This window comes from Suncus etruscus, chromosome 2, assembly GCF_024139225.1.
Source record: "Suncus etruscus isolate mSunEtr1 chromosome 2, mSunEtr1.pri.cur, whole genome shotgun sequence".
Classification (NCBI taxonomy): Eukaryota; Metazoa; Chordata; class Mammalia; order Eulipotyphla; family Soricidae; genus Suncus; species Suncus etruscus.
Window position 1 is genome coordinate 161,968,520 of NC_064849.1, and position 72,089 is coordinate 162,040,608.

Below are 72,089 nucleotides of genomic sequence, written 5' to 3' on the forward strand. Positions count from 1 at the left end.
GACTTTTCCTTCCAGTGCTTTGCCTTTTATTTCTTTGTTGGTTTCTTGGTCATTTTTTGTTTGCAGTTTTCCTTCGAGTTCTTCGATGTGTTTCTCCAACTCTGTGTTTCTGCTAGTAAGGCTTGTTACTTTGTCTGTTAATTCCTTCACTTCTTTTTGAATGAACTCTCTCATACTCTTTAACATTTCTTCTTTAATTTGGGTGATTCGTTCCTCCATAGATATCTTATACTCGGTAGCTAAAGTTTCTCTCATTTCTTTTATTAGTTCTTGTGTTTCCTTCCTCATTGCTGCTTTTAGGTCACTTTCCCACAAATCTGTGCGTTTTGGCAGACTTGGAAATTTGTTAGGGTTTGTCTCCGTATCTTCAGATCTTAGGGTTCTCTTTGATTAACCCTATTTCCTTGTGTTTATTGGTGTGCTTTGGAGTGCTGTTTCTTCCAATTTCAGTCTGTTTTGATCCCCTGTGGTGTGGGAATGGGTCCCCTCCCTGAGGGTGGATCTAGTGGTACTGTTGGGTGGGCTTGCCCCGGTTTGGCTCCTCTTGTGCTCTTTTTGTGGCCTGATTCGTTGCTTTGCCCTATTGTTGTCAGCTATTTCTGGGAGGCAGGAGATACCCGACGGGGGGCGGGCACGTTCACGCTGTCTGCGTGGGTGAGCGGAACTTCCCTACCTTCCTGTGGGCAAAGGACCCCCAGCAGGAGGAAGGCAGCCGGTTGTTGCACGGTCGGGGCGGGCGGGAGGGACTTCCTTACCTTCCCGGGGGCAAGGGAGCCCCAGCAGGAGGGAGGCAGCCGGTCGCACGGTCGGGGCGGGCAGGAGGGACTTTCTTACCTTCCCGGGGGCAAGGGAACCCCAGCCGGAGGGAGGCCGGCGTTCGTGCGGTCGGGGCGGGCGGGACGTCATTAAAATGTTTTAACAAAAGTAACAATTAAGTTCAAGAGAAAGAAGAAAGCAATATGCCCTAGTATGGCATCTCTAATATATTTTATATTGATAATATAAAATTGAATTGTTAAAGCATCAATAAATAATAACTATACATTATTTTTCAGATATTTAAGAGCTTTATCTAGTTAAATATCATTTTGCATTTAGTGGCAGTAACAATCAGAGTCAAATTGTGCAGTCCACATGAACCAATGAAAAAAATCATCCAACCAAGTTATTAAAATGAGCATTTTTATACAAAGCATATTTTGAAATTACAGCAGTAGAGTAAGTTTTCTGTAAATTTATAAGAATAAAATTGGTGAGCAACATCACTTGTTTCCTTTTTTAATAATTCCTCAGTATATATATTTAAATATGTTGTACAGATATTTTAGAAGATATATAACTAAATGAATTTTATCATATAATAGTTTAACTAATACAATTTTATAATATAATTTCATAATGAATTCTAAAATCAATTTAATAAAATCAATTATATAACAATAAAATAGTAACTTCAATTTGAACTATTTAATTTTAGATTAAATGAGTGATTTGCTTCTTCAAACACTGCAGTCATATTAAACTTACTGTGGAATATATAGAAACGTCTTATTTTAATTATTTAAAATCTTATTAGGCAGTGTAGTCATTTTCCTTATCTTATTGTAACAAAGGGGGTAGTAGGTGGTTCAAAGTTTTTTGTTTTGTCTTGGGGATTTTTGAATGTTTTCAATTCTTATCAAATTAACTTTTAGTATATTCAGGACTTGCAAGATCAAGTATTAAATGAAAACTACACCAAAGTCTTTATGTAGTACTAAAAAACTGTACCTTGTTATATAATGAGCAATGTGTAAAGAGACAGTTGTAGCTGTCCAGAATATTGGCAGCTTGCACTTCCTCTGGAGACCTCACTGAGAGAGGTCCAAGTTGATGACTTCACTGATACCAGTGGTTGCCCACAGCCAGCCTGTATGGCTTATCCTGCCTTAAAAGGACAGGGATACCAGAATCTATTGCTAGAAGTCAGTAGATATTTACTTTGCTTGTTTATTTACCTTCCTCTGTTGTTTCTAAACTGACCTCATAGTTCTATGACAAATAAAATTGTTGTGCAGTTTATTGCATTTCAAGGGCTTGAATATAAATTTGAAATTAACCGCAATATTTCTATAAAAGTATGTGCCCAATCTAGCTTTGATCCACAAAATTCATATATATGGTCCTCAAGCCCGCCAGGAGAGATTCCTGAAGGCAGAACTAGGGATAAGCGCTAGGTGTCGACCTCTCACATTCCTCAAACAAACAAAACAAAAATATAAAAGTAGTTGCAAAAATTAAATTTTGTAAGATGAAAAGAATATAAATTTATAATTACTTTTCTATCCAACTACTTAGAAAGAATTCAAAAGAATCAAAAAAATTAAATATAACTATCCAATTGTGATAATAAATTATTATTTAGTTCACTTATAGAAACAAAATAATCAATGTTAATTGATTTATAAATGTTGATGTATGGAGTGATTAGATGTCAAAGTAAAATTCCTCTGCTTATTTTTTTTAATCTTTTATTTTGATCAAAGTGAGTTACAAATCTTCCACAGTAATATTTAAGATACATAATGACAATTAATTAGAGCCATTCTTACCACCAGTATATCCTCCCTCCACCCTGTTCTCAGCATGCATTTCATATCTTCCCACTTTGCCCCCTGGACTACTTAGTATAACAGATCTCCTTTGTGTCCTCTGCTTATTTCTATAATGTATTTTAATAAATTCAAGTCATTTTAGTAACTCATAAGACTTAACTATGTATATTCCTTTGTATTGTTAGGATCATATAATTCATGTTTCCTTAGGATGAATAAAATATAAAATATAATTTTTTATTCTTTGTCCATGTTATTTTTACTTTTATTAATATCAAGATTTTTTTTTGTTTTTGGGCCACAGCCGTTTGAAGCTCAGGGGTTACTCCTGACTATGTGCTCAGAAATCGCTCCTGGCTTGGGGGGACCATATGGGATGCTGGGGGATCAAACTGCAGTCTGTCCTACACTAGCGCTTGCAAGGCAGACAGACACCTTACCTCTAGCGCCACCTCTCCGGCCCCTAATATCAAAATCTTAATGATCTGATAAATCCATAGACTAAAAATATAATGTACTAACTAACATCATATATATTTTTTAATATTTTGGGACACATCAGGGGGTTCTCAGGGTTTACTTCTGGTTCTACACTTAGGAATCATTTAGGCAGAGGTTGGCATATCATATTGGGTTCCAGGGATGAATTCTTGCTGCCTGTAGCTAAAGAAAGTGCCTTACACACTATATTATCATTCTAGCATCTGATACATGTCCTGTAATTTCCAAGAGTAAAAAGAAATGAAAATTTCTTGAGAATCAGTATGCAGGTAATCCTATAAACTGTGTATTACATGAAATACCATGTAGTCTTCCTTTCATTATGTTTTTATTAATTTAATAAATAATCTGTGCCATTTTTAAAAATAAATAATTAGATTGATATATGTGAATACTACAAAATATATTTACAAGCTTACATAGAATTTGATAACTATATCTAACAATAAAACTTCACCTATGCCTACTATGTAGATATAATCTCAAGCAATTTTCTAATTTATTAAAACAGAAAATCCTTGTGCAAATTACTTTATTAACCAAGTTGTGATATTGCATGCTGTTTATACAATATGAAACATATAATACATAATATTTATATCACAATGAAATGATTATAAGATGTGAATCGCACACATAGTTACCTTGAATTTAGAAATATATTTTACTTAATAAATGAAAATAAGACCTAAAATTATAAGATTTCACTTGCCATTAAATTATAGAGCTGTTTTATGTATTTGTAGATGTATATTCTATGTATTTTAGTATGAATATTTGGAGTATTTGAAAAAACAGAACAGTATGAAATGTGAAACGCTAGAATTTAACATTATAATTTTGGCTCACTTTTATGAACCATCCTTGGGATTCAATTTATGTATCATATTGTACCAGTCTTATAGCCCACATTTTTCTAAAAGGAGTAGAATAATTATGCAGTTATAATTTTGACAGTAGAGAAATATTTTTTCTAAATAATTAATGACACTCTTCCCCCCCTTTCTTATATGAGATTTTTCAAGTCATCTTCCCTGAAGGTTTTACTGTCCCACGGAGACAGAGTTGACAGGTGATGGCTAGATATTTTTAATTAGGAGAAACCCCAAAGTAAAGAGCTTTCCAGAAGGAGTAGCAGTTAGCCCCAGTAAACAATATTTGACACCTGCTTTGTTAAATTACAATGAACACCTGCCATTTGCTAGTTAGACAGCTTACAGCTCACTAATTTTAAAAAAAAAAGTTAAAAAGACTTTAGAATTGCTAAATATTTAAAAATTCACATACAATCTTCACTTTTAATTGTCTTAGCTACAGTTCATATGCTACAGAAGGAACATATGAAACTAACTTGCCAAAGAATGAAATTCTTCCAATTGGATTAAGATTCCATTTGACTACAAAGCTTAATCCCAAAGCCAAGATGCCAAAAAGTCATTATTTGGTTAAAATCATATTTTTAGTAGTAAGAAGTCACGATTCTTTTACTCTTATTCACCCTAATGTATTTTTTAGAACATTTATTTTCTCAATGTTATTTGGGGACAGAAATCAATAAATATTAAATATATAATGATTATAAAGTGATAATCCACAAACTATTGAGGAAAATAATTGAGCTTTCATGCCTAAGAAAGATCACACTCAAAATAGGTCAATAAGTACTTTAATGAAAATATTTTCTCTGGATAAATAATGTATTAGAATAGAATGTCTGCCCTGTATATTTGGAAGAATGTACCAGATTAAACAGGATTAAAAAGAGATCATGCAATGGTTGATATGGTAGCAAGTTCAAGGAAATGCAAGAAATGTAAACATAAAAGCCAAAGAATGAAGTAATAGTAAATGAATAGGTTGGCTCTACTACAAAATTTATGCTACTCAGTACAAAATTATGTAAATTTGTTTAAAAAACAAACAGAAAAAATATTAAATACTGTGATTATTCAATTTCTACTTTCAGGACCACTATTCTAATTTCCTATATTCTTTCCTCTTTACTCTTAATATTGTCCTAAGCAAAAAAAAATGAAATTTCTAAATGACAATTATTACTTTTAATATTAATTTGTACTGTCTAAAATCAGCATTTTATTCAAAATTGAAAGCATTTAATTACTTGTATAATTGAAATTATACAATATGTCTTTAGTATTTTATGGATAATATATTCTGTGATTCTCAAACTGTTAAAAAGAGTAGTAAGCAAACTCCACTGTTTATTACTTCCCTATGTATGCATGATCTCTAAATTTTCTTTTCTTTAAACCTTGATCATATTGATGAATAAAGATAAATAGAAAAAAATTTTGCTACTTTAATTTTTCCATACATTCAGTCTTATTTTTTTAAGAAATTGGTTGACAGTCAAGTCTTTGTGTTGCCCTCTTCCACTTGATTTGAACACTGCTCCTCGTTATATGCTCATACCTATGGTGTTACCTTTTTATTCTTTTTCTTTTCTTTTTTGTCTTGTTTGTCCTGTCTTCTTCCAACAGAACCATATACCTTGAATCATCTTGTTCAGTCTCATGAATTGAGGGGAAAAATAAAAAATGAATGATACCAGGACCAAACAGTCATATACACATTGAGTAGAAATAAAAAATGATCAGACTTAAACACCAAACCAAAAGTTAACAACAACAGAATTGATACCCTATCTACAACAAGCTATACACAGAGGGAAACAGTTACACTAGCACTCTGGTGGCAAAGTAGGGAGATATGGGACACATGCTGGACAAAGGGGTGGAGGGAGGACAACCTTGGTGGTGGTGGAAATGGTCCTGAATGTACTATGTACCTTAAATATTACTGTGAAAGATTTGTTATTCACTTTGGTCACAATAAAAATCATTTTAAAAAAAAAGGAAATTGGCTGATATAAGAATGACGCATTTACTAATTAACATGAGGGAGAAAGGATTTGTTAGGATTTCTGCTACTTCTAACACCAATGCTGCATTCTTTTTCTTTCAGAGTAAATCTAGGTTTGTGAGCACAATGCTTCTTACTAAGTTATCAACATGATATGTTTAGTTTTTGTTGCTTTGACTCTTGCCAATGATCATTGTGTTATGACACCAATGAAATTTTGTGATCATGAATCATGGCACGTGGATAGATGGGATTATAGATGGGAACACAAGGAATATCAACCTGCTCAATTATTCACTGAACTTCACTATATTTTACACTTTGAGCATTTCCTATAGCAGTTTAATATAATATTTCTGAGTCAAAAAATTTATGAATCAATGGTAATATTCAAGCATATACATTATTTGTCTTATATTATGCAATATGTCTTTATAATATATAATTTGGGGAGATATTGTTTTTGTTTTATTTGATAATGTTCTTTGTGCTATAATTATTATTTTGTGTAGAAACAGATACTAAAGAAGCAATGTGTTTATATTATCTTCACATGTTGTAATGCATTGATTTTGTGATATAATATGTAGTAATACAATATCAATTTAGCAACAAAACTGAATACATTTGCATAATAGTATTATAGACAGATCTTTTAAAATAAATATGTATGAATAATGTTATATATGTTATAGAATGTAATTGCACAAAGTTCTCTATAAATAAGAAAACATACTTGTCCCTGCTATTAAAAAATGTGATCTAAGAATTATTTCAGCTTGTAATGAATGAGAATTTGAAATGGAAATTTCCTTATAATTATTATACATTAGCAATCAACATACTTTTTCAAACTTGTATATATTTTTATGCTTTATAAACCATCTCTAATGAGTGTCTTGTTTGTTTGGAGAAAATACTAAATTCATTATGTGATCTCTGATTTGGCAGCAGCTATCTCAAAGTAACTAGCTAACACTATCTGGGAAAACTTGAGTAGTTTTCTGGTGCCAGTCCCAGGATCTTTCAAAGTAATTCACCATCCACAAAAATAAATTATACAAATTTCTAGGGAAATAATTCATTTCCCCTTTATTCTGAAGAAAGTAACACTCATGCTGGGTGGCTGACAGCAGGTGTTAATTCTGCATGTTCTAATTTAACATAGCAGGTGTCAAATACACTGAGTATTAACTGCATGGCTGCTACAAAGTGATGACAATCACTAAATGAGCTTCAATCAGGTGGCGACTAGCACTCACAGACCTTCTGCTCAGTTTCCTTACTCTTCTGATCTTCATCCTTTGGAACAGGATCCCATGGATGCCTGTCATTAAGGAATTTCTAGAGCAATGAGCAGCTACTCCAGGGATCTCAAGTTTTTCTCCATTTCCATCATTGTTTTGTGTTTCGTGTCGTGTGATATGATATATCATGGTAAATATAATCATTTTGATTTTTAAAAGAGATAAATAATTCTATATGAAAAACAAGCAGCAGCTGATTCAAAATGCACTCCTTTTCCAAAATAGTGCTAACCACCGGCTTCTTCTACCTAGCCTATTTCACTCTGCAGTACTTACAAGTAATCTGAAAAGGAATATACATATATCAGACATTTAAAATTGATTAAAAATGTAAATTCACTGTGAAGAGATTTGTGTGCCTTTTCCATTTAGTATATGTTTTATGTGTGGGTAAGTACTATTTTTCTTACTGGGTTATAATATAAAACTTCTACATGTTTTAAAAGTTTATGACATTTTTTCTTTTTTTGGTTTTTGGGAAAAGGGCCCTGACTGCTGTGCAGCTCCGAAAACAAATTAAAAGAAAGTTGCAAAAACTGAAGTAATAATTAATATTGTAAATAAAAATATTACCTATATTTTGGAAATGGTTTATCTCCATGATTGAAACTTACTTAAAATATTTTATTTTGTTATTTTCTTTGAAGGAAGAAAATAGCCACACTACTTTTTTATTTTCAAAATTACCCTAAGATATTAAGTTGTTGTTAATTATAGCTGGAATTTATTAAAATATTAATGAATTCTAGGGTTTAGATAATAAATGACTGAAATAGAACATTTTCAAGACAATATTTGTAATATATCATACATAAGACAAAATCTTTCCAATCTTTATTATGCTGCATCTTAAAGAACTTACAATTAATAAGTCATTTTTTGCTCAAACCATCAGTTTCAAAATATTTAAAATTATCTACTCACATGTAAAATCTATGCTAAACTTTTCAGCTAACAGCTCTTTACTCTTGTAAAGGTGGCTAAAAACTGCTTTTATAGATCAAGTGAAAGTTGAATTTGTTAGGCTTTTAAGAAACAATGCTCAGATCCACATGCCTTATTATCAGAATAAAAGCATATACTGGGATGTTTTAACATTTTGATATAAAAGAAATTAGATGGGGTGCTGAGAGAGGGCCACAGAGGGGTAAGGATAAGAGTTAGCAGTAAGAACATCAATGTTTTAGGGAGTGAATATCAATGTTTCCTTTTATTTTTTTTTCTAATCAACCAACAGGCAGTTCGTGACCCTGTATGTGACAGCCCATTTGTGATGTACTTTAGAAAGGTCTCAATTCATGAGTGAGAAGTAGGCCTGACGTCTTTGAAATAAAGATCTGAAAGTGTAATGAGGGTGTATTTCATGTAAGATTCTCTTTCATCATGAAAAGCTCATTGTGTGGACAAAAAGACCACTAAGATCTATTTTAAAGGATTTCTAAACATAACCATCCAACCCCCCCCCCCCCGCCTAAAACTAAATGAAACAAATTAGTTAAGGCTCTGTTAGCACCAGTTATTACATTTATGGAATGATGATATTCTAGCTATCTTTTTATATCACAAAAGGATTCAAAGCCTAGATCAAATTTTGGCAAATGGAAAATATGATCCAAGAAAAGTCTCTAGATACACTGACCAACTTGAAATAGCTACTCTGCTTCCTTTCTTCCCTATATGCATCTAATAATGAAAACAGTTTCATTTCATTATGAAAATAAAAAAAGAAAAAGTTTATCTAGAAATGCACATTGTGCCATATGCTTAAGGTCATTTATGACAAGTAATTATGTTTTTAGCAACATCTATCTCTGACCTTGACAGAAAATGAAAGTTCCTCCATAATGATTTTATGCAAATAGTATAGAGCTCAGGAAACTGTACTTTCTGAAATTATATTGAAATTAAATGACATATTGACTGAACAATTATCTTTAAAAATATGGGGCTGGAGAGATAAAGCCACAGATAGGGCATTTGTCTTGTATGTGGCAAACAGGGTTTTGATCCAAAGCATTCTTAGCACTGCCAGGAGTAAATCCTTGCAGAGCAAGGACTAACCCCTCAGCACTATAAGGTTGGGCCCAGAAATAAACAAAGTAAAAATGTAAAAAGTACTATAGAAGTAGTATATGGAGCAGTAAAACAATGAGTAAGATGTTTGCCTAGCACATGGCAAACATCAGACTTAGAGAAGTGACTCCTGAATGCAGAGGTAGGAGAAAAAACAAAACAGAGCTAGTTGTGGTAGAAAAATAACAGTAGTAGTCATAGCCAAAGGACAGTAGTAGTAGTAGTAGTAGTAGTAGTAGTAGTAGTAACAGTAGCAGTAGTAGCAGCAGAAGCAGCAGCTATACTAGCAACAGCAGTAGCAGCAGCAGCAGCAGTAGTAACAGCAGCAGCAGTAGTAGTAGTAGCAGTAATAGCAGCAGCAGCACCAGAAGTAGTAGTAGTAATTGTAATTGTAGTAATAGTAGTAGTAGGATATTTCTTAACAATACATTAAATGTCTTCTGAGGAATGAGCTTTTGGTAATTTTATCACTGAGTTATATTAACCTGCATCAACCTAGATGATATGCAGTGTTGTGCCTTGTAAGTATCACCAATGTATATGCAGTCAGTTTTGACCAAAATGTTTTCATGCAGAATATGACTCTATTTTATCTGAATGTATATTTTAAAAATCCATAAATCTTGAATGGAGAAAACACCACAACCTCATCTTATGGAAGATCTAAACAAAGCCCTCCTAAAGAGCAACATGATTTCTTCATCCTTCTCTAAAATATTCTGTTATGATTAGGTAAGAGTAGGTAATCTCATGAGATCGCTTCCATTATGTTTATTGTGTGTGTGGTTTTGCTTATTTCACATCAGCAAATGAAATAACACATAGGTGCTAATCAATTTACAGGTAATATTTCATTTCTAGTCAAGGCAAGTATAACTCTTCTTCAGACTTAAAGTGAGATCTCAGAACCACACACAAAAAACAAACACAAAACACTGAGACACACCATCCCTACACATTATCTTGTCAAGATGCCTAAAGATTTAGAAGTTAGTAGTTATAAAGTTCGAAAGGGAAAATAAGTAGCAAAAATAAATAGCTAAACTAATTTTCAGAAAGGTAAGCAACCACATAATTTACGGTAATATTTTATTTTTAATAAGACCTCTTCACCCTTTCCTTCAATATTTCTTACTTTACTTTATCATCATTTTTACTGTAACATTATTATTATTATTATTATTATTAAACGCTTGCAGCGCTCAGGGTTTACTCCTGGCTTTGAGCTCAGAAATCACTCCTGGCAGGCTGTAGGATCATATAGGGTGCCGGGTATCAAACATAGGTTGACTGTGTGCAAGGCAAACATCCAACCTGTTTGTGCTATTACTCCAGCTGCACCTTAATCACTATTAAATAAAAAAAAAATATGTCTGTCTTGAATTCTAACAATGTCTATACTTTATCTTGTCATAGTCAGGATTGTGACATGGCATATAGTTAAGGTCATAGAAGCAATGATATATTCCTTGCCTCTCTGTAGAAAGAGTATGACTTTATTTTAACAACCTAATAAAATAAGTAAATAAATAAAATACTTTTATGAGTTAAATGCTATAATTACCTCAAATTAAAAGTAATTTGTCCCTTAGCCTCACTATAGTCATTAGCATTTTTGTCCCAATTTGTGTTGAATTCTTGAAAATGTTATGAAAATAGACTCATAGTTTAATTACTCTATAGCTCAATCCCTTTGTGGTATCCATTATAGCACATAGTTTTAATAAGCAAAGTAGGTTTTTGCCTTCAGGAAGACAGATAGGAAAGTAATTTGACTTTATTTTTCTCATGATCAAAAACGCAACAAAAACATAATAATCACTATCAAACTGTTGAACATACATAGAGTTTTAAAGAGAAATATCAAATTTATACTCATGTAATATGCTTAACTAAACATTTTACTATTCCAATACAAAATATACTTTTCCTCTTTATTTCTTTTCTTTCTTTCCTTTTTTTTTCACTAGTGGCTCACATAAAAATCAAACATATCTAAAAACTTAGTAATGCCAATTCACTGAAATAACCATTATAAAACTTTGATTTCACATAAACATATAATGATAGGATTGTCTCTTATTTGTACATGTTTTTTGTTTTATTTTTTTATTATTATTATTATTATTATTATTATTATTATTATTATTATTATTATTATTTGGTTTTTGGGTCACACCCGGCAGCGCTCAGGGGCTACTCCTGGCTCTTCGCTCAAAAATTGCCCCTGGCCAGCTCAGGGGACCATATGGGATGCCGGGATTCGAACCACCGTCCTTCTGCATGCGAGGCAAACGCCCTATTGCTGTACTATCTCTCCGGCCCTCAAGAAAACTCTTGATATGTGTTTAAGATCAACAAATGGGTTCATTTAACATAATTCTCTATTTTGGTTGGTAAATGTACAACGTAAAGATGTGGTGTTCCTACATTTGTAAGAATTGTTTTATATGAACATTTATGAACCAATTTGGTTGAGAATATGGATTCATTATGGAAATAAGATTCACATTTCAAAATTCCAAGAGTCTTTGTAGCAGACACTATTAAGTTTGCGAGGAGGAAAGCACTTTGGCAAATGACAGATCCATAGTGAAATGTAACACTGAGTGGACTGGGATTTCCCTATGATGCTGATACCAAATCTACAAGCAGACAGAAACCTGTAGAGACTCCTATGTTCTATCCTATCCTATCCCGTTCTCATGATTCTTCTTGAGATAGAAGCTTCAGAGACACAGCTTTAGAGATGGAAAAGGACAGCGAGAAGAGGGCACCATCACCACATGATTGAGGCTTGATTCTGAATTTTTCTTCTGCCCTCACAGAATGTTCTAGTTAAAGGAGAGATTATGGGGCCGGAGCAATTGCACAGCAGTAGGGCGTTTGTCCTGCACTCGGCCAATCCAGAATGGATCTGGGTTCATCCCTGGCGTCCCATATGGTTCCCTGAGGCAGAAGTGATTTCTGAGTGCCTAGCCAGGTGTAACCCCTGAGTGTCACCAGGTGTGGCCCAAAAAGAAAAGAAAAAGGAGAGATTATCTATCGACCACTTTTATTTCCCACTATGTTGCTCCCTAAACATTTGTAAGCCCCACTGTTTATGTTTATCTTCTTCCTGGTATCTGACTTCTCCTTGGCTATCCTTCTGTTATGTCCTTGTACCTGCCACCCTGCATATATTTTAGTTCCTCTTGCTCTGCATGAGCATTGTTGTACTGGAATAAAAAATATCTCCTACATGTTTTAATTACTATTTTACATTGCAGTTTGTATCCTATCCTGTGCTAAAAATCATATTCACAGCATCAAAACATATTGTCATTTCCTTGTAAATTTTTGTATATTTAGTGCTTAGTTGATAACCAGAAATATTTGTTGAATGAATTAACATTTTAATCAGGAAGAAAATTATGTAACTAAAGAGCTTGCTCTTTAGATTCAATGTGTCTCCATTCAGTTTCATAGTAAGCTTGTCCTTAAACTTTTGTTCTAGTAAATCAGAGTAAAGCAACCTACTTTATTCTGGGTTCAGAAAGAGAATATTGACTTTTCTTTTTTTTTTTTTTTTTTTTTTTTTTTTTTTTTTTTTTTGGGCCACACCCGTTTGACGCTCAGGGGTTACTCCTGGCTATGTGCTCAGAAATCGCCCCTGGCTTGGGGGGACCATATGGGACGCCGGGGGATCGAACCGCGGTCCGTTCCTTGGCTAGCGCTTGTAAGGCAGACACCTTACCTCTAGCGCCACCTTCCCGGCCCGAATATTGACTTTTCATATTATCCTTTATTCTCCACACTTCTGTAGAGATCAGATCTTTCGACACATTCTGGCATTTTATTTTGTCCAGTAGAATCTAATTGTTCAAAATCACCATAATTAATGCTTGGTGAAAAAATTTATTTAGATAAAGAGATTAAGCTTGGACAAGATAGATAGGTCAAAGGGCTAAAGAACATGTTTTGTGCCTATAAATACTGAATTCACTCTTTAAAGAATCATCACTTTTTTCTGTCTTTAGACCCTACCTGAGATAAATAAACTTGTGGAGTCCAGGAGCATCACTTGATGTGACTCCAATATTAAACAAAAACAAACATAATTCAGAGAGATTTTAAGTAAACCTAATTAGCAACTTCCAAGGTGAAAATATTCAAGAGAAAAAAAAAGCAGACAATCAGAGGATATGTGGGGCAGGGGGGATAGGTAAGTAAATGTGTAATAATTTGTTTAAAAAAATGTAAGAGAGGGGCCAGTGAGGTGGCACTAGAGGTAAGGTGTCTGCCTTGCAAGCGCTAGCCAAGGAAGGACTGCGGTTCGATCCCCCGGCGTCCCATATGGTCCCCCAAGCCAGGGGCAATTTCTGAGTGCTTAGCCAGGAGTAACCCCCGCGCATCAAACGGGTGTGGCCCGAAACCCCCCCAAAAATTTAAGAGAAGTTTGGACCATGAAAATCATTATTGAGAAAAAATGCATAAACTTATGAACTACATTTTAAATCTGTTTTTAGTAGGAACTGAAATGATTGCTTTATATTCTCACTGGTAATTTGAATTGATAATATAACATTGATTTTGGAGTCACAATGGAAAGGTTATAATTTCATAATATCCATGAAAGACACATGGAAAATACTAATTAAAAAACAAAATGTATATTTTAGAGAATAATCAGTATTCAAATGAGTTTTATTTACTAATAGGTTGAAAAATATTTGCCCTATTCCATCACAACTCAGGTGCCAGAGTTTACATGCAACCCTAACTTACTAAATGTTATTAGCTTTTGGTAACTATATTGTATTATAGAGACTCCAAAATATTACTGAGAAACAGGTGACATAATGTCTCATTTATCCTTTCTTGTCCCCTAAGAAAGAAAACTACACTCAAGAGAACAAAATTAGACTGAAGTTTTATTTATTTATTATTTATTATTAGACCCGTTTTATTTTTAACTAATATAAATAGTTAAAAAGTAAATGAATAGAAGATTATTCTCCTCAGGCATATTAGGAATGGTTAATCTGGAGCCTGGTAGCAGCACCTTAATGGTATTGGGTTGGCTATATTCAAGGTAAATGTCTTGTCTAATTTAATGTCTCTCTAACCTTGCAAATCTTATTTTTAAATGTGGTTATATTAGTAGAAATTTAATAACTACCAAAGTCCCCATTTCCCCATGATGTAGTCGATTGGCTCCCTATCTATATATTTTTTTATTCTCATTCCCAATTTATTTACGTTCATAGTTCTATGGCTATGCCTTCTGGTTTGAATTTTCTCAGTTATCCTGCATTACTTTTACTAACAAATAAAGAAAATTATCTGTTAATCATCTGGTATTTTTCTGAGAACCACAATATCTTGTTCAGTTAATGCATTGCTTTAAGAATACATTTTATAACATATTATATTATGCATATATTGTGACCATCTTCCTTATTTATTCTTCTATCATTGGGCACAGGGTTGTAATCAGACCTTAAATTTTTACATTTTATATATACTTTAATACTTATTATATCTTATCCTCTTATTATTATTTTTGGACCACACCCAGTGACCCTTAGGGGTTACTCCTGGCTATGTGTTCAGAAATCACTCCTGGCTTGGGGGATCAGTCCTAGGCTGAGCAAAGCAGATGCCTTACCACTTGTGCCATTGCTCCAGTCCCTTATTTTTATATTTTTATAATGTCTTTTTTACTGTTTTTAATCTAGGCAATCTTGTTTATCTTTCACATGTGATATAATAAATATCATTTCAGTGATTTTGTCATTTATTTTCTATCTTAAAATTTAAATTTATTTCCACCCACACACATTTTCTTTTTTCTTGTTCTCTTTACTTTCTTTCTTCTTTCTTTCTTTCTTCTTCTTTCTTCTTTCTTCTTTCTTTCTTTCTTTCTTTCTTTCTTTCTTTCTTTCTTCTTCTTCTTTCTTCTTTTCTTTCTTTCTTTCTTTCTTTCTTTCTTTCTTTCTTTCTTTCTTTCTTTCTTCCTTCTTCCTTCCTTCCTTCTTCCTTCCTTCCTTCCTTCCTTCCTTCCTTCCTTCCTTCCTTCCTTCCTTCCTTCCTTCCTTCCTTCCTTCCTTCCTTCCTTCCTTCCTTCCTTCCTTTCCTTCCTTCTTTTCTTCTTTCTTTTCTTTCTTCTTTCTTTCTTTTCTTTCTTTCTTTCTTTCTTTTTTTCCTTTTTGTTTTTTTGGGCCATACCCTGTGTTGCTCAGGGGTTACTCCTGGCTATACACTCAGAAATCACTCCTGGTTTGGGGGACCATATGGGATCCAGGGCTCTAACTCAGGTCCATTTTAGATAGGCCTCGTGCAAGGCAAATGCCCTACTGCTGTGCTATAGCTCCAGCCCCTCCACCCACAGTTGCATTATTTTTTCATTAACAGACATGTTATTTTTGTTCTAGTTTGAGTGCCTTTTAAGGTGTAAGACTTTATTGATTATTTGGTACTCCTCTTATTTTTTGATATTTTTATATTACTCTATTTTTCTTATCTAATTCTTTTGCAGAGTTTTATGTTTTGATATCTCATCTTTTACAAGAAATTTCCATTTCATTTTTTGATTTTGCTAATAATCAAAAGTTTTAGAGCATTGCTTAATTTCCATATACTTAAATTTTTCTAAATGTAATTTTTTTGGGGGCCACACCCATTTGACACTCTGGGGTTACTCCTGGCTATGCGCTCAGAAATCGCCCCTGGCTTGGGAGGACCATATGCGATCCCTCAAACTGCTGGTGTCCTACACTAGCGCTTGCAAGGCAGACACCTTACCTCTAGCGCCACCTTCCCAGCCCCCATTTTTTTTTAATTTTTATTACCTGTGATCTGAAAAAGAAATAATATGATTTAATTTCAAGGTTTTATTGGTATTTGTTCTGTGCCCCAGAATGTATACTGGAAACTATGTTATGTACATTGTTAAGTCATTGTCTTATTTGTTATCCTTGTAAATGTTTTTCAAACCCACCTGTCAGTTCCTGAATAAGACTTTTAGTTTCTTGTTCATTTTCTGTCTTAATTTCCATTTCTTTGGTTTATTTTTGAGCCACACCCAGTAACGCTCAGGGATTACTCCTGGCTATGTGCTCAGAAATTGATCCTGGGACACCAGAGGATCGAACTGAGGTCCCATCCTGGGCTAGTGCAGGCAAGGCAGACTCCTTACCCCTTGTGTCACCACTCCAGCTCTTTTCTGTCCATTTTGTTGAGTGCATTGTGAAAACTCCTGTGACTATTATGATGTTGATGTTTCTTAAGTACTTTAATAATAGTTTTCATATTTTTATTATCCCCTTTTCTGCATGTTAGACTTCTTCTGACATTTTAATACATATATAAATTATTGACATATGTTTATTTTGACATGGTGTGCAATCATTATATAATGTCTATAATGGTATGTCTTACCTTTAGCTGTTTCCCATTTAATGTCACCACTTACCTATATGAATATTTTGATTTTTTTTATTTTGACATATCTTTATTATTTATTAAAACTTAAAAGATTTTTGTTGGCCCGGAGAGATAGCACAGTGGTGTTTGCCTTGCAAACAGCCGATCCAGGACCAAAGATGGTTGGTTCGAATCCCGGTGTCTCATATGGTCCCCCGTGCCTGTCAGGAGCTATTTCTGAGCAGACAGCCCGGAGTACCCCTGAGCACCGCCGGGTGTGGCCCAAAAACCAAAAAAAAAAAAAAAGAATGTTTAAAAAAAAAAAGATTTTTGTTGACTTTTTTTCTTTAACTTTGGTCTAGGACAACATTGGCTGCTATTCAAAACTTCAAGCTCTGTACTCATGGATAATTTCTGACAATGCTTAGGTGTCTAGATGAGGCTATTTGCCATTGACTGTGTGCAAGACAAGATCTTCTTACCCACAATGTTGTATTTTAGTTCTATCACTTTTTTTTAAATCTACTCATTTTGGCTTTTACTTATTATTTATAGCCAATGATGTTTAGTCAAGGTACTAGGAATTTAATAATCTCTTACCATAAAATATAATCACTGGCTGTTATTGAAGCTGGTTGAATAAGCCTGTATTGATCTCTAAAGTTTGACAGTAATAATCTTCTATAGTAAAAATATCTTAGTGACTGCTGGAATTCATGGCATGACAGTTCTGAGAACAGTTGTGCCTTCACCTCAGCTGGACACAAACACAGTCCCTGACTATAATCAACAAACAGCTAGAGTCATTAGTCTAGAATGGGTCTGAAAAGCAATCAGGCATCAGTGAACATCCAGTGGCAGTTTGGTACTGAGTTTAGACTCTGAACCATGAGGTGATTTCAAATAGAAATGTCTTATTTTTACTGGACTGCCATAAAAATGGAGAAAAATACTGAGAAGACATCTAACATAGGTTTTGGAGCAGGTTGGGGCATCCACTCCAACTGACAGATTAGAAAGCACTCATAAACTGTTCACCTACGAGGAAACAGAACTATAAAATTTACTGGGTCAACACCAGTCATCGTTTGTACAGGGGAAAAACTGCTAGCCAACTTAGAGTAGATCTGAGCAACAGATAAGCATGCATGCTCACAACCAATAGTATCTTTTAGTAACTCCAAAGCTATGCATTTCTAGGTGGCAAGATTTTAGTACTCACTGGACTCTTTTGACTGTGGATATCTGAAACCAGCGCTAGTGCAGGTTGAGGAGATGAGTTATAATCAACCTTCTAGTTGATAACACTAAGCACATCCGGGAAATAGACAGCAGTGGACAGAGAGAACACAGTGGACCCCTTGACAAGAGTCTTTTTGTCAAAGGATATTTTATGAACATAATGTTCACTTGGGAGACTTCAAAATTGACTGTCACCCTGAGCTTATTTGTCTGCCAGATATAAGTAAACTGAAAAATAATTTTTCAGCATCAAGTAATTCCATAATTTTTTCTTTTTTAATATAATTTTATTTTGATCATAGTGGCTTACATATTGTTGACAATAATATTTTAGGTACCTATTTACATAAAATCAGGGGGGATTCCCATCACCAAATTGTCCTCCCTACACCTCCGTTTTTGTCCTACCTCCCATATCCTCTTCCCTCACCCCCAGGGTTGTAGAATATGTGGTCTCCTCTGTATCTAGCCTATTGCTTAGTAGTCTTGCACCTGTTTGGTCCTGGTGCCTCCCTTATTTCCCCCTCTAACTGGGGGGGCAGGACTAGCTAGTTCAAGTTACGTGGTTTTTAGGGATGAGAAAAATAGCTTCATAGAATCTGTCCTCAGTTGGTGGGTGTATTCCTATAAATTGAAACACAAATGGTGTCCACAGGTAATCAGCAAGGTGATAAAGATTCCAAAGATGTTATTTGCCTACAATTTTTACTTCTGTTTTCAACCATACTACCTTTTTGACTTTCACCTCATGTTCTAAATATGGACATGTGAATTTAGGTCTTGATTTTCAGCACCATTGATTTTTTTTCTACAGGGAAAATGTCCACAACCTTGTAAATATCTTCCCAATTGCAATATGTTGTTCTAAATTTGCTTATGGTTGTTTATTAGTTTTATTGTTTTTCTAAGGCATTTAGTTTCAATGTGTCAGGATGTTTATTTGATCAAATCTGAAGGAAATTGTTTCTTTAGATTCACATTATTTATATGGGTAGATATTATTTGGTGTATAATGGCTATATTCTCAGTTTCTGTATTCACTTTCTGTTGATACAAAAATTTATAACTATATTTTCTATAGAGACCGCATTTATTTTTAAAATAAAGTTTTAAATATGTGTAAATTTATTTACTAGAGAGTTTATATTGATTATACTTTGAAATCTCATCTTTTCATAATAAAATATAAATTACTCACTTTGAGTCACTAAAAATACCCTCCAAACATTAAAAAAACTTTAATTTTTTCCCTTTTTTGATCCTTTTTTTAAGCAATAATGCTTAAAGATTACACCTTAAGGCTTATACCTGGCTCTGTGCCAGACTGAGAAATTTCTTCTGGTGATAATAATACTGATGGAACTTAGATTTACCATGTGCAAGTAAAGTGCCCTATATGCTGTACTTTATCTCTATCCCCCAATATGGAGTTTATATTAATTAGAAATTATTTATAAATTAATGGTTTAAACAAGCAGATCCCTTTATATGACAACTAATAATTTATTTATATATTTATTAACATAGATTTATCAAAATAAATATCAAAGTACACTTCTTCACACTAGAAATATTAAATTGAATTCCCATTTATTTTTTAAAAAAGGAATTATTATAAATTATCAGATCTAATTCCTAATAATTCAAATAAAATTACTTTGAAAATTGGCTTTAGGGGCAGGAGAGATAGCATGGAGTTAAGGCATTTGCCTTGCATGTAAAGATGGTGGTTCAAATCCCAGCATCCCATATGGTCCCCCGAGCCTGCCAGGAGCAATTTCTGAGTGTAGAGTCAGAAGTAACCCCTGAGTGCTGCAGGGTGTGAACCCAAAAATCAAACAAAAATAAAATAAATAAATAAATAAATAAAATTGGCTTTATACTAGTGTTTTTTGTATTTGACTTATCTTGTTTACAAAACTAAATTATGTTAATGTGATATGTTATGGTAGAATAATAATTTTTCTATATTACTTTTGTTTGTTTGTTTTCAGTACTCCAGATGGGACACTATATTACTTTTAAAATAAAAATCACATATTTATTCTGAACATGGTTACATTTTTCAGTAGCTTCTAATATTTCAGGATGAGAAGTTCATTTGTTCCATGTATCTGAAAAGTTGTCTTACTATAGAATTAGTATAAATATGACAGTGAAAAAATTAAAGTCAGTGGAGTCAGAATGATGGTATTGCAGGTTGATTGCTTGCCTAAACACTCCACCTCAAATTTATATCTGGCACCTCATATTATTTCCTGAGCATCTCTAAGAAAGATCAGGTGTAAACACTGAATATATTATATGTCAATTCTAAAAAGAAAAAGATATTAAAGGAAAAGTGTATAGTCAATAAAACATGAAACATGTATAATATGCTTGCTTCTAGGAAAGGTGACGATATTATTAAGATGGAAGAAATTAAAGGCAGTGAGACAAAAGTGATCAATTATCCCAATACATCATACAAAACTTTAAGCTAGTTTTATATACAAAATAAATTACTGATGAAAAACATGCTAACCTTCTAAAGGAATTCTATCAAATCCCTATTGCTTTAATGATAAACCTAAGATTTTCATGATATTCAATACATTTTACAGTTTATGAAGACATTTCAGAAAAGAAATTTCAAAGGTACATTTTAAGTTATCTAACAATTACCTCGTCGGTACTAGAGATTCATCTTTCTTTTCAGGGAAAGGAATTTCTTCCATGTTCAATATTTGCCAGTTCACCTACATATATAGACCTTTTAATTCAGAACTTGGAATTTGTATTTTTTGGAAATATATATTAAATTCATCAAATAAGGAAAAAGTAAAGGGGATTGCGACAAACCATAGGTTATGTGTTTCTCTACATGTGGGCAAGTGATGTAGCAATAATGTAGGAGTGTGAGGCTGTGGCATGCTAAAAAAGGAGCAAGAAAGTAATGAGAATATCTATAAAGTTAAAACTATCAAGTAGCTCTTTGATGACTATGATATCATGTGAAGGTGTTGTCTCTTGAAAATAGACAGCCTTGAGTCACTTTATCAATTGCATTTAGGCAAGCCAACACCAATTATAATGAAAACAGACTTCCCTGCCTTCTCCCCTGTGCTGCGTTTACTTAAATAGTCATTCAGGTGGAAAACTGCCAGCCTTCTGCCCTGGGGCTTGTGCAGTACACTCACAGATGTCTGGCTCAGATTACAAACCCATACAATGGCATCGATGCCAGGCTGAGCCTGTGAATTTTACTGACATTAGAGTAAAGTATAAAAGTTTAAATAATCACCTGAAATAGGTTGAGTGTAGCTTTCGCAAAATTGAAGTAGGTCTTATCTCCTTTCCTAAAAGAAGCATTCTTTTAAAAATCTATTCATTGCTATAGCAATTTGATAGGAGAAGATGTCAAAGATGAATATGGAAGTGCAATTGACAATGACAATAGGCGTAACACGCTTTAATCTGACATTAATGAATAATGATATGTACACATATGTTATTTTTACAGGTAACTAAAGTGCAGCTATACACGCTCTAAAATAATCATTTTAATAAAGATTTCAAAACTATAGTGTGATCATTTAATCATTATATTCCAGAATAATTTTAATATTATTTTAAAGCTTTAAAATAATAAATATATTATTTATTCATCATATTATTCTAAAATATTATAATAACAGATGGGATCAGATCAAAGTGGCTTGGGGATTTGTAGGAAAGGTCATACTCAAGTGTTTTCAGTTCTTTTGTACCCTTAATATGTCAGCTATAATTCTACTTTCAGAAATAACCAGCATTCTTCAATCCTAATTCTTATTTACCTTTCCATTTTTGCTGAATTCCAAGTACTAGATAACTAGTATTAGTAGGACAGATTGAGAGTTATCAATGTGTTTTAACAAAAGTTCACTATTTCTTTTTTTGTTCGTTTGTTTGTTTGTCTTTTGGGGGGGCATACTCATTGACACTCAGGAGTTACTCCTTGCTATGCACTCAGAAATATCTCCTGGTTTGGGGGGACCATATGGGACACTGAGGGAGATCAAACCTCGGTCCATCCTAGGCTAGCACTTACAAGGCAGAAGCCCTACCTCTAGCACCACCGCTCCAGCCCCCTAGAGTTCACTATTTCTATTAACAAATGTCATGCTTTTTCCTCATAAATTCATACAATACATATCTATTATGTCAATTCTACTTGCAGGTAAATTGTGTGTGTGTGTGTGTGTGTGTGACAGTGCTGTGTATAAATAATGACAAGAAGTTCAACCAAAAATAGTGAGATATCCTGAATTAAGAACTTTAGTAAGCATAAGCTATCGAGGATTGTGTTTATGTTATACACCAGGAATTTTACATCCTTTTTAAAAATAAATTAAAACTTTGCCTAAGAAACAAAGGTAATAAAAAAGTGGTAGTCAAGATATAAAACTGCATCTGTCAAAACTAAAATCCTATGAAACTTGCATTATTTTATTCTTTATCCTAAAAATGTAATTCCCCATTCTATAAATCCCCAAGTAACTTTTATATATTTGAGTGGAAAGAGATATCAAAGTAATAGGATACTCTACAAAGATGAAATATCTCTGGAAACAGTCTTCACAGCATACTCATGTCATTATTATACAATGGCTTATTTACTCTCACTATTGAGTTGTTCGCTCTTTGAGTTGGCTTTATTATCTACATTGTGGCTTTTCAAAACTAAATGAGTTAACCGAGCCCCAAAAGTTATATTAAGATCATTGAGAGGAAATAACACCTGTACAGGAATCATCTGCTCAACTTGTTCTATAATAGCTTTAGGAAGGTGAAAAAAAATAATACACATACAATACAGGATTGTGTTTAGAAAGAATGCAGTAGGATCAATAAATACTACATACAAGTGTATGCAATCAAGCTTGCAAAGGCTTGTATTAAGCCATAAGAATGCAGAGATGTTTTCTCTAAGGAGCATGATCTATAGCACTCCCTGTGGTCAACCTCACAACTCAAAAATAGACAGTAAAGTATTCCAAAGAGGTCAGGCCAAAACCTCAGGTATGATCATCTAAATGGATATATTGAATATCATGCTAATAATTCCAGAGAGTTCTATATAGATTGAGAATTATAGTAAGAGTGGGGGCCGAAGAGATAGCATGGAGGTAAGGCATTTGCCATTCATGTAGAAGGTCGGATGTTCGTATTCCGGCATTCCATATGGAGTGATTTTGAGCATAGAGCGAGGAATAACCCCTGAGTGCTGCAGGGTGTGACCCCCCCCCAAAAAAAAGAGTTGAAGAAGAGAATTATAGTAAGAGATACCTAAATACAAAAGTATAGTATCTTGGATATATTAAATTCAGAATCTATATAAATCAACTGGTGATTAATTGTATTTTTGTATATGAAACTTTCTTCATGCCCTATGTTTCTATTTTTTCAGATTTAGTTTTCTTACTCTTTTTCAAATAGAAGGAATGTTCTCTTTATCTTTATTTTTTTTATTTAAGCACCATGATTACATAGATGATTATAGTTGGGTTTTAGTCATAAAAAGAACACCCCCTTCACCAGTGCAACATTTCTACCACCTATGTCTCCCATGTCCCTCCTTCCCCACTCCCTGCCTGTATTAGACAGGCATTCTACTTCTCCCTTTCTATTTACTATATTAACTAATATCAACATTCAGAAATCCTGTTTTATGGCAAGTCTATATGAAGCCCAGCCAAATCTTCTTTTCTGCATATCAATTCACAACATATTTTAGAATAAGAATGTATACTTCAAAAGGCAAAGCAAATTACTTGGCAAGTAAACTATTAAGATTTGCTTAATGGTTTCCCTTAAAAATTAGAACAGGGGATATTTACAATACAAATCCTAGTATTTAAAAATCTTTCTCATATCTCTTTATTTTCTGTGAAATTGATGAAAGAAACTTCAATCTGATGGTATTCTGACCAAGTTCTTAGATCTGCCTCCAAGTAAGAAAACAATGAGGATGCCAGTTTTGCAAATATTTTTTTAAGTAAGCTGCACACTCTTCATCTCTTGTCAAGTAAAGAAAGACAGGAGCCACATTAACACTACTATCCATCCTTGCCATAGGCTCAACTACATGTAATGGCCATGGCTGTTAGGAGACACTGCAATTGCAGAAAACAATGATAATTCTCTACTGTTTTGCTCACATTTACTCTGTGGGAAACAAAGTTTTCTATGACAAAGCCAATGAACATGACTCTTGAGAACAATAGAAGTAAGATTCTAATCAAATACATTCCAATGCCTCCAGTGAAAGAATATGAATAATAAAGTGATTAATAAGAGACAACTCTTTGAATCCCTGTCAGCATTTGCATGCAACATGCCAGAATAATTTAATGAATTAATATATCCTCTAGGAATGCCTAGAAGCCAGTATTAACTTTAACAGGGTCACACCTTATTTTCGAGAGTTTCCTAGCTCTGTGCTAACTCCCTAAATTGGTATGCAAGCCAGAGTTGTTGATTGAATGTTCACTGCAGAGCAGAAATCTAAACAGTAAAATATATCACAACCTAGTGGGCTCTCTGTGAAATGCTAGACAGACAGTGTCAGTTTTGATTGAGTTCTCCTTCTATCAAAGGCAATTTAGCACATGCCAACTTACTTAAACAACAACAACAAAATCCATGTCACCCTGGCTGTAATGAAATCTTGAATGAAAAGCTCTACAAAGAAAACAGGAGATAATACAAAACAAGTTTATCAGAGAAACGTCAAGGAGGGAACAGTGATTGTGAAAGGACATTCTTCTTCCACACAATCTTAGAGCCAGGCAGAACTTCCTGCCAAAAAAGATAACTTAATAACAATGAATCAGGTTTGCTTCCCTGCAAGAGATATGCCAGTATTAAAATAGTGTCGAGCGGCAGAGTACCAAAAACATGGCAACCCATTAAAGTCAGCCATAAAAACAGTAAATGGTCTTAGAGAGCTATTTAAGGAGACAAGCATCCTCATCTAAATTGCTATATGTTAAAAGGAGTATTTGAGTGGGCAGAGGGAAGGATTCTAATTGTCTCCTGCAAAAGCAAACAGCTTTGAATAGGACCTATGGGAAGGCACTAGATATAAAGGAAGGAAGGGACTTGATAGTCCCAGATTTCTTTGCTTCTTCAGCAGTTCCTATTTTAAGACTTTTATTACTACCCTCTATTCTGTTGTAAAGTTTCGGGGACTGGTTATTCAGAGAACAAGTCTAACTTCAGCCCTATTTCTTTTTTTTTCCCCATTGCATTTTACTCCTGCTTAAAATATATTTGGCTACATTTTTTTCAAACCATGATTGCATGATCATACACAATGGTTTCCTCTGTAACTGAATGAAGGAAAGGGAATGAGGAGGAAATGCACACATATACACAAAAAATACACACACACATATATAGATAGATAGATATATGATAGATAGATAGATAGATAGATAGAGATGACACAGTGGAAAAGATAACAAAACCAAATAGGACTATATAAAATTAAAAATCTGCACAGCAAACAAATTGAATATAAAATACAATTTTACCCTTCTGAATGAAGATAAACTATTTGTGCACAAGAGTATAAAAAGGCATATCCAAGAACTCTAAAACACAAAACTTCAACAACAAAAACAAAACAATATACAAAAAATATACAATAACCTCATTCCATATGGGTTAAAGGAATGAATAAATACTTTTTAAAAGACATATTGGATGACCAACAAATGTATAAAATATTCATGATCATTTATGATTAGTGCACTGAAAATCAAGAAACAATGAGAGATGCCATGCCCATGGGCATGGCCCATATCAAATTCTGGAAAGCAATGTTGGTGAGATTGTGATCAAAAAATAATCTTCATCCACTGTTGTACTCCCCTGGAATGTCCTCTAGAACAGTCTCTTTGGAAAGTATATGAACTCTATCAAAGAAACAAACAAAAACACAAATAAGAGGTTGATTTAACACTTCTTGGCATCAATATCTAAAATATAAAAATATTATTTTGAAAGGTTAGAATCAAATTATGATTATTGCTGCACTTATTACAATAACCAAGATATAAAAATAAGAAAAATTCTAACTGCAAATCAAGAAGTTGTGGTAAATACAGAATGGAACACAAAAAGCAGAAGAAAGTACAAAACGATGTAATTATCAGCAATATGGACTGTCACCCAAAATGAAGTCAGTCAGTAAAAATGAATATATACAGAATAATCTGATTCTTCTGCATGACCTATAGATACAGAGTGAGGTTGAAACACAGATTCCAAGACAATTCAGTGGCAGAACTGATTCACATAATTTGAGTTTTTTCAGGAGAGAGTTAATAATAGGCTTAAGATCCTTGGGAGAGAGATTTGGGTATGCTGGTAATGGATGTGGTGATGGAATTATGAGGATTAGGACATCACCTGTAATAGTATTTAAAATCACAAAGCTGAAATCAGTAAAAGTAAATTTTTAAAATATAATTAATTAATTAGGTAATTAAATTAACAAAAAGTAAAAAAGGAATTATAGGATAGGAGCAGTTTGATTTGAACATTAGTTTAAAACAAGTAATTGGGAAGGGATAAAACAGGACAGTAAATGTAATTTGGGGTTTTGCATTGTACACTGTGAATGGACCTACTAATGGAAATCCTAGGTCTCACCTCTCCTAGTATCACCTGTTCCGCATAAATAACGTACTAAGAAAAATTGACTTCATATGAATACTTAGAATATGAATATTTATTGATTCATATTGATGCCTTCATTGAGGGTGTGACGATTTCTTATTCATACTGAGAAATTCATACAAGAGTTAAGTGTTACTAATAGAAGAAGTAACTTCTAGATTTGGTGTAACCAGGTCACTATAGAGTGACAATGTTCCTTTTTAACTTCTAAAGTTACTTAATATTTAGCCTCTGCTTTAAAAAGAATCATATCCAGGAAGCCTGACACTCCCAGTCATTAGAGAATTTGTAGAAATATAATTATACAATATAACAGAATATTAAATAAATTGTGTCAAGAAACTTCCGAGGAGCAGTTCTCACTCTTGCCTATTTTTCTTTTCAGATAAATAATAGATGCTGGAGCAAAACTTCAGTTTAGCCCCTTTAAGATATTATATGGTTGATTCCTTTAAACATAATGTAAAATTAACTGTTTCAGGATGTGTGTAGTAGGAAATTTATAATATAAAAATATTTTACTGGGGCCGGGCGGTGGCGCAAGAGGTAAGGTGCCTGCCTTGCCTGCGCTAGCCTTGGACGGACCGCGGTTCGATCCCCCGACGTCCCATATGGTCCCCCAAGCCAGGAGCGACTTCTGAGCGCATAGCCAGGAGTAACCCCTGAGCGTTACCGGGTGTGGCCCAAAAAAACCAAAAAAAAAATAAATAAATAAAAATATTTTACCACATCCATGTAAAGCATTACCCTCAATTAATAAACTCTGTGATGGTTGGGTCTTATTTGCGTTAAAATTGAATTCTTGAAAAGTTCTTTCCCTTTGGATCAACAACTGCTTGTTGAAAGACATTATGAAGTTATTTTCAGTAATTCCACAGTTGTACTTATTAATTGGAATTTCTAGTCAGGTCCATCTCCCAAGATAAAATCAACTTTATTTGCATCACCCAGTGAGCTGACTCTGACAGAATGCATCAAGCTGTGAATTCACTGAGGACTTGACACTTCTCATAAAATCCACAACGCTAAAAGCTAAATTCCATGTCTGTCAACATTTTTTTAAATTTGGACCACTCTTTTAAATGCTCAGGGTGTACTCCTGCTTTGTGCTCAGCAATGACTCTGGCATGCTCTGGGGACCATATGGGCTGCAGAGATCCAAAACCTCATTGGCACCTTGGAATGAAACAACCCAACCTGCAGTTTCACTCAGGCCATTATGTTTATTAACTTTGAACACGTTTTTACAGTTGGTCAGTGATAGAAGAAAGTTAACAATTACTTTTTCAGGAAATTAATCAAAATGCAAAAGACAGGAACAAAACCTAATTCTTACTCATTATTTTTCTTAGGAACTTTGCTTTTCCTGGGTCAGGAGAAGCTTTAAAAAGTATCTGAAAAAAATTGTTATCTGGCTCACCTTTCAGATTGACAAATCTGAAATCCAATGAAACTGGGCCTAATAATGCTAAGTTAACAGAAAACTTCATTTTTTTATATATAAGACCCTATTTCCTTTTGCCAGCACAAATCACATTTTTAAAATTAATATATTTATTTAAACACCTTGGTTACAAACGATTGTAGTTGGATTTCAGTCATGTAAAGAACACTCCCTTTCACCAGTAACATTCCCATCGCCAATGTTCTAAATCTCCCAAATCATAAAATTTTTGCTGAAAATTTTTGACTATAGAATTTACTTATCTCGCCACATAATATTGTAGATAATTTTCATAGAAAATGGGAGAAATTTCCTGTTATATATGGCCCACTGTACTGGGACTCACTGTCAGTATCCTAGGATGCAGAGATGCTTGGACCAAATTGCATTGCAGAGCATTGGAAGTCCCAATTGAACCTACCTACCAGGTCTCGAACTTTGGTCAGATGCATAAAGGCCACACTGTAAACTTCTGTCACTACCCCCCCTTTTTTTTTACATAGAATATTATTAGAAAACACAAACTGTATATATGGGTGAAAATTAAACGTTCGCTGAGTCCTCTATTCTATACTCTTTGGCATTGTTTGTGTATTCTTTAATTTTTAGAATAAACTTCATATTGATAGCTTATTCTTTGTATACTTCCCATTTATTTGTTCATTTTTGGTCACTGGGTGCACAGGGTTTACTCTGGCTCTGAGTTCAGGGATAATTTCTGGTGGTGCTCTAGGATCAAATGGAGTGCTAGAGGTCAAAAATGGATGGGTTGGAAACATGGAGAAAAAAAATAGTCTTGTCCACAATATTATCTCTGGCACTAAGGTTTCATTTCATTTTTATTGTGTGCCTTCTGAGCTTTTACATGTTTATGTTAAAACATTTTTAAATATTTAATGTATGCTGCGATGGTGTTTTATTTTGTCATCTGCACAAAGACATATGGATCCAAAAAAGTCTGATTCTAATATAAGATAGATAACACTTCTATATGAAGAGTTTATGCAAATTTTAATACTATATTACTGAAGCTTCTGAGGATTTTAGGGCAAGCTTCCCAAGTAAGTCAAATATAAATTCAAAGGGGCCGGAGCAGTGGCACAAGCGGTAGGGCATTTGCCTTGCACGTGCTTACTTAGGATAGGCAGCAGTTCGATCCACCAGTTTCCTATATGGTCCCCCAAACCAGGAGCGATCTCTGAGTGCATAGCCAGGAGTAACCCCTGAGCGTCACCAATGTGTCCTAAAAAACAAAATTAATACATAACTTTACAAATCATGGAAGTAAACTAACTTGGTACTGCATTTCCGTGAAATTAGGATTTCTGCACTATAGTTTAAATTGAAGGGTGAAATTTCCATCTGTCCAAGGACAGGAAAACTTTTTTATTTGTATTTATTTATTTATTGGCTTGGGGCCACACCAGGTGAGGCTCAGGGGCTACTCTTGGCCATGCGCTCAGAAATCATTCCTGTCTTGGGGGACCATATCAGACGCTGGGGGATCGAACCATGGTCTGACGTAGGCTAACGTGGATAAGGCGTCTGCCTTGTGCCATCGTTCCAGCCCAAGGAAGGCTTTTTAATAGTTCATTTAGGTAGAACATATAAGAAAACTGTGGTTTAGAAGGTGACTGTCAAAACAGAGATATGTGAATCCAAATGAATTACATTTACTTGTATACAGCTGACTCAGGTTCGATCCCCTACACTATGGTTCCTTAAACGTGCCAAAATTGATGCCTAAACACAGAACTAAGTGTAAGCCCAGTTAAAAAACCTCTGTGACTCCCCCCAAATCCCAAATAGTTATGTTTATTATTTTCTTTAATTAAATAAGTTGCTAAATTATATTTGAATACATACTGTTTGTATTTTATGTATTATATAGATTTCTTGGCCTCATTTCCCCATGTAATCAGACCAATAGCAAATGGACAGTTTAATTTTTCCTTCTATTTATCATGCTTTTATTTTCCATTAATTATCACTATGACTAAATCTTATAGTGCTTTATTGCTATTGTTTATTCTCAACTCTGGTAAAGAGTATTCATTTATCATTGATTACTAAATATAGTATTTGTTGAATGTTGTAAATGTTTAATATGGATATTTTGAGATTATTTTTTCTTATCAATTAATGTTTTTTAGCGTGCCAAAGAAGAAATGTTTTTACATCTGTCAAGATAGTTAGATTTTAATTAATCAAAAATAATTTGCTTCTTGAGACCGGAGAGATAGTTGGAGGTAAGGCGTTTGCCTTCCATGCAGAAGGTTGGTGGTTCGAATCCCATATGGTCCCCTGAGCCTGCCAGGAGAAATTTCTGAGGATAGAGCCAGGAGTAACTCCTGAGCGCTGCCGGGTGTGACCCCAAAAAACAAAAACAAAAACAAAAAAAATAATAATTTGCTTTCCAACCAGCATATTACAATCATTAAATTATTATTGAAATTAATGTGGAAATATTTACTTTTTATTCCTATTCTTATTTTTGCATGTTTATTTTTATTGGTTTGTATAAATTTATCTCTAAGAATCTAACTTCCCTTCTTTTTATTTTATAATTATCATTTTTTAAATTATTTTCAAGAAAGCATTTATTTATATCAATGGTATGTCTGGATGAGGAGAAGTGGAGAAATTACTGAGGTAAAACAATATTTACACTTTAGCTCTACTTAAAACAAAGGAAAAAGATCTATTGTGTTAAAAACAGACAAGGTAAATTTCTGCTTATTATTTAAAAAAAAAGAGCAAACAAAGTACATCATTCTGCAGTGTTGGGGATTGAACACAGTGCTTCAGGTTGTTAAATACTATAAATTTCTAAGAAAACTGTCATGAAGGACATTCTTTTGTAACAACCAGTCTCCCAAGAATGAATTAAAATACCTGGACAACTTCCATGCTAAACAAAACTTTGTGTCAAAGTCAGCTATTCAAATGTACTTAAATGTATCCAGAAAACAGAAAGATGATAATGTGATATAATGTAAGTAGTCAGGGATCTCCCACACTTATAAATCATAACTGGAAAACAAAATAAGCCCCTGGAAAGATAGAAAAAATAGAAAAAAATAGAAAAAAAATAGAAAAAATCTTTCTTTCTTTCTTTCTTTCTTTCTTTCTTTCTTTCTTTCTTTCTTTCCTTCCTTCCTTCCTTCCTTCCTTCCTTCCTTCCTTCCTTCCTTCCTTCCTTCCTTCCTTCCTTCTTTCTTTCTTTCTTTCTTTCTTTCTTTCTTTCTTTCTTTCTTCTTTCTTTCTTTCTTTCTTCTTTCTTTCTTTCTCTTTTTCTTTCTTTCTTCTTTTTCTTTCTTTCTCTTTCTCTCTCTTTCTTTCTCTCTCTCTTTCTTTTTCTTTTTTTCTTTCTTTCTCTCTTTTTCTCTTTCTTTCTTTTTCTTTCTTTCTCTCTCTCTTTCTCTCTCTCTTTCTTTCTTTCTTTCTTCCTTTCTTTCTTTCTTTCTTTCTTTCTTTCTCTTTCTTTCTTTCTTTCTTTCTTTCTTTCTTTCTTTCTTTCTTTCTTTCTTCTTCTTTCTTTCTTTCTTTCTTTCTTCTTCTTCTTCTTCTTCTTTCTCTTCTTCTTTCTTTCTTTCTTCTTCTTCTCTTCTTTCTTCTTTCTTTTTTTCTTTCTTTTCTTTCTTTCTTTCTCTCTCTTTCTTTCTCTCTCTTTCTCTCTCTTTCTTTCTCTCTCTTCCTTTCTTTCTTTCTTTCTTTCTTTCTTTCTTTCTTTCTTTCTTTCTTTCTTTCTTTATTTCTCTCATCTTTATTTTCAACTTTCTCTCTCTTTTTTTATTTCTACAGAGTGAGACCCAACACTGGGAATATATGAATGTTATGCTATCAGTACAGTAAGCTGCTAGTGAATCAAAGGCCATTTACTTACCTTATCTTAAGGATTAGCTCACTAAAATCAACTACCTATACTCCATGATTGCTAATTATTATAAATATAGCAACAGTAATGTGTATATCAGAACTGTAAAAGTCAGTAATATTTAGAAATAAAAATGCATACTAAAGTGCCATAAGTAAAGTTCAATGAATTGTATGTTTTGAATATATTTTTGATAAGATGTAATTGAAAAGCTACTTCCTTTTCTTTATCCCTGTCTATCTCTCTATTTGCTATTTTACTTTATTCTTTGTTGTTTTTGTTTTTAGGTCATTCCTGGTGATATTCTGAGCTTTCTCATGGCCCAGTGTGCAGGGATCACTAATTGAAGAAGCAAGGTACCATATTGGGTGCACGTGATAGAAAGTGGAATAACCCTCTCAAAAAATGTGGCTTTCCTCTGCAATATTGCTTCTGCCCTATTTAGCTGGTAAGGTTGATAACATCCAAACCAATGCTATAGGCATGCAATGTTACTGCACCACAACCCACAGTGCCAATATCCTTCCACTGCTCTTCTTAAAAATTCTTGCTTGTACCTCTTGACTATTTATATTTCCACACTCATATTTGGTAAGTAGTTCTTTTGATGGGAAAATTTATTTGTTTTTTATTGTCTATTCCCTTTATTTGCTTCTTTATTTCTCAGATATACCTCATCTATGCATTTCAAGTTTGTCTACTTCTGATGAATTCTTCTTAACTTGATGCTTTTAAGATCCATTAATTGTAGCACATCAAGGTTTCATCTTTTTGTGATGGATTCTCTTGTATAGCACAATTTTTCTATCCACTAATCTACAAAGACTTTTTCCCCATTTATTGATTATTATAAATAGTGCTACAATTAACATAGGCATGAATTTACTTTATCAAATTATGATTTTTATGTTCCTGGGATAGTTTCAAAAGAGTGAAATTACTGGATTATATATAGTCCCGTTATTTTAATTTGCCCATGTATACATGGTGCACGAGTTCATGAGAGAATGTATGTGTTTGTGTGTGTGTGTGTGTGTGTGCGTGTGTGTGTGTGTGTGTGTGAGAGAGAAGAGAGAGAGAGAGTGAGAGAGAGAAGATTTGGCTCATATCTAACAGTACTTGGCGACTATTCCTGTTTCTGCTATTAATTTACAATGAATATTTGGAGGTGTGGCCTCAACAAACAAACAAACAAACAAGCAAAAGAATATATTAATGTTTTGTTCCAACTTCTCTAAAGACATGAGTTCCTTTCCAAAAGAAGAAACTGTAAACATTCAAAAACATATTTTACAAATAATAAACTCATAGTCCACTTCAATGATTAAAAGCCAAGTTTAATGGAAGTAGAAGGAGTCTACGAAGTAGCCAATTATAAACTAGGCAGTTACATATTTGATGTATGTTAAATATTCTCCTGCCAAATATCTTGGCTGAGAAAGGGCCAAAATTTAAATTTTCTCAACTTTGGGAAGTAACATTTTTTTGTTAGGCAAAAAATTCATCTGAATATTTTTAGTTGATATTCATTTAATTAGTTAGCTACTCAGTTGGTTTGGGGGATACAGCCATCAGCGCTCAGTGGCTACTTCTTTTTTTTTTTTTTTTTTGGTTTTTGGGCCACACCCGTTTGACGCTCAGGGGTTACTCCTGGCTATGAGCTCAGAAATCGCCCCTGGCTTGGGGAGACCATATGGGACGCCGGGGGATCGAACCGCGGTCCGTCCTATGCTAGCGCTTGTAAGGCAGACGCCTTACCTCTAGCGCCACCTTCCCGGCCCCAGTGGCTACTTCTGACTTACTATCAGATGGAATTCTTTTTTTTTGGATTTTCGGGCCACACCCATTTGATGCTCCTGGCTAAGCGCTCAGAAATTACCCCTGGCTTGGGTGGACCATATGGGATGCCTGGGGATCGAACTGAGAGCCCGATCTATCCTTGGCTAGCGCTTGCAAGGTGCCACCTCGCCGGCCCCCAGATGTAATTTTTAAGGACCATATTGTTCTAAGGATAGAAGCTAGGATTCTTTGCCCATCATACATCCAGTATATGCATTCAAACTATTGAACTGTCCCATTTTGGCAATGATAATTTAAAATTCTGATCAGTAGGCAATAAAATTAACAAGCGTATTTTGACCAAAGTCCTATTTGTGGTATAGTGGTCAATAAAACGGCCTTTCAAAGACCATTTGACCCACTTCATCATTTGTGTCATTATTCGATATAATAAGGAATTTGGGGAAAATGGGATGAAAAGTAAATGTAAAGATAAAGCCAATAAAATATATAAAACAATACGTCTTTATGAATAATCTACTGATCATGAGTTCCCATATGATTTTCACGATCAAAGATAACATCTTTTCCTTCTTTTAGACATTATTTAACATTGATTTGCTGTCTCTTATAGATTATCCCTCATTATATTTTAATTTGCATAATCACAGAATGGTTGATTAAGAAATGAAAACTTAGAGTATAATGGATATGCATGTATGATTAGCAGTAGAAGGCTATGTCTAATTATGTGTCATACAGCTATGTAACTATATATGTTAAACCTTTGTAATAAACCAACAAAAGCCTTGGCATTTATTTTACTCATATTCTACTCATCATAGACCATGATATATTAAAATAATGATAAAGTTCTTTATTATAGTCTCTCAGGTATTTTATCTACATATTGGTGATTTTTGAAAATATATGTGGAAACTGATTTTTAAGAAATTTTGGAATATCTTAATATAAAATTTAATATTCAGCAATGATCACATTGTCTTTCATAATATTTCACATGAGATTAACAGAATTTACAGCTTACATATATTTTATGTACTTTTTTCCAACACTATTCACCAACCTCTACTATTAATTCCCATGAAAACATACCTCAATATGACTGCTTCCAAATATTAAAGAGAACTTCAAATATATCAATGATCTAAATGCCAATTGACAGTTACTAAATCCCAATTAGCATGCATGTATATAATGATAAAATGCTATTAAATTACTTCCAACACAGAATTAAATGTCTATTAAATAGATTCAAGTTTCAGCAAACTATAATACTCTCAGAATCATAATATAGTTGGATTCCAAATTTACTCTGATAAATGAAACTGTTTTTCCATGTGTTAGTTCCCAGTTTCTTAAACTGTGGATCATGACCCCATATGGTAAGTGAATGGGGTGCCTGAATAATCTGGCAATAAGAAAAGTTCCCTGAATGCAAATAAAGCAAGATTGATTTCAAAATTATCCACTTAATTTATATAAAGTGTTTCTGGAATCACTAGCTAGCTCATGTTGTATTTATTATAACCACATTAATTAAAGTATAATAAAAAGAAAGAAACGAGGTGAGGAAAATATTTAAGAAATCCTGTCCTAGATATATTATTTATTATTTCCTCTATATTAGTTCCATAAAAATATATTTTGTATATATGATAATTTCCCTATATGGCATTAATTGCCTTTTCTTCTATTACATATGTTGACTAAATAAACTGACAACCATTGAAAATAAAATTTGAATGTATTTTGAATTATAATGTGAATATATTCTTCTCTAAATTATTTTCAAGATTGTCACCAACTACTTAAGAATTATGTAAATTGTCAGATCAGACAGATAGCACAAGGGTAGACAGCGGGAGGGCTTTAGCCTTGCACACAGCCAATTCAGGTCGGATGGTGGTTCGAATATCGACATCCCATATGGTCCCTGTGTCTGCCAGGAATGATTTCTGAGTGAACGATTTTATGAGTGCCACTTAATGTGACCAAGAAGACAAATAATAATAATAATGTTGATAATATTAATGATAATAATAATGCAAACTGGTACTTAATGTCATTTAAATATATTTTATATATTTAACAATAATTTATTTCAAGATATGTTACCAATCACATTTAATTAGCTTTCTTATAGCCCTACCTATTATTAGAAAGTACATATTAGTTTCAGAGGACCAATATTTTGCCAAAAAATTTTTCAATGGAAAGTCAGTTTTAGATGTGATCTTCCATTTGACCCTTTCTGAAGGGCCTTAATAACTCGCAAAAGTGATTTTGAAAAAATAAAAAAAAGTGATTACAATTTTTGCAAGTTCATTAGCATAATTTTTGAATGAATTATTGCCTGTGGCCTGTGTAAAGCTTTAAATGCAAGATCGACACTGAAAATAAAAGTTAAGAGTAAAATAGCTAATGTTAACTAGAATTGTGATTCTTTTGTGGGGGAGGGGACACACCCGGTGATGCTCAGGGGTTACTCCTGGCTACGTGCTCAGAAATCACTCCTGGCTTGGGGAACCATATGGGAAGCCAGGGATAAAACTGTGTCTGTCCTGGGTCAGCCGTGTACAAGGAAAATGCCCTGCAACTGTGCTATTGCTACGCTCCTAAAATTGTGATTCTTTACATTACTTTAATACTTGTCTCATTCAAGTAGAGCAGGCATTTTTTTTTCAGTTTTCCCATTCTCTTTATTGTATTTTATTTTTATATTTTAATAATATCTTTATTTAAACACCATTGTTATGAACATATTTGTAGTTGGGTTACAGTCATAAAATGTACACCCCTTTGCTTCAATCAACCAATTTAGGTAAGTTTTATTATATCAGTAGGAATAACATTTTGATTTTAATAAAGGGAAGACTGAAAATAATCTTGACAATGAAAAAGAGATATGGAAGAAACTTCAAGTGAATCAAAATATTAAAAAGGAAACATAGGAAACAAAAAGCTTCAGTTTATAAATATCTGTATGCATCTATATATACAACTATACATTCAGATATTCTTTTCAGGGAGTATTTTCAAAAATAGTGTTGTCTAGGAGTACTTCCCTATGTCTTTCTTCAATGTCTTCATAGGCTGCATTCAGTAATAAAGTGATATTGGGGATGGCATACACAAAGCAAAATCACTAGCTTTACTATCTCTCTGACCCTACTATTTATATTAATCTTGTGTGAATTATATTTGATTAGGAAGTATGCAAAATTCTTTTTGTACTTGGAGGTATTTAATCCTCTTGTAATGTATATGCTGTTATTTCTGACAGTGCTGCATGGAAATGACAGTATTAGTAAAAAAAAAACACTAGTCACATGGCTCATTTTCTTTATGAGATTGAAAGAATACTTTCATCTGTCAAACTCTAATATTTTTATTTTTGAACTACATTTCTAGATACATTCTTGAGTGGTTTTATTCTTTTTTTTTTGGTTTTTGGGTCACACCAGGCAGTGCTCAGGGGTTATTCCTGGCTCCAGGCTCAGAAATTGCTCCTGGCAGGCACGGGGGACCATATGGGACGCTGGGATTCGAACCGATGACCTCCTGCATGAAAGGCAAACGCTTTACCTCCATGCTATCTCTCCGGCCCCGAGTGGTTTTATTCTATAGTTATTATTTTAGTAAAATAATGTATCAAATGCTAACAATATAAGTACCTGTTCATTTTTATTTTACATAAATCTTGCGTATGACATTTATAAAAGTAGATTTTTCCTTTCTTCCTTCCTTCCTTCCTTCTCTCCCTTCCTTCTCTCCCTTACTTCTCTCTCTCTTTCTTTCTTTCTTTCTTTCTTTCTTTCTTTCTTTCTTTCTTTCTTTCTTTCTTTCTTTCTTTCTTTCTTTCTTTCTTTCTTTCTTTCCTTCTTTCTTTTTTCTTTCTTTCTTTCTTCCTTCCTTCCTACCTTAATTTCTTTCTTTCTTTCTTTCTTTCTTTCTTTCATTGGGGGGCATATATGGTGATGCTCAGGAGTTACTTTATGCTATGTGCTCAGAAATCACTCCTGGCCAGATGGGAAGATGGGGGATGAAACCAATGTCCATGCTGGCTCAGCCACATGCAAGGCAAATGCTTTACCACTGTACTATAGCCCTGCAAAATCCCCAAAAGTAGATGTTTCTCATCTTAAAATACAAGCACATACAAATAACATCAGATAAATTTAAGTGAAATATTTACATTAATCATTTTCAAATTTTAAAGCAACATTTGTAGGGTTACTTTTGTCAGCACAGCTAATGTAAATGTTTTAGCAAATATTTGAAACCTAGTGCCTTATAAGAGACTTTTTAATTTTTTAGAATGTTATTGTTAATTAACCTCAAGTAGCATAAAGAGGTCATAACTTCTGGAAAAGTCAAACAGATATTTAAAATACACTTACAGTTTGATTTTAAAATGAAATAGCAGGGCCATAGCATTGGTGCAAGGAGTAAGGTGTCTGCCTTGCCTGTGCTAGCCTAAAAAGGACTGTGGTTTGATACCCTGGTATCCCATATGGTGCCCCCATCCAGGAGTGATTTCTGAGTGCATAGCCAGGAGGAACTCCTGAGCATCACCGGGTGTGACCAAAAATCAAAAAACAAAATGAAATAGTTATTGAAAATTAAATTCTTACCTTTTATGACCATATGCTACACAAGATATTCCTGTTGATGTCAACATGAGTTCCAATGAGGAAGTATATGACATATGGACCTGGCACTTTGTTAATTAAAAACGTTGTTTTGCTTCATTGATATGTGTTCTAGAAGGATTCCTAGAGCATAACACTAATTTTCTGAGTTCACCATTGTAGAAGATCTGTGTTACTTAGTTCAATGTTAGATCTACACACAGATATAGAGTTTTTGCTGCTCATCTTATATTAATATACAGACTCTACTTTGATTTTCTACCTGCAGTTGAAATTTTACCCTATATAACCCTAATGAAATTCAAATAATTACCTAATCTATTTAAAATTGAAAAGTAAGCTAAAAATTACAAATTCAAACTAAATATAAATGTCTAGGACTCATTTTTATCTTTTCAAGTATCTGTAAGATTCCATATATTAGATTTATTTAAAAAATATTCAAATTATCTTTTTCTCACTTAAATAATGAAATAGGCTCCACAAGAGAAATTGTCTTGTTGAATGACTCTGAGAGACTTTTGACTTGCTTCAGCAACTAGAATATTGTGGGAAGAGATTATGTTCTTCTCTGAAACTTGGGTCTATTGAATTTACTAATTTTCTTTTGTTCAATTTGTAATTAATTTATATTAATCACTGGTTACAATTTTGTGGTACTATCAATATAGTTGTATGAACACAGTATTCCAACATCATACCCCACAACAGTGTCTAGTTCATGCCATCATTTCTCAGTGTTCCCTTTTCTCCTCCCACTGCCTCTATTTCTTTTTTTTTTTTAATTTTTTTTTTGATTTTTGGGCCACACCCGGTAATGCTCAGGGGTTACTCCTGGCTATGTGCTCAGAAGTTGCTCCTGGCTTGGGGGACCATATGGGACACCGGGGGATCGAACCGCGGTCCGTCCAAGGCTAGCGCAGGCAAGGCAGGCACCTTACCTTTAGCGCCACCGCCCGGCCCCTCCACTGCCTCTATTTCACCCCCTGCACACTCCTATCCTTTCCATGGTAAGTTCTATTCTTTAGACCAGATCTTTGACTCTGTGGCCTAGCACCATTTTTTAGCCTAGGACTGGAGTGGTGGCCCAAGCATTAAGGCACCTGTTTTGTGTGTGTGTGCTAGCCTAGGACAGACCATGATTCAATCCCCCGACGTCCCATTTGGTCCCCCAAGCCAGGAGCGATTTCTGAACGCATAGTCAGGAGTAACGCTTGAGACTCACCAGGTGTGGCAAAAAATAAAAAGTTAGCCTTATTAGAAAAGGTAGACAAAATACTTAGATTGAAATTTTCTATGCTCAAATGATAATGTTTTTGTCTACAGCCATGCCACCTTGATGGTGTCTGATATGGTCAAATGATAATTCTTTTATTATATAGACATATTGATATAATCCATTTGTTTTGAACGGTCATTGGTATGCCTCAGAAGATTCTGTAAGGTAATTTGTAGATGATATGGTAGAAAATACAAGTGAATGACTGATTTCAAAATAATATTCAAATTCTCTAAGTGAAGTATAACTTTTACTGAAAACTACTGACATACAAAAGCATGTGGCATGTGTATTAACTATCTGTTCTTTAATGTAAAAGAAAGTTTGGCTTTTGTCCTTTAAATTTCTAATGCAAGAATATTGATGCAACATACATAGAAAAAACAAGAAGCTTGCAAAAAATGATATATCAGAGTTGTAGTTTAACAATGGTGGGGAGTGAGAGAAATAGAATGATATCTAGAAGACAGGCAGGGGCTGGAAGAGGAGAGGATTGGGTTGGCTTTGGTGGCAGGAAAATTGCATTGGTGAAAAGGGGGTATATGCTTTATGATGAAAACCCAACTAAACATGTTTGTAATCATGGTTCTTCAATAAAGATATAAAAAATATGGCATATTAGAAAGATAGATGTCACTAAATTCAGAAGTCAGCTGAACAAGGAAAACTAAAATATCATTATTTGGAAATTAATGTATAAATATTTAATGGAACTATTTGATTATTTAATTAATAAAAATAAATAATGAATAATAAACCATTTAATGTATTAAATTATTAAATTATTTAATTGAACTAGAAATAAAAAATAGTGGTACATGTCAAGAAAAAATGTTCAATTATTGTAACGAGCAATAAATATCAGGAAGTTCATTTATCTTCCCTGGGACCATTGGTTCAATCTCTTGTATCCAATATGGCCCTAGCACCAAGAGTGATTCTTGAGTTCAGAGCATGAGTAATCTCTGAGTATAACTTTGTGTGACCACAAATAAAACAAAATAAATGCCTTTCAACTGAAGTTATTATGGATGCATCATAACAAATATCCACATCTCTTCTTCCTTTAAAAATATAGTTTTTGATATCAGAACTGAAACTATAAGGTATATAGAACAACATGTAGGTGAAACACTCCAGGACATTGAGACTAAAGGCATCTTTAAGGAGGAGACAGCACTTTCCAAGCAAGTGGAAGCAGAGATAAACAGATGGGACTATATTAAGCTGAAAAGCTTCTGCATCTCAAAGGAAATAGTGCCCAGAATACAAAGGCCACCCACTGAGTGGGAGAAATTATTCACCCAATACTCATCAGATAAAGGGCTAATATCCAAAATTTACAAGGTACTGACAGAACTATACAAGAAAAAAAAAAACTAACCCCATCAAAAAATGGGGAGAAGAAATGAACAGACACTTTGAAAAAGAAGAAAGGCAAATGCCCAAAAGGCACATGAAAAGATGTTCAACATCACTAATCGTCAGGGAGATGCAAATCAAAACTACTATGAGGTACCACCTCACGCCACTGAGATTGGCACACATCACAAAAATGGAAAACAAGCAGTGCTGGCGGGGATGTGGACAGAAAGGAACTCTTTTTCACTGCTGGTGGGAATGCCGTCTAGTACAACCTTTATGGAAAGCGATATGGAGATTCCTTCACAAATTGGAAATTGAGCTTCCATACGATCCAGCTATACCACTCCTAGGAATATACCCAAGAAACACAAAAATACAATACAAAAATCCATTCCTTACTCCTATATTCATTGCAGCGCTATTTACAATAGCCAGACTCTGGAAACAACCAAGATGCCCTTCAACAGATGAGTGGCTGAAGAAACTGTGGTACATATACACAATGGAATACTGTGCAGCCATCAGGAGAGATGAAGTCATGAAATTTTCCTATACATGGATGTACATGGAATCTATTATGCTGAGTGAAGTAAGTCAGAGGGAGAGAGAAAGACGCAGAATGGTTTCACTCATCTATGGGCTTTAAGAAAAATGAAGGACATTTTTAACAGTGTCTCAGAGACAAGAGAGATGAGGGCTGGTAGGTGCAGCTCAGGACATGCAGCTCATCACATAGAGTGATGAGTGCAGTTGCAGAGATGACTACACGGAAAACTATCATAACAATGTGAATGAATGAGGGAAGTAGAAAGCCTGTCTCGAGTACAGGTGAAGGGGGTGGGGAGGAGGGAGATCTGGGAAATTGGTGGTGGGAATGTTGCACCGGTGAAGGGGGGTGCTCTTTACATGACTGTAATCATACAACTATAATCATGTTTGTAATCACGGTGTTTAAATAAAGATAAAGGAAAAAAATATATAGTTTTGAAAGGAAGTGTGAGTGAAGTTATTAATGTAACTGTTATTTGGTGTAAACCATCTTTAGCCGTTTTATATTGTTCAGTTTCTTTCCTATACCATATAGAAAAAAGTCAAATAATAAGAAATAAGCAAAATGTTTTCTACGATTCAATAACATTTAATTTACTCTAACTCTTCAGTAGTAAATAGCATGTTTTCAGTATGACAAGATACTGGATTGCATGCCTTTGTAACAATTCATCATATGGAGAAGCTTTATACTATGCTCTCAATTTACTCTAAGATGGAGCTTTCTCTGTGTGTGTGTGTGTAAACATAAAGATATATTGTTGTTGCTTAGAGAATTTATAGCAAGAATAGCTACTTTTTGCACATCATTTTTGTTGTGACCATACAAAAATTCTATGTCTGAAAACTCTGGCTATTATTAGCAACTTATTCTAAATAAAGTATATTTGTTCAAGGGTATAGAATTCACTACATTACCTTTGTAAAACTGTAAAACATTTCTGGATATTTTAATTGTTTAACTATTTCTTAGTGACTTATAATAAATGCCCTTATTAATCAGATGGCCTTATAAGAAATATGTGAAATATATTTGAACAGGAAATTTTATGTTTTTCTAGGTATTCATTACATATATTGAATATTAACTCAGTATAGAAAGTAAAATCTAATAAAAGGCAAAATATATTAGATACTCATTGTATGCTTAGCATTCTTTAAATTTTGTAGAAGGGGCTGACGAAGTGGCGCTAGAGGTAAGGTGTCTGCCTTGCAAGCGCTATCCAAGGAAGGACCGTGGTTCGATCCCCCAGTGTCCCATATGGTCCCCTCAAGTCAGGGGCAATTTCTGAGCACTTAGCCAGGAGTAACCACTGAGTATCAAACATGTGTGACCTGAAAAAAACAAAAACAAAAACAAGATGTAAACAAATCTGTCAAAGCATTTGTCAGGAACAAACATCTTGGTGTCCTAAAATATCTGTCACTTTCTCTGCCTGTCTCTTTTATAGATCTTCATTTGTCTAGTGAATTCATGGCATTTTACTTTCCTTTATTTTTTTGACCACACCTGGTGACTTTTAGTGATTATCCCTGACTATGCATTCAGAAACTGCTCCTGCCTTGAGGGACCATATAGGATGCTGGGAGACAACCGAGGTCCATGGTAGGCTGGCTCATGCAAGGCAGACGCCTTATGCCCTGCGCCAGTGCTCTAGCCCTGACATTTCACTTTTCTTAAATATATTTTAAAACTGTAAAATACAGTACTACTCCAAAAAAAAAGCAAATATTTATGTCAAAACTTTTACTCAGGGAGAAAAGATGCAGTTCCAAATATTTTGCATTTATGTTTTTTAACAGAACGAGCTAACAAATGTACTAAACAAACAAATGTTGAAATTTAAATTCTGGTTTCAATTCTCAAAGCCTTGAATTTTTCTGCAATTGTATCAATTGCTCCAAATATTGGCTATTTAGTTAGATATCTCAAACTTAAATCGTGTGCTGTATTTCTATAATAATCTGGATTTAATTGAACATAATTGTGTAGGTGTTGAATCAACACATGTTGATTGGCACATAACAAGATTTCAATCAATGTTTCTACTTACTCCATCTTTATTGGTAATTTTAAGATATCTATCCAAAAATATCAGTATTCAGAAACACAAGAAAATTTACAGAGAATAAATTTTATGGAAATTAAATGAATAAACTATACATGGTTTTTTATCACTATGTTTTCATAGTCAGTAAATAAATAACTTCCATTTAAAATAATAGCATGAAAATATTCTTTGACAAAGGAAGCTTGAACTCATGAAGGTATCTTGAAATCAACAAAACTTTCAGTTTTCTAAACTATAAATGTCTTTTTATATAGCTACATCATTAATACAGATGTATAATCATTTTTAAAAAAGTATAGATATTAATTAATGTGAATAATATATTACCTACAATTCTAGAACTTTCACCACGGTTTTGATTGAGAAAACAGAGGCTTTCAAGCAGGCAGTTTTTGGTAAACATAGTAAGTGGTTCAATGTTTGAACCTGATGATATGGTGTTTCTCAGGCCTGACGCCTTCAAACTAAAAAACTCCAGAGCCACATGCAAAGATGCTGGAGACCTGTGTTGCCCAGAATTGAACCTTGTCCTCCCATATGCAGTGACTGAAGATACCTTGTTTTGTTCTTCTCTGACTCCTTTTTTTAGTTTTTAATTTTTAATTAAAAATAATTAGAGAGCTATGATTTATAAGGTTATTAATGATTTAGATTTAGCCTTATAATATTCTAGCACCAACTTAATCATCATTGTTGAATTCTCTCCACCAGTGTTCAGTTTTGACCTGCCACAGTCTGCCTTCCAACTTGACAAATAAACTTTAAAGTTTGGTGGTTATAGTTATAGTTATATACGGTTTCAATGTTGTTGAGTCCGTGCTTTAGACATACATCTAACCACACTTCTACAGGACTTTGAACCACTTACCTATGCCCCTGAACCCTCTTCCCATATTTCTTCCCTTTCTTATCTTCTTCCTTCCTACCTTTAGTTCTTTCCTTCTCTTTCCTACTCCTTATACTTTAGGGCTAGAGTTAATCTAAGACTACTCCTTTTACTACTTTTCCTCATCCAGTTATTCTATAAATCACAGATAAGTTTGATAACCATGTTTTGTGCTTATATTTCTGGTCTGCTTCATTCAATATGATAGTCTTAAGTTTCCTTTAGGTTGCAGAAAATTGCATAAAGTTGTTTAAATTTATATAGCATTCTATTGTGATATATTTAGTCATATATATCACATCATTATCGTCATATATATCAAATTATCATTATGGTCATAAGCCAACTCGATGTTAAAAATTGAAAGAGCAAATGAATAGACACTTCCATGATGAAGACTGGCTGATGAACAATAGGTACATAAAAACTGCTCAGCATCACTTATATTAGAGAAGTACAAATCAAGACAAAAGTATGGGGGCCAGAGCCATGGCACAGTGGAAGAGCGTTTGCCTTGCATGAGCTAATTTTGATGTACTGCAGTTTGATCACATGGTGTTCCAAAAGGTCCCCCAAGCCAGGAGTGACTTCTGAGTGCATAGCTAGGAGTAACCCCTGAGCATTAGTGAGTGTGGTCAAGAGAGAGAGAGAGAGAGAGAGAGAGAGAGAGAGAGAGAGAGAGAGAGAGAGAGAGAGAGAGAGAGAGAGAGAGAGAGAGAGAGAGAACAGTGTGATATCTTCCCATGCCTGAAAAGTAATGCATATTAAAAATAGCTGGAAAATCTGCACTGGTGGGGATGCAATGAAAAAGGAACTCTCCTCCACTGTTTATGGAATATTGTCTGGTTCAACACCTGTAGAGAATTTTCAGCAAACTTAAAATTGAGCTGCACTTAATTTTAAGCATCTTTTTAAAATTTCCTTTCATCTTGAATGCTAAATTTATCATTTAGTTTACAGTAAAGGTTTTCTGGATGGCACATCCATAGCTTCTTTTTTGAACCATTAGCCCCATTGGCTGATAACTGCCAGAAGAGATATGTGGATTTGTACAATATTGCTTAACACCATATAGTCCCATCCCTAGCAACTATATATTTATAAATTGTCTGCTATATTTCCCGGTCAGGGAACCAAAAAAAAAAAGAAGGAAAAAATAAATTGTCTGTTATAATTTTATATTTTTAATTGGAAGAGGAGCATCATGCCACTCAGTATTAGTGTTCAAATGGGAGCTCAATTTTCAGTTTTTTGAGGAATCTCTATATTGTTTTCCATAAAGGCTGAACTAGATGGCATTCTCGCCAGCAGTGAATAAGAGTTCTTTTCTCTCCACATCCCTGCCAGAACTGATTGTTTTCGTTCTTTGTGATGTGTGCCAGTCTCTGTGGTGTGAGATGGTACCTCATTGTCGTTTTAATTTGCATCTCCCTGATGATTAGTGATGTGGAGCATTTTTTCATGTGTCTTTTGGCCATTTGTATTTCTTCTTTGACGGAGTATCTGTTAATTTCTTCTCCCCATTTTTTGATGGGGTTAGATGTTTTTTATGTATTAAGTTTGAGTACCTTAAATACTTTTTATATTAGTTCCTTGTCTGATGGGTATTGGGTGAATAGTTTCTCCCATTCTGTGGGTGACTTTTGCATCTTAGGCACTATTTTCTTTGAGGTGCAGAAGCTTCTCAGCTTAATATAGCCCCATCTGTTTATCTTTGCTTCTACTTGTTTGGAGAGTGCTGTGCCATTTGATCCAGCTACTCCACTCCTAGAGATATACCCTAGGAACACAAAAATACAATTCAAAAATCCCTTCCTCGCACCTGTATTCATTGAAGCACTATTTACTATAGCCAGACTCTGGAAACAACCAAGATGCCCTTCAACAGATGAATGGTTAAAGAAACCATGGTACATATACAGAATGGAATATTATGCAGCTGTCAGGAGAGATGAAGTCATGTAATTTTCCTATACATGGATGTACATGGAATCTATTATGCTGAGTGAAATAAGTCAGAGGGAGAGAGATAAAAATGCATAATGGTCTCACTCATCTATGGGTTTTAAGAAAAATTTAAGACTTTATTGTAATAAGGCGCAGAGACAATAGAGTTAAGGGCTGGAAGAGCCTGAAGGACGGGCTCACAATCTGAAGATCACCACAAAGAGTGGTGAATGCTGTTAGGGAAATAACTACACTAACAACTAGCATGACAATGTCACGAATACAGGTAGGGGTTGGAGAATGTGAAGGGGCATTGGTGGTGAGAATGTTGCACTGGTGAAAGGGGGGTATTCTGTTTATGACTGAAATCCTACTACGAACATGCTAGTAATCATGGTGCTTAAATAAAGATTCATATATACAAATAAAGAACAATTCAAAAAAGGTTACCTGTTCAACCAAGTGTTTCCGTGTTTCTTTTTTGCAATGTGCTATGGGGCTATGTACCAATGTGATTGCAGGACATGCAAGGCTAAGGATCAGATATGGAGTATTGTAAATGCAAGACATGATCCTCAGCCCTCAAAGCTCTCTGCCTGATACACACAGTGAAAAGTTTCACTCATTAGTTTAAACATCTAGATGCATTAAATATGATCCTAATATTCTGCACCAGAATAGTTGTTAATATTCTACATAAAAGTAGTTGTTTCCTATTATTAGCAGAGATCAATAAAATTAGAAGTCAGTCGTAGATAAGTAGATGGGCAAAATAACTGTGCATACTTTCACGCATTATATGTATACTTATTTGTAGATATAAGATAAAATATGTAGTAAAAATCAATATTTAATCTTATTTTCACAATGCACAGAATTTTACTCAAAATAAAATTATTTTTGATAATATATTGTAAAATTTCAAATACAAATACAGTTTCCCTACCATTAGTGCATAATGATTAAAACATTTAATTCCAATAATTAATAATAATCAATAATTAATTTGGTGATAACTGATATTCTAATATGAATATTATACTATATTCTATTATATTGTGTAATGTGATAGAACTGATATGATGTTATGTTACATATTGATAATTAACATTTATAATAATAATAATAACAGTTAATAATCTAAGCTTGCATACATCTCAGCACAAACATTAATTATGACATGTCCTTAAGGTTTCTTACTCTAATTCATAAAAGCAAGATGACTGTTCATTTGTAATTAAAAACTAGAATCTAAAGTCATAATTTCTCTTTTTATAGAAAGAATTAAAGCATATTCTATTTGCCTATTAAATTTAAAATTAATTTAAATAAAATTGATACATAATATGTTATTTCTGACATTGAGAACAGAGCAAATTCCTAAAATGAAGAATTTTTTTTTTTTTTTTTTTTTGGCTTTTGGGTCACACCCGGCAGTGCTCAGGGTTTACTCCTGGCTGTCTGCTCAGAAATACCTCCTGGCAGGCATGGGGATCATATGGGACACCGGGATTTGAAACAACCACCTTTGGTCCTGGATCGGCTGCTTGCAAGGCAAACGCCACTGTGCTATCTCTCCGGGCCCATGAAGAATAATTTTAAGGACTAGAAAGTCATCACAGAATGAAAGGACTCTCTCGCATACAACTGATCGCAGTTTGACACCAGAACTGCTTTTGGTCTTGTGAGCATCATCAGAAGTGAGAACTAAAACAGAGCCAGGAATTTCCCCTGCTCATTGCCGTATGGCCCAATCCTACTACCTCATCTGTATAAAAATCTAATAAATTAGAATATCATAAGAGATAAGAGATAATCTCTTAAGTCAATAAAATACCCAGGTCCAACACTTCATACTGAAAACTGAAGTCATCTGTGGACAGGGTTGAACTGAGCACCAGCCTGCTGAAGTTTAGATGCCCAACTCACACCCACAGCCTCTTGGAGATAGAGGAATATGCAGCCTCAAGCCACCTCCAAATTTGGAGCAAAACAAATTAGATGTGAAAGTATCATACAAGCCATAAAGTTCAATAAACAAAAATAACAAGAATACTCAATTTCAATGCACAGTTCAGAAATTACTCAATGACTTTAATAATGTCATTCTGAGAAAACAAATGTTTATATAGTTTATTGATTTTTCCAATTCCACTTAATATTTTATTGTGACAGCAATATTAAATAAATTATTTGTGCTTGCTTAGGGGGCCAGAGAGACAGTACAGGGGATAGAAATTGGCTTGCTTACAGTCGACCTGGGTTCAATCCCCTGGACCACATATGGTCACCGGCCCACCAGGAATGAATGGTTCCTTAGTGCAGAGCTAGGATTAACTTCTGAGCATCACCGGGGATAGTCCTAAAACAAACAACCATAAAAACTCTAGAAAATCCTGTGCCTGCTAAGAGGTTGGACTTGGGGATTAGATAGGAAACTGGGGAGAATGGAAACACTATATATAGGATTAGTGTTAGAACATTTAATAGCCAAAACAATTTTAATATTAATTAAATTGTTATTTATTGTGTTGTAATGAAGTTCTAAAATTAAAAAGAACTGGAGAGAAAAACTGGGGTTTAGGTGCATGATTTTCATGCATCTGACCCAGTTTAAATCCAAGCTTACATAATTTGCCTAAATATGAATGCTTGTGGCCCTGAGAGTTCTCAGCATGCCCAGGGTGATTCAGGTAATTCCCTGCACTCCAGGGTCCAATAGCACCAGATCTTTAGGCCCCATACTTAATGCCCCTGTTTGACCAAATACACCAAGAGTGACTCTCCTAGACTCTTAGACACTACTAAATTATGGACAGGAGAAAGAAACAATGTGTACACTGGTTGTTGTGTTACCACTGACTAGCTTTTTAATTTACTTCACCTTCATTTTATAAACAAATTATCCTATGTCTTGGGTACCTTTAATATTCTAAGTTTCCTGAAGAGGACATTGGGTTGGCTTTGGATGATTGTGTATTCTTAACTAGTCAGTACTTTGTATGAAAGCAAAAATTTTTATAAATTATTTTATTTAAGGACCATATATCACATAATTGCTCACAATATATTTGTTTATATATAAGTGGTAATAAGTTTGTTATAAAAAGTATAGCAAACAGAAAATTTGTGAAATTCATTTATCTTGCAATGAGATCATTAACTCATCCTCAGAAGATTTATTAAACTCTGCTGCGACTTGATATTTATGTTTCTTGTTTCATTTATGAAAAGTAGGTTGACTCTGAACCCATCTTGACATCTATATTGATGTACAGCAGTGGTATTGAAATATTTGGTGTAGTAGCACAATTGTGTAAGTTGTCCAGGAATTACAAGCTGTGTCTAATAGTGCAGCTTTTGTGTGGGATGGTTTCAGCTGACAGGCTTTCTGGATTTATGAAAAGATAGGGGAAGGAGACTCACTCCAAAACATGTCCTCGTGATATCAGCCTAATATCAACACACCTGGGGTTTTACTTTAGAGTGTCTGCAGGGATCATTGACTAAGTGGTGAAGACATTCGATTGGTGAAGCAATCATTGTGGGCGGTGGGTGCATCTAGTATGGCTTTGTCAATGTAGGGGCTTGGCTCATCTCTCCTAAGATTGCCAGATCTCAGTCTTGTAGCTGGTGTACCCAGGACATTTTCACAACTAGGTTTACATCTCTTTCAAGAATAGAGTAAGTCTATGGATCTGGCTGAAAGCAGACATGATCCCTGTGTTTATGAGGTGTGACTTCCTTGCATCAAAGCATTCTGTGGAATTGTTATCCCCTAATATTTGTTAATGTGAAAATATATTTCCTGAGTTGGTATTTTCTTGAGAATTGTATGAAATACTTGCATACCATACTGAGAAGTTTAAGGACTTAGACTTCAGTTCAATAGTACAGTTCAAATAGTTGGGTTCGTGTTTCTCCCTAATGTCCAGAACTCTCTTTTTAGATGTGTCCAATGTCGTTTGTTCTGTCTCAGGATATAGGCAGGGTATTTCTTCCTAATTTCTGTTTCTTGTTTTCTACTCATTTTTAGTGTTCAATATTCAGCCATTTGTCCATGTTTACCAGCCTATGTTATCCTCAGTCCATCTGGTCATAAGAGTGTGTGTGTGTGTGTGTGTGTGTGTGTGTGTGTGTGTGTGAAAGAGTGGCTGTTTGATGAACTATATTTATACAAACTAAATTCATTTTGTATACTCCTCCCTTCCATTGCTGCTGTAAATACATTTACCATATATTTGAACCTTCAGAGAATTTATGCTTCTTCGCTAAGAAATTGATAATGCAAGTGTTGCAAGTGACTTGGGAAAAAAAATGAGATAGTATCAAGTAAACTATGTTTCCATCTCAACTCAACTCTGCCTCCATGGAAAGCCCTGATTTGAGTCAGAACTGGTAAAATGAGATAAGAGCCTAATTTGCACCTAAGATACATCATATCAGTCCTGTGAGGCCATGTCAAGCCATGCCTGGAACTCACTTGGTCTGTAAATGCAGGAATGGAAGTCCCCAACATGTAAGTTCTCAGGGAGCCATGGACTCCATGTGGAGCTAGGTATTGCTCTTTGCATTAGGAAATTCAGTCCTGACCTTGGCATAGGTATTCAAGTTCACCACCTTCCCTCAAAAGAATTTTTTTCAACAGGGGGTGAAATAGCATAACAAAACAATTTTTGTTAAAATAATTTTCTAGTATTGTAAAGAAAATAATAATATAAATAATAATAAAGAGTGATGAGAAAAATAGAGAAAAAAGAAAGGTTTTCAAGAGAGAAAAGGGGCTTCTATAGTGTGGAAAAAAAGGAATGTCTTTTGGAAAAGTGTTATATCAAATTTCTAAAACTGTCTTTGACTAGAGTTTTTACATACATAAATGTTAATCCATGCATTGCAATAGAGTAAGACTTCCATGCATGAAGATCCTTTCATAATTTTAGGATGACCTGTAGATTCTCTAATATCTACTCCTTTTCCTAGAACTCAACCTTTCTTAATGCCTGGAGGATCCCCAGTTTCTTCATCTCTAAAGGGCTCAGAATTTGCATCTCAAAGGGATTTAATTTTCAAGTCTTTAGGCTACCCCAGGATTGGCAATTATTCTTTATTATTTCTCAAAAACTCATTACCATCCCTCTGCCAGTAAGTAACTGCCTGTAAGAAAAGTTTCCTAGATAGTGAAGCCATATAGGAAAACACCAACTGAACAGTGATGTAAGCAATGTAGGTGTACGCCCCAGCAGTGACCCAGCTAAGCAGAAGCAGAAGCACTGTCGCTAAAGAAGGAAAAAATAGAATGAGAACAGAGAGGAGAGATGGAAGGAAAGGAGAAATGTCAGCGAGAACAAAGAGAATAAAAGAAATGGGAGTGAGGAGGAATGACAATGAAGTATAAAAAGGAATGAACACACATATAAAAAGAAAAATTAATGAAACTGTGATTTGAAAAATGTTAGTTTTACAAGCATACTTTTCAGAAATTTTGCATACTAAGTATAGTACAATAAACACCACATTATGATGAATAATGGCCTCAATTAAGATATCTTTATTTCAAGAAGTTAAATTATTTATTTAAGATTTTTATTTTGATTTTTGGGGGGATTACATCAGGTCCTGTTCCAGGCTTCTGTGATCAGTGATGTCTTGAGAGAAGAGCTTATGTAAGGGCTGGGTCCTCTGCATAATAGCAGCTTTTTAACTCCTGTGTCTCCTTTTTTACTATCAGTACATTTTCATAATATCATATGTTCCTGGGTCCCCATCATGCTTTAATTACAATGGATGGGAGAAAATTCATGTTGTTTATATAATGTCTCCAAATGTCTGATTACAAAAATGGTTGTATTTTCTAATGTATGTTCCAAATGGTGTCAGAATAGCTTCTCAGCATCCTATTAGCATAACATTCACCCCTTTCTGGGCTTTCAGATGAAAATAAACTGTTCTCTGTTCCTTTATCTCTGTTCCCAATAGAAAAGATAACTAATCTTTCAGTACAATTAGGTATAGAAAAAGATCAAGCTTTTGTATAAAAGAGCCAGCTACTTCCTGCCAGAAAAATTTATCATTAAAGGCTATAAGGAGTTATCTTAAAGCCTATCCCCAAATATATAAATTGGAAGTCTTTCTTGGCTTCCTTGAGGAGACATTAATGAAGTGCCCTGACAATACAATAAGTTGTAAAAAGCATCTCTAATCTAAACACAATTATCCTGAATGAAGAAAAGATAAAATGCAGTCCTGAACCTATGTTTAAGTACCATGTTCTTCATTTTACTCTGCAGATTAATCAGGGTCAATACTGGGTATTTCCTAAGGCCTATCTTCTTGAACTGTACAATGGAACTCCAAATGGACTTGTCTAAATAGATATGAACCCTGTAAAAGTATTTTTAAAGTGTTTTATTTATTATCAGTATATGTTTGTTAACACACCTACTTTATTTTATTCTTCTTATTTATTGAGGTGATATTATTCTTAATACTGCAAATGATGCTACTTTTATGAATATAATTTCAAAACAATACCATTTAGCAGAGTGGCCATATCCCCCTCTTGGTCTCTAAAACTCTTTCCACCATTCATTCAAACTCATTTCTGTGGATCAGTCTCAAAATATGTTACCTTTGGCCCTTTGTTTATATCTTTTTACCTTTTTTTTTTGTTTTGGGGCCACACTATTGATCTAGATCCCTCAAATCTGTGTGAGATCTTCAGGAGCCATGGGCTGCCACCAATACCTAAGCAAGAGCAAAGGGGCACTTATAACATGGCAGCATTAATGTGCATTCCTGGGAAGGACCAAGAGATCCACAATTGGTAAAGAGGGAAGAATCTAGTAATTGCTGTGACCTGATGACTGGCAGTAGAGATTGTGTCAAGGGGGATTTACAGAATGCTTTCAGGCATGCTGATGGAGTTCCATAATGATAGGTGAAAAGGGAAACCTGGACCTACTCCATAATCATCACATAGTACACACCAAATCTTGGAACAGTCAAAAAAAGGATCCTAGAGCCCTAATGAATAAGAAGGACATTTAATTATTGTAATTAGAATTTTGTAGGCCTGGACATTAGCTAAGACTTGGAAGTTCAATTTTAAGGTAGATTGACTTTCAATAAGCCTGGTCTGACCCAGTTTCAAAATTTTCAGTGCAGGGGTAAACCAGTACACCCTAACAAAATGCCTGAATGACTAGGAGGGTACACAATCACAGGTATTCATTTTGGGCTAAGTTTGAACAAACTTCTGAAGCAATATGGGTAGCAAATTTGTGTTAAATTCTAAATATTCTATGCACTTGAGATCAGACTTTAAGCTTGTAACTTTTCAAGACTACTTGAACCGAAAGATTGAGATGAGTCAGTTTTCTAAGCGCATGTTTATTGGTTTCCCTTATGTAAATTAATTTGGCAGGTAAATAAGTATAGTGGTTGACTTAAGTCTTATTTACAGAATGTTCCCCTGAATGGTTAACCAGTTGCATAGTAGGCAATGAAGTCATCCTTGTTAACTGATTATACTATACCTGTGTGTTTCTAGATGAAATGTTCTACCTGCTTCTAGCTGTAGTATTCTGCCTAATTACTAGTAGTTAATATGGACTAAAAGTAGATGGCTGTTGATATGCCAGGCATAAGTATCTAGAAGTAACACAAAGAAAATGATGAAGGGTATTGGCACATTTTTCTGGTATGAATTAGGGAGATTGAGTCACACCTATTATCTCTCAGACACTATTCATACACAGTGCATAAGAGTGACTTTTAGCAATGCCCATAAAACCAGAGATAGTATTGGGGTTTAAACCAGGACCACTTGCTTTTAAGGGCAAATGTATTAATATCTGGATTATCTCTAAATTTCCTCCTTGTCATATAGGATATATGCAACCACTTTGTATACCAAAAGCTTAAATGTTAACACTATTACAATCATGCTGCTTAAACTACTATATATGCATATTAAATTATATATGCAAGATTATCTATGTACATATACAATAAAAATATTTTCTAGGGTACAGAGATTTAACAGGGGATAATATAAACATCTTTAATGCACAAATCCCTAATAAAATCCCCAGTTCCTACATCCCATGTTGTTGTCCAGGTCGACTCTACAATAATACTATACTTATTAATTGTCAATTTTGACCAAGTTTTCCTAAGAGTCATCAGACCAACAGAGTCTCAGGATTGAGACTGTAAACTGTAAAACCTCAGATACAAAAACTCAATGAATTCCAAACAAAATTATACTAAATAGACTCACATGACGACACAATGAAATAAAAACGGCAAAAGTCAAAGGGTGATAGAGAATCTAAACAGCAAAAAGAGAAAAATACATTTTAAATAACAGGATATGTAGAATCATCTTAGCAGAGTCTTTCAACTGAAATGCTACAAAACAGAAATGAAATAATGTGTTACATTATAAAAGTAAGCCCACCCCGAAGAAAATAAATTTCTCATTTTTTGAGACAAATATTACCATGATTCCAAAAACAGAAATGTTACAGGAAAAAATGTGCAAATGAAAATTAAAACAAACATGTAATCATGGAGGATAGCTGAACAGACACATTTCTAGCAATAAAACATACAGATGACTATATGAAGACATTGAAAAAATGCTCATCATCACTGACTGTTAAGGAAACTCAAACAAAATAACAATGAAATATCACCCTCCTAATTAAGAATGGCATGTGAAAAAGGCTAGCAACAACAGATGTTATTTAACAGGATGTGGAGAAAAAGTAACTTCAATCCACAGTATATGTATTTTTGGTTAAGTTTCTATTAAAAATGGCCATCGAAATGTTGCATTAAAGTAAAATTAGAATAATCATTTGATCTACTCTAAGTGCAATTCCAATTCTAAATAATAAAAAAAATTACTCGGGCCCGGAGAGATAGCACAGCGACGTTTGCCTTGCAAGCAGCCAATCCAGGACCAAAGGTTGTTGTTTCAAATCCCTGTGTCACATAGGGTGCCCCGTGCCTGCCAGGAGCTATTTCTGAGCAGACAGCCAGGAGTAACCCCTGAGCACCGCCGGGTGTGGCCCAAAAACTAAAAAAAAAAAAAATTTACTCATTCAGGGGCCTGAGCTGTGGCACAGTGTTGCACTTGCTAACCTAGGATGTACTGTGGTTCGATCCCCCTGGATCCCATATAGTCCCCCAAGCCAGTAGCAGTTTCTGAGGGCATAGCCAAGAGTAACCCCTGAGCATCACCGGTTGTGGCTCAAAAATAAAATATAAAAAAATTGCCCATTCAAAAGATGCATGAACATCTAGGTTAATTGCTGCTTTATTTACAATAACCAAAGTTTGGAAATAACCAAAGACAGATTAATAGTAAAGAAATGACCTTTATACACAATGGAATAATAATCAGTTGTAGGAAAAGATGAAATCTAGTTTTTTCTGTTACAGTGCATCCCATGGCATGAGGTAGAGATTCAGGCAATGGGAAACAAATCAGAAAGGAAATAGACATACCAATTTTCTCAATTCATGAGTTACATATAAAGAAATAAAAGAAGGTGTCAATGTCAAAAAAATAAATGTATATACTCTGAAAACAAAACCTGATGTTTTCAATCTAGGTCACCATGGAGGTGAAGGTTGAAAGAGTAAAATGTTTTCTGATGAAGGAATATTCACAATCTTATTACATTCTGTGTATTTAAAATTGTCATCTAACACACATATTTACACTGTTCAAAACAAAAATTATCTCAATAAAAATAAGTTTTTAAAATACCCAGCCAATTAGGTGGTGGTGCAAAAGTACATATTAGCATTATATGTTATATATATATATATATATATATATATATATATACATTATATAGTACTTAAGGCATTGTACCTTATATATGGTATACCACTGGTATCCCATATGGTCCTGTCCTTCCAGGAGTTATCCCTGAATGCAGAGCCATTGGTAAGTAGGAAATATCATCTGCTTGGAGTTCATTATCTGGACTTCAAACCAAAATCTAACATATACAATCAAACCAATATTGGAAAATACAGTTGTTTATTTCTCTTGGTTATTTTGCAATTATTACTTGAATATTGAAATCTAAAGACATGTACTTTTTCAATATGACTAAATAAAATATGAGATTTATGCTTATATAAAACATAATATTTGTCTTCATGTGAGATATAAAATCTCAGAGGATAATATATGACTAAGGAAGTTTCTGGTGCTTAGAAAAACAACTTAAAAATCTGAAATGAAATACAGATTTTTATATTTTTTCTTCTTAGAAATTTGTTATTTATGTGAATTAAATTTAGTAATATTTTAATGAGAGTACCCAATTGACTTAATAAGCACATAACATACTTATTCCATGAAGTTATGTTTGTTGTTTGTTTGATTTTGGGTCACACCCAATGGCACTCGGGAGTTAATCCTGATTCTACACTCAGAAATCGCTCCTGGCAAGCTCGGGAGACCATATGGGATGCTGGGATTCTAACTGTCATTCACCTGCATGCAAAGCAAATGCCCTACCACTGTGCAATCTCTGCAGCCCCTCATGAACACATTTTTAAGCTTGAAAAAATCCTCAGACTTTGTATCAGCTATATATTTATACTATAAACTACAAGAACTTTCATCATTTACAAAGACATACTCACTTATTTGAATATAGTTTATAAAATTTAACAAAAATTGATTACAAGTTTTGTCTTTCTTTCTTTTTTTTTTTTTTTTGTTTTTTGTTTTTTGGGTCACACCCGGCGGTGCTCAGGGCTTACTCCTGGCTGTCTGCTCAGAAATAGCTCCTGGCAGGCACAGGGGACCATATGGGACACCGGGATTCGAACCAACCACCTTTGGTCCTGCATTGGCTGCTTGCAAGGCAAACGCCGCTGTGCTATCTCTCCAGGCCCAAGTTTTGTCTTTCTAATCTCTTGACTTAGGGAAAGAGACTGATATTTAGTAGACTCATATAGAAATAAACTGTTACTTTTCTTCAATATCTAAGTGTTCTATGTCATGCAAGTTTACTTGTGTATTAGTATTGTTGTTAATAACTATGAGCACAAAAATTTTTTTCTAGCTCTTACCAAGGATATGGGGTGGATCAAAAAGAGCTATTAAATGATTATTCAATTCTTATTTTTCTGTAAACTCCCTCTCATGGATTAATAGAAAAAGAAAGTGAAAACATATTTTCTCTGATTTTAAGCCAGCATTAAATTCTGTATAGACCATTTTAATGACACTATTTTAGCAGTTTTATAAAAGAAATCTAAAGGAATTTTTCTATCTTTTTTATTTTCTATTCTGCTTATTTGCAATATAACAGAAAAATTCCTTCTAAGTATTCTCCTTCTTAAATTTCTACTTCTCTTATGTTTTCAATGTCAAACAATCATAGGTAAAAAAGTAAAAACATATTTACCATATGTAAAAAATAATAATGTGCAGTCTCCAATCAATATCCATGACTTACACACTAGGGGTGGATTTGTGTTTCACAGCTCTAAGCAGGCAAACTGGATATGCTTTAATCAATTTTGTTTTTGTAGACTTTGGATCCCGTTTAATTAGCATAATGAACAAATAATTTCTTTCATCTCATCCTTGTCTCCAAGAAGAGTTCATTAAACTGATTGCATTTATCTTGTTAAGAGGAAATTTCATTCCACCCTAACCCTGATATACTTTAATACACTTTAACATTTAAAAACTAGAAACACAGGCCCGGAGAGATAGCACAGCGGCGTTTGCCTTGCAAGCAGCCGATCCAGGACCAAAGGTGGTTGGTTAGAATCCCGGTATCCCATATGGTCCCCTGTGCCTGCCAGGAGTTATTTCTGAGCAGGTAGCCAGGAGTAACCCCTGAGTACCACCAGGTGTGACCCAAAAACAAACAAAAACAAAACAAAACAAAAAAAAAACCACCTAAAAATACTTTTAAAATGTCCATATTTTGAACTTTTCAGACTTCAGCTTTTTTTTTCTTTTTTTGTTATTTCCAGGTGTTTCTTTTTATTTAAACAACTTTATTATATACATGATTGTGTTTGGGTTCAGTCATGTATGAACACCACCCATTACCAGTGCAACATTCCCATCACCAATGTCCCAAATCTCCCTCCTCCCCACCCAACCATGCCTGTACTCTACACAGGCTTTCCATTTCCCTCATACATTCTCATTATTAGGACAGTTCAACATGTAGTTATTTCTCTAACTAAACTCATCACTCTTTGTGGTGAGCTTCATGAGGTCAGCTGTTACTTCCAGCTCTTTTCTTTTCATGTATGAAAGTTGTTATTACAAGAATGTCTTTCATTTTTCTTAAAACCCATAGATGAGTGAGACCATTCTCTCTCTCTCTCTCTCTCTCTGACTTATTTCACTCATCATAATAGATTCCATGTACATCCATGTATAGGAAAATTTCATTACTTCATCTCTCCTGACAGCTGCATAATATTCCATTGTGTATATGTACCAAGTTTCTTTAGCAATTCATTTGTTGAAGGGTATCTTGGCTGTTTCCAGAGTCTTGCTATGGTAAATAGTGCTGCAATGAATATAGGTGTAAGGAAGGGATTTTTGTATTGTATTTTTGTGTTCCTAGGGTATATTCCTAGGAGTGGTATTGCTGGCTCGTATGGGAGCTCGATTTCCAGTTTTTGGAGGAATCTCCATATTGCTTTCCATAAAGGTTGAACTGGACGGCATTCCCACCAGCAGTGGATAAGAGTTCCTTTTTCTCCACATCCCCGCCAACACTGCTTGTTCTCATTCTTTGTGATGTGTGCCAATCTCTGGGGTGTGAAGAGGCCTAGTAGATATATACAGGACACTCCACCCCCAGAAGCCTGGATACACATTCTTCTCTAATGTACATGTGACATTCTTCAGGATAGACTACATGATAGCACATAAAACATACCTCCATAATCTCAAGAGGATAGAAATTTTGCAGGCTACCTTCGCTGACCACAAGGACCTGAAATTATATGTGAACTACAAAGGGACACAAAAGAAAAACTTTAATACCTGGAAATTAAACAGCCTAGTACTGAAAAACCAGTGGGTCTGAGATAAAATCAAAGAGGAAATCAAAACCTTCCTAGAAACAAATGACAATGGAGACACAAACTATCAGAACCTATGGGACACAGAAAAAGTGGTACTAGAGAAATATTTATAGCTTTACAAGCACACATCAGGAAAGAAGAAGGGGCATACCTGAATAGCTTAATAACGCAGCTCATAGAATTAAAAAGTACTCAATAAAAGGACCCAAAAATAGAGAGACAGAAGGAAATAACAAAGCTGAGAGCAGAAATCAATGAAGTGGAAACTCAAAAAACAATCCAAAAGATTAACGAAGCAGAAGTTGGTTCTTTGAAAAAATAAACAGGATTGATAGAACACTGGCAAAACTAACAAAGAAAGTGAGAGAGAGAAACTTGATAACTCGTATTAGGAATGAAAAAGGTGAGATCACTATGATATGGTGAGATCAAAAGGGTAATCAGAAACTACTTTGAGAAACTCTATGCCACTAAAAATGAAAACCTGGAAGAAATGGATACATTTTTGGACTCATAATCTTCCACGGTTGAAGGAAGAGGATGTAGCATATCTAAACACACCCATCACTTTTGAGGAAATTACGACAGTAATCAAATGTCTGACCCAAAACAAAAGTCCAGGCCCAGATGGATTTACTAATGAATTCTTTCAAAACTTTCAAGAGGAACTTCTACCAATCCTGGCAAGACTCTTTCATGAAATCGAAAAAACAGGAACACTTCCAAATAGCTTTTATAAAGCCAACATCACCTTGATACATAAACCAGAGATACTACGAAAAAAGAAAATTACAGACCAATATCACTGATGAGTACAGATGCAAAGATCCTCAACAAAATCCTGGCAAATAGGATTCTATGCATCATTAAGAAGATCATCCACTACAATTAAGTAGGTTTCATCCCAGGAATGAAAGGCTGGTTTAACATCCATAAATCTATCAACATAATACACAACATCAACAACAAGAAAAATAGAAATCACATGATCATATCAATACATGCAGAGAAAGCATTTGATAAGGTCCAACACCCATTCTTGATCAAAACTCTCAGCAAAATGGGAATGGAACGAAACTTTCTCAATATAGTTAAGGCCATCTACCACAAGCCAGAGGCAAATATTGTCCTCAACGGAGAAAAACTGAAAGCCTTTCCTCTAAATTCTGGCACAAGACAAGGCTGTCCTCTCTCACCACTCCTATTCAACATAGCACTGGAAGTACTTGCTATAGCGATTAGGCAAGAAAAAGATATCAATGGAATCCAGATAGTAAAGGAAGAAGTCTAGCTCTCACTGTTTGCAGATGACATTATAATCTACCTAGAAAACCCTAAAGTCCCTACAAAAAAGCTTCTAGAAACAATAGACTCATATAGCAAGGTGGCAGGCTACAAAATTAACACACAAAAATCAATGGCCTTTCTATACACCAATAGTAATAAGGAAGAAATGGACATTAAGAAAACAACCCCATTCACAATAGTGCCACACAAACTCAAATATCTTGGAATCAACTTGACTAAAAATGTGAAGGACCTATACAAAGAAAACTATAAAACTCTGCTCCAAGAAATTAGAGAGGACACACAGAAATGGAAGCACATACCCTGCTCATGGATTGGCAGGATTAACATCATTAAAATGGCAATTTTACTTTGTACATATTTAATGTGATCCCTCTAAAGATAGCCATGACATTCTTCAAAGAAGTGGATCAGGCACTTTTGAAATTCATATGGAACAATAAACACCCTAGAATAGCTAAAGCAATCATTGGGGAAAAGAATATGGGAGGAATTACTTTCCCCAACTTTAAACTGTACTACAAAGCAATAGTTATCAAAACAGCATAGTATTGGAATGAAGACAGTGGAATAGGCTTGAATACTTAGAGAATGTTCCCCAGACATACAATCACTTAATTTTTGATAAAGAAGCAAGAAATCCTAAATGGAGCAAAGAAAGCCTCTTCAACAAGTGGTGTTGGCACAACTGGCTAGCCACTAGCAAAAAATTGAACTTAGACCCCCAGCTAACAACATGTATGTAGGTTAAATTTAAATGGGTGAAAGACCTCGACATCAGACCGAAACCATAAGATACATAGAACAACACGTAGGTAAAACACTCCAGGACATTGAGACTAAAGGCATCTTCAAAGAAGAAACTGCACTCTCCAAGCAAGTGAAAGCAGAGATTAACAGATGGAAATATATTAAACTGAGAAGCTTCTGCATCTCAAAAGAAATAGCGCCCAGGATACAAGAGCCTACCACTGAGTGGGAGAAACTATTCACCCAATATCCATCAGACAAGGGGCTAATCTCCAAAATATACAAGGCACTGACAGAAATTTACAAGAAAAAAACATCTAATCTCATCAAAAATTGGGGAGAAGAAATGGACAGACACTTTGACAAAGAAAAAATACAAATGACCAAAAGACACATGAACATATGCTCCACATCACTAATCATCAGGGAGTTGCATGTTTTCAGCTTTTTAAAAGACTTACTTCTTAGTAAGCAATGCATTGAGTCTATAAAAACAATAACAACAACAAAGCACAGTGTTAATATATTATATATAATATAATAAAAAATACAATGTATTTTTTAAGACCTTTTTGGTTTTCTTGTTTATTTGTTTTAGGTCACATTGGCAATGTTCAAAGATTACTCCTAATTTTACTCAGAAATTTTAGTCAAGAACTTCACTAGTGGTGTTTGGGGTAACATCTCGGGTACCGAGGAAAAACCCAGTTTATCCTGTGGAAGGCACACACCTTATCCACTGTATGATTGCTCCAGCACAAAACACAACTAAGAAACTTGTTTTTGAACTTTAATAGAAAAAAATTATGTTTTCTTTTTTTAATTATCTTTATTTAAACACCGTGATTACAAACATGATTGCAGTTGTATGATTACAGTCATGTAAAGAACACCCCCCTTCACCAGTGCAAGATTCCCACCACCAGTTTCCCAGATCTCCCTCCTCCCCACCCCACCCACACCTGTACTCGAGACAGGTTTTCTACTTCCCTCATTCATTACCATTATTATGATATTTCTCAGTGAAAATTTTCTATACATGGATGTACATGGAATCTATTATGCTGAGTGAAATAAGTTAGAGGGAGAAAGAAAAACGCAGAATAGTTTACTCATCTATGGGTTTTAAGAAAAATGAAAGACATTTCTAGCAGTATCTCAGAGAAGAGAGATGAGGGCTGGTAGGTGCAGTTCATGACATGAAGCTCACAACATAGAGTGATGAGTGCAGTTAGAGAAATAATCATGTTTTCTATCTTTTCTGGCAAATATTTAATTTGACTATTATTTTATGTGATATCAAAACTGCTATTTGTACTAAATAGTTATCTTGAATTATTTCTCTGGTAGTAAAAGATTAATACTTAATATGTAGTGGTAATATAGAGGTATTTTGTGGGATACAGAGGTATTTTATGGGCTATAGAAGTAATGTTTAAAATGTTGCTTTCCATGTGGCTATTTCTGATTTGATTTTTGATATTACATGAGGTCACCTGAACATGACCAGAAATGATTCTTGAGTACAAAGGCAAGAGTAAGTACAGAATGCTTCTGGGTGTAACACCCCCACAGAAAGTTAAATAAATGAATATGTAATATTCAGGACACATTTGTTTTGAAAATTGTGATACTAGTTTTTTTACATATAAAAACAATAATTAATTATTAAGTATTAGTTGTTTACTACCTATACTACATTTAATTTTTCTACCCTAAATATGATACATTTTTTTAAAAATTAGTATGAGAGCTTCTAGAATTTCTGCATGAATCCAGGCTACAGATTAAAAATGTATTTTGGTTAATTTAAGTCTTTTTATCTTCTTGCTTTAAAAACAAACATACTAGCCTTGCTAGTAGACTTTCAGCCTATTTGATAAATTTAATATAATGAGCACTCATAGTATACTTTGATAGTAGTTAAACAGATCTCAAATTGTGAAATGTATGGTCTTAATTTCAGTGCTTATAATCACCAACAAAATGTGAAATGTCTTTAATGATAATAAAAATTATAATTAAAAACAATTATTTTAAATAAGTTAAACATTACAGTCACTGATCAATAATGGGCCTATCTGTGTCTTATATTCAGAAAGTCATTTTGAAAAGAAACTCACTGTGTTATATGTGAATAATGCGAATCTTCAGAATTTCTTTTTTTTTTCCGTTCTTTTCTTATTGACTTGTTTTGTGCACATATCTGGTAGTGCTCAGGGCTTACTCCTGGCTCTTAGCTCAAGGATTACTGGAAGGACAAAGGGGACTATTTTTGGTGCTGGGATTAAAACTAGGCCAACACTATTCAAAGCAACGTCCCTACTCACTGTATTATCTCGGTATCCAGCAGAATTTATCTTTCATTAAAACAGAAAAATCCTTCCCTTAAAATGAGACTGTCTCAATTGCCTCAGCAATGTCCTACATTGCAATTATTTAAATAGACGTATCATTTAAATCATTACTTCCTTTTACTGAATAGTGATAAATTTAAAGCTATTGTTTTATTTTCCTATACTGTTGGTAGGGAGAGTTATTACCATCACTGCATTATTAATTCAATGCTAATATAATAAATCATTAATATTTAACTATTTTAAACAACAAGAATTATTTTAGCCTAAAACCTTGGTTTTAAAATGTAAAGAACAGACTGATACTTTCTATAAATCTATGAGATCAAAACTGTTAATAGCAATATTGAGTGGTCATTTGCTTTTATGGTTGGGTTTCTAGCTTTGATAAAACAGAAACAATCGTATTTCACTGGGTTTGAAATCCTGGTAAAACTAGTGGTTCACTGAAATAGAAACTTTAAGGGAATACTCAGTACTCACTAATCAGGACAGACATTTTAGTGTAGTATTTTAAAAATACATATTTTTTTCCTGAAACCCACAATGTAAAATAATTAAAAATAAATAAAAAGATGCATGCACATTTGTGTTAACTACCGTGTTTAGTAAATAAGTCATTATACAGAAACAACCCAAATGCCCAAGCTCTGGATAAATGAATGAATGAATGTTGTTGTACATATACACAATGCAATATGTATGTATGTATGTATGTTTCTATGTACTATGCAGTTCTAAGAAAAAAAAGTGTACTATTTGCTGCAGCTTGGAAGGTACTAGAATATATCATCTGAGTGATATCAGTCAGAAAGAAAGGGATATACATAATGATTGCTGACCTGTGACACTTAAAAATACACAGTGATGAAGCAATAGTCAATGTCAACAGCAAGAGATCTGATCTACACAACTTAGTTTGTGGGAGTGGGGAGTTGGAAGAGAGGGGTATCGGGACACTTTGGGAGGGTGTAAGCTTATGCTTACTGCTGAATGAGGTACTCAACCCCATTAAAATAATTTTGCAGATATTACTATTACTATTATGGTTCAAATTTATGACTAACTCTGGTATTAAAATTATATTCCTGGGAAACCATCATTAATATGCTGTAAATCACAGACCTAAATGAAGAAAAACTGTTTAAAACTTTAAATAAATATGGGGCTGGCGAGGTGGCGCTAGAGGTAAGGTGTCTGCCTTGCAAGCACTAGCCAAGGAAAGGACCACGGTTCTATCCCCTGGTGTCCCATATGGTCTCCCCAAGCCAGGGGCAATTTCTGAACACTTAGCCAGGAGTAGCCCCTGAGCATCAAAATAGGTGTGGCCCAAAAAACAAACAAACAAAAAAACTTCAAATAAATAAAAACACTAATAACATACTCAGTCTTACTGGGATTTAATAATTTCCATATTTTAAGTATTTTATATTACATTAATTTCTAAAAAAAACAATTGAATATACAATATAATTATATAAATGAACTAAATTGCAGAAATACAAAAATAAAATACAAAATATAGTTTTAAACAATGTAAAGTATTTATGTGCCTTGACATGAATAAAAACTGTGACCCAAATTTGTATTAGTAACCACTATGATTTACACCAACAAATTCTTCTTTTTTTGTAGGGGGAGGTTCACATCTGGTATCTCGCTCAGGGGTCATTCCTCGCTTTGTGCTCAGACTGGGGACTATCTGGATACCAGGAATTGAACCATAGTCCAACCTGAGTTGGCCATATACAAGGAAAATACCCTACCCCTGTGTTATCTCTCTGCCCCTTACCAAAATATTACAGAAAAAATTTAAAGCCCTTTTGTTTAAAAATTAGTGTCATAAATGGGGCAGATTCTGTCATGTTTCTTGAATCAGACATTTTGATCATAATGTGTGATAAACTGGGAATGAACTATAACGAATTGCATAACGAATTATCTGTTTTACTTCCCTGGGATGAAAAAAGAAAACCCAAAAAGTTTAATTTGTATGCTAAAGTAACGATTTTTTTATTAAATATAAATTATAATAAAAAAGATGGTTGGGGGGCTGCAGTGGTGGCACAGTGATAAGACATCTATCTTCCTTGCCTGTACTAGCCTGGGATGGACCACAGTTGGATCCCACAGCATCCCATATGGTCTCCTAAGCCAGGAGTGATTTCTGAGTGTATAGCCAGGAATAAACCCTGAGCATCACCGGGTGTGGCCCCAAAACCAAAAAATAAAATAAAATAAAATAAAATAAAATAATAAATAAAAAAAGATGGTTGGTCAAAAAATTGAAAATTATTTGAGTTTCTTTACTTCTTTTCCATCAAACATTCTCTATTTTTACTTTTATTTTAATTGGTTATTTAAAATTACTCAGGGGCCAGAGAAATTTTATAGTGGGTAGAAAGTTTGCCTTGCATATGGCCAAACTGTTTTTAATTCCTGGCACACTATATATTGCCTCAGTATCAGTCAGGAATGATCCTTGAGCATAGAAACAGGAGTAAGCACTGAGCACAACTATAAGTGCTCCCAAAACAAAAACTGAAATAAAAAATATGTAACTGGGACCAGAGTGGTGGCGCTAGAGGTTAGGCATCTGCCTTGCAAACGTTAGTCTAGATAGACAGCGGTTCGATCCCCCAGCATCCCATATGATCCTGCAAGGCAGGAGTGATTTCTGAGCACATAGCCAGGGTGTCAATGGGTGTGGCCCAAACTAAAACAAAACAAAGCAAAAAAGTATGTAACTGCATTTATCTTACTACAGAAAGGTCATGACTTCCTCAAATGCTGTTTTTTTTTTTTTTTGTATATTTCAGTTTGTATTAGATTTATTATAAAGACTGGTTGCCTAAACAAAGCATATTAGAATATTTAAACTATCTCGAAACAATTAATGAAAATACTTGCTATAGTAGTATTACCAACTAAATTATCTTTTTTTGTTTGTTTGTTTTTCGGGCCACACCCATTAGATGCTCAGGCATTACTCCTGGCTATGTGCTCAGAAATTGCCCCTGGCTTGGGGAGACCATATGGGACACCAGGGGATAGAACCGTGGTCCTTTCCTTGGCTAGTGCTTGCAAGGCAGACACCTTACCTTTAGCGCCACCTCGCCGGCCCCTAAATTATCTTTTAGGTAAATAAATAATGGTCTACGTGTATACACATATAATGGAATATTGCTTAATCATAGAAAAGAAGAGATATCGAATTCTACTATTTGTGATAAGATAAATGAAATTTTAAGATAATAAGCTAAATGAAATGAGATAGAGGAAATCAAGAACTAAGTAATTTTATTTTGAAATAAATTGACTCAAAAATAGGATTTTTACAGGACTGAATTCATATAAAATCAATGATATGTTAGTCAAAAGATATATACTTTCATTTAGAAGACTAAGTTATAGCTACTATTTATATATCACAGCAATAATAGTTAATACTAAGACAAATAGAAAAAAATTCCTCTTCCTCTAATATTCTTTACAAGTTGATCAAGCAATTAACTCAACATTGATAAATTAAAAGTAAAAAAATAAGTTTTACTATATATGTATAAACATATACAAAGGTCTACATAGACTGACTTCTGAAAACATGGAGGAGGAAAATAGGATGTGTTTCCTAAGTCGTGGATTGGAATGTGGATCTGAGGCAATGTGTGACCATGAAACATGATTTAAATAGTAAAACTAAAACATGATTTAAATAGTAAACTAAAATTTACATAATGGAAAAATTAAATATACATCCTGATATATTTAATTTCTTAATAGAAATATGATATAAAACAAACAATTCAATAACTACATATAATCTTCCATTTTTTTTACAATTATTTAGAGAAAAGCATTCCCTTTTGTATGGTTGTGGTGTTTCAGTTCCTTTTTTCCTTTTCTTTCTCAAACTGAGGTTGAGAGCCTTTAAAAGCACTCCGCCCATTTTTGGCTTATTTGATGTTTACCCCATTTTACTGCTCTTCTTTTCTTCAAACAAAACCACATAACTGGGGCTGGAGAGATAGCATGGAGGTAAGGCATTTGCCTTTCATGCAGGTCGGTGGTTCGAATCCCGGCTTCCCATGTGGTCCCCCGAGCCTGCCAGGAGTGATTTCTGAGCATAGAGACAGGAGTAACCCCTGAGCGCTGCCAGGTGTGACCCAAAAACAAAACAAAACAAAAAACCATAACTTGAACTATCTAGTACTGCTTCTAAAATAGAAGGGGAAAGAGTGGAGGTTATCAAGACCAAACAGTTGTATGATCACTAAGTAGTAACCTAGACACAGAGCGGACCACCTATACTAGCAGCCCAGGGGTTGAGGGTGCGGGTATGGGATGCAAGATGGGAACAGGGTTGAGGGAGGACAACTTTGGTGATGGGAATTCCCCTGACACATTTTTAGTATGTACCTAAAATATTACTGTGAAAGATATGTGAGCCACTCTGGTCAAAATATAAATTATATCAAAAAAAAGAAAAGCATTCCATAAGATTTTAATAATTATCCTTCAAAGCATAAAAATTATTCAATTCTGCATTTAATTAAGATATATGTAAGTCCTTGTTGCAATTTTTGTGGCTTTAATGACTTTTTTGACTTAAAAATAACTAACTAAATAAAATGTATTACCAAACAACATATTTGTAAAAAATAGTAATTTTTGGAAATAAATTAATATTTTATCAATAAATATGTAACCTGGACAGTGAAACATACCAAGTACAATTTTCTAAACATGTTTATTTTACAATTAGAACATCAACTCACTCAATTTTTGGCATATTTTTATTTAATAAAACATTCCAAAGGAATTATCTTTCCTTGAGCTCAATATTTATAGAAATTCATACATTTGATCATACATATAAGTAATAATGAGTGAGAAGAAATAATGTGAATTTTTATCTGACTGACGTGTGTACTCTAAAACCTCAAATATCCTAAAAAACACTAAATTGTGTTTGGATTATTAAAACTTCTATATGTTATTAGCAAAACTTTCCAGTAGAAGTACATGATAGCATCTAATCAATGAACACTAATGCAAAACAACAGACAAGTTAAAACAAATTATAAAATATATCTTTTTTTATATAATTTTTATTTTGATCATAGTGGCTTACATATTGTTGACAATAATATTTTAGGTACATATTTACATAAAATCAGGGGGGATTCCCATCGCCAAATTGTCCTCCCTACACCTCCGTTTTTGTCCTACCTCCCATTTCCTTTTCCCTTACCCCAGGGTGGCTAGAATATGTGGTCCCCTCTGTATCTAACCCACTAACTTAGTAGTCTTGCACCTGTTTGGTCTTGATGCCTCCCTTATTTCCCCCTCTAACTGGAGGCAGGACTAGCTAGTTCAAGTTGCGTGGTTTTGTTTGAAAAAGAGAAAAGTAATAAACTGGGGTCAGAGTCTAATACCCCGAAAATGGGCGGAGTCCTTCTAAAGGCTCTCATCATCAATTTGGGAGATGGAGATAAAGAAGGTGAAACACTCCACTAGTACCAAAAGAAGTGTCAAATATCCAGTGAGGGCTCCAGCTATATTGATAAGCACCACAAAGAACAGACAAAACAAACAAACAAACAAACAAACAAACAAAAACAAAAACAGACAAACAAAAATCACGCCATGGTCTTGAATTGAGAAACATGGCATAGCACATAACGAAAGAGAAGAAAGGAAGAGAAAAAAAAAAGTATAATTGGGGACAACACTTTCAATAATCACACCCAAACAGAAATCGACCAAAATAGATAGGTAAATCAAAAATAGTAATAACAATAATAAATGAAGGTAATATGTATATTTATATAAAAATAACCAAGGTTTTGTGCTTTTTGTATTTTTGTTTTTTCCCTCCTGCCCTGGCACAGTAAATATTGGGGTCATTCGAAAAGGAATTTACTTGGCCTAAGAGATATGGGGTTTCTCCGTCCTTGGAGCATACTGTCATGGGATCAACTGCTCAAAGAACTCAGAATTGAGCTGCCATTTGACCCAGCAATTGCTCTCCTAGGCATATACCCCCAAGATGGAAGGACATTAATTCCAAAATACGTATGCACCCCACTATTTATTGCAGCACTCAGTATAATAGCCAAATCTTGGAACCAATCTCGATGTCCAACAACAGATGAATGGATCATTAAGATGTGGTACATATACACAATGGAATATTACATGACAGTCAGAAATGATACAATCACAGACTTTGCAGCAACGTGGATGGACCTAGATCATGTTATGTTAAACGAAGTAAGTCAGAAGACAAAAGATAAACACAGAATGGTAGCACTATTCTGAAACACCTAGAACACATATTTTATACACAACTAATACCTAACAATCAAATAACAGGGTTTAACAGGGTAGAAACTCAAAACACTGTAATAGTCAACATATACGTGGGAGTAGTGTCCAAAATATATCTTTTTTTTTAATGTGGGGTGATGCTTACAAAATGAACTTCCTTGGAAATAAGCTAGAAAAATGCATTTAATAATTTTTTGTTTGTTTTTCTGGGTCATACCCGTGGCACTCAGGGGTTACTTTTGGCTTTGTGCTCAGAAATCACTCCTGACAGGCACAGGGAACCAGATGGTTTGCCAAGATTCGAACGACTGCATGTCCTGGATTGGCTGCATGCAAGGCAAATGTTCTATCTCTCTAAACTGCATTTACTTGTTTTATGTGGATAAGTTAGGCAATTTTTCTATATTTTTCTTGCAGTAATAGAAGATAATTACTTTTTTATAATTTATGCAATAATTGTAGTAAAATACTTTTAATGTACTTATATTTATATTTCCTTACTAGAAACATAAATATTCAATCAATAATATCTTTATATATTTTTTTTTAAATATTTTTACTGTGACCAAAAGTGAATAACAAATCTTTCACAGTAATATTCAAGGTACATAGTGACAATGAATCAGGGCATTCTCACCACCAGGGTTGTCTTTCCCTTTCTCCATCCCTTTTCCCAGCATGTGTCCCATATTACCCTCCTTTGCCCCGGAGTGCTAGTGTAAGTGTTTCTCTCTGTGTATAGCTTGTTGTAGATAGGGTATCAATTCTGTTGTTGTTGACTTTGGGTTTGGTGTTTAAGACTGATCATTTTTTATTTTCACTCAATTTATTTCCCTCAATTCATGAGGTAGAACAAGATGATCCAAGTTCTGCTAAAAGAAGACCAAAAAAGGCAGTAACTTCCAAAAAATAAAAAGCACTCAGCAACAACAACAACAACAACAAAAAGAAAACTACAGAAGAAGTGCTGGTATGGCAAGGTTTTGTGTCTCCCCCCCCCTTTTTTTTTGCATAGCAACAGTAAATATTGGGGAAGTAAGAACGGGAATTCCTTTGTCCTAAGAGATTCAGGGTTTCTCCCCCATTCAAGCATATGCCACGGGAACAACTACTACATGCTCATTACCACACCTCAAGGTCTTTATATGGTGCCAGGAAACTTTCGCTCAGTTGTGGATGATAAAACCAAGCCTCTGTAGCTAGAGATCTTGGTATTTGCAAGGGTCGTAGGACAAAGTTTAGGATAGAGTCTTTCTTTACAGCTCTAGAAGTTCTGTTCTATCGTTGTAATCAGTCTTCTGTAATAAGTGGTCTTGGTTTTTGCTCAGATCTTCATTACAGTTCCAGTTTCAGTTGTCAAAGTCGGACCTCTATAATTAGAGATCTTGATTTTTGTACAAGTCCTAGGCTAAAGCCTAGGGTAGGTTCTTTATTATTGGTCCCAGGGTAAGTTCTGCCCAGTCGTGGTTATCAAAGTCAGTCTTCTGTAGTTAGAGCTCTTGTTTTTTGCACAGACGACATGTCTTCTGAATTATCTTACTGTTAGGTGATGAGATAGGACAACTTGCTCTTAGATCAAGTTGTTGCCATTTCCTCATTGTCAGGGTATCATATCAAAACTGGCTCAAGTTGGTGCCAGAAAGGTATTAGGAA